Source organism: Euphorbia lathyris, chromosome 1 (genome assembly GCF_963576675.1).
Source record: "Euphorbia lathyris chromosome 1, ddEupLath1.1, whole genome shotgun sequence".
Taxonomy (NCBI): Eukaryota; Viridiplantae; Streptophyta; class Magnoliopsida; order Malpighiales; family Euphorbiaceae; genus Euphorbia; species Euphorbia lathyris.
The window spans coordinates 12,357,077-12,429,165 of NC_088910.1; the positions used below are offsets into that span (position 1 = coordinate 12,357,077).

Sequence of the window (72,089 nt, forward strand, 5' to 3'; positions counted from 1 at the left end):
TCAACTTTCGTGTGTTCTCAAACTCCTAAGATTTACTAACACCTTTAGCGTCCTAAAGATACATTCTTTCTAGCATTAAGAGCAAAACTGCATTTCTAGATGAGAAAACCCTTGACACAACCTTCTAACTTGTCAGCTTCGAAGTTGGGAGATCAATAGAGATATCGGTGAAGATGAAAGCAGTGTCCTATCATTCCTATAACACATACATATATGCCTAAGCATGAAAGTTAAACCCTCATTGACCACAACATTGGCAAAATACTAAATATTCATTAAAACATTGTAACACTTACATCACCGGGTCGGCCAGGCCGTGCCCGTTCAAAATGGACTACTCACTCATATCGAGTAGTGAGCAGACGATGGTTCTTGATACAGCTTGAGACTCCATGGGAGCTCTCTTCTTTCTTCTATTCTATTTTGCTAAAGAAAAATACTAAAAATCCGAACTCCTTAACTTTTCTCTGCTGCACCTACTTAAAGGGAAAGACAGGGGCCAAAATCGATACAACTTTCGTACCCTTTTTACAAAATAAGTCAACTACCAACTACGATTAAAATAAACTAAAATGATTAAATTTTGATTAACCCTTGAACACTCAATGGGGTGATACTTCAAGTCATCTTGCTTCTTTAGGCAATCCCATCGCCACACACTTTCACCTGCCGCTCTGCCGCTTTCTCTGCCACTGCCACCATGATCTGTCGCTGTCCATCATTGGATAATCCGGCGTTTGACCGCTGGATACAAGTAAGGCTCCACTCCTCTTGGCTTTAGCAAAATAAGCTGTTTCCAGCGAGTTTAGCATTTCTCTTTGCTTATATGCACAAGGACAGTAATCAGCCCTTATTTCTTACCAAATGACATAATAAATCACCCAAATTCCCTTATAAATACTATGTTAAACTTAGTCAATTTCATGCCTAACAAATACCCCCAAATTGAACCTTTGCTTGTCCTCAAGCAACAAATCGTAAGAAGGAATCAGAAAAAAAAATTAGGAATGAAATTAGTTTCAGGGAATGAGACAGAGGAATACAGAAACACAGAACGCTTGGCAAAAAGAGGAAATGAACAGATGCATGCTAAGGTTTCATCGAAGAGCTAAAACTCGTTTTAGAAATTGTGTCCTTTTTGCTCAAGAAATTCCTTAAATCTTAAAATTTAGACGTCCTCTTTCACCAGGAGTCACCAACTGCCAGACATGCCTCACTAAGGAATGGAACAATTCACTCACTCTCTCATGGCATCTTTTCGCCATAGGACTAAGCATGTGATTTCACTCCTCAGCTCAGACACCACACCCTTAGGGTGTGAGTTTGCCTATTGGTCCCGAATCCATGGGTCAACGATCCTCCTGACATAGTCCAAAGGACTTATATAGGTTGTAATGTTCGGTTTAGGCTCTGGTTTGACAGTGACAGTCTATTTCAGTGTATGAGTTTTGTCTTTTTGCAATTTTATTTAACACACTTAGCCTATAATGATTGCTATTTACACACTCTTTTATCTACACAACTTGTTCACTCATAACCCAGTACTCTTTTGAGTATTCATTAAGGTTCCTTCCTCCCTTAATTATATTCCCCAGTTTTTTCAATCTTTTCCTTAAGCATTGTTTGCTCAATTGCTTCTTTTCGCAAAACTTAAGCACATGATTTTTATTTTAAACAATTGGCTTTTCAAAGCATAAGACAGAACTCAGGATGTTTTTGACTTATAAGTGAAAGGAGAGGGCTATCATTCGCGGTTTTTCAGAAAGAGCAGGTCATGGCTCGACTTGGTATCCTAATCATTGGTGTGCAAAGCACAGGTGCCTTTTTTTTGTAGCGGAGGGAGTAACTAAATGCCTCTTTCCTCCTATGAAAGTCAGAACCAATCACCATTTCAACAGGGCACCAAGGCAAATTCTCCCTAAAGATAGTGAGCGCTGGCCCACTCATAAAAATTAATGCATAGCAAAGATGCATTTTAAGGCTCAATGTAGTAAGGCAATGGTTACTAATTTTGAAAGAGGAATTAAAAATTTCAAAATTCTTGGAACTTCCTGAAATTTAGGGACACGAGGTGCAAGCAAGCAAGTAACACAACCATTACACCAAAGCATGCACAGTCTGTTCTTTGATTCCTGCAGAACACCGAACAATTCCCTAGACGGGGCATACACAAGCGGAGAGAAAAATATGGAAACAAACAATAATTACCAAGGACGTGTGCAAAAATTCTCAAGGGATATTTGTTCTACATCAAATTACTAATTTAAACAAACAAATTAAAAGCATTTAACATGTTATTTCCGCAACAAATTGTGACACACACAATCCACCCCCAAAAAATAATAAAACATTGTCCTCAATGTTATGAATCGCGGCAGCAGATTGTTAATAAAACAGGCAGACCATAACATGATAGAGTGAGGGTGTTAGAGGTTACCAGATGCTAGGACATCGACTATCGGTACAGATCAGGCGTGATGGGAGAGAGAGGAGTTAACCTCTCTATCCACAGGGGCAGGAATGCCCTCCTCTTTCGAGGAGGCAGCAGCATTAGCCTTAACATTAGCACTGGCAGGTGTTTCGGGCACTTGTCTTACCGGACTTTTTACAGAGAAACCAGAAGGACTTTCCTTGGCATGCTCCTCAATGCAAAGGCTCTTGAGCATATCGATCTCGCCTTGTTGCGACGCATATTTTTGCTCCATGGCGAATATCATCTCGCGGTTTGCCAAATTCTGGGCAAACAGGGCATTGAATCGATCCATTACATCCTCGCTGGTCAGCTTTGCACACTTCTTATAAAAGTCTAAGTCCTTTGGCTTCTCGACTTGCTCGGAATCTGACGACACTGATACAGTAGGCTCGCTTTTCCTTTTTCGGCTCTCAGTCTGCCGAGATGTAACAAAGTCAGACATCCAGACCCACTTCCCGTTCACCAGTTTTCCGAATAGCATCTTTTGGAGGCTCTTGAGATCAATCGGGTCAGGGTGATTCACAATCGTGAGACGAGAGCGGTCTTCTGGTTTAAAAACCCCGATGGACTCCGCAATCCTGGTGACAATGCTTCCACAACAGATGATCGATGAGTTTTTCTTGGAAAAAGCGCTGATGTATTCTCCGAACCAGAATCCCAAATTCATTCTTGGTCCAACTGCTATACTCCATAACGCGGTGAGATCTGCATGTGGCATGGTGGCTTGGTTTTCCCGGGTGAAGATTGTACCGGAGATCAACTTGTGCAAATACCGAACAGCGTAATCATCGATATTGGATGCCTTGGACGAACTGCCGTCATAATGTTTCTGTCCTGAAAGTGATTCCCAGAAGGCCACAGGGTCGAAAACATCAGGCATTGTGGTGAATGCCTCTTTATAGCTTTCGGATTCTAGATCGTCATCGTCGGCAGCACCTAGCATCTGGTTAAATAGGTTAAGCGAAGGCCTCTGGGAGTGACCCATGAGCCTGAAGCTAAATTTTCCCTCTTCGTCAGGTTCGGTTATCTCAGCGTTGTGCTTAAAGGTGGCCAAGAATTCTAGTGTCAGTTCCCGATAGGCAGGTTCCGTCATTTCAAAGAAACATTCAAAATGCCCTGCCTTCATGAGGGTGCGCACACGATCCTCGAGCTTCAGCCTCTTTAGGGATTCCCAGCAAACTGTTCGGATGGATCCGAACTGAAATTTTGCTAACTCATCATAGTACGCCTGTATAGAGGCGTCTTTAAACTGGGAAAGTTTCTTGACCAGCTTTTCATCCGGGACAAAAGCCACAGTGCTTGGCTCAGCCATTTTTGCTTTTGCTTTTTCTTTCTTGGAAGATCCCTCTATTTTCACGTTTTTGCCTGAGCCTCGAGTTCTCATTTTGCTTTCTAGTTTAAGTAGGGTTTTCCAGTGGTACAGGGCACAGATCATGAACTGCCTTTGTGAAAAGAAATCTCAAAGAAAAGAAAGAAATATGGTGAAAGATGGACTGAAATCAGATAAATCTGCTTTAAGTAGGGGAAATGAGGCGTCTTCTCGCCAATTTGTCATTATGAGGTCGAATCAGAGTCGGCCACCTGGACAGATTGGCAGAAAGGCGCGTAGTTTCGAATTAGAATGAGGGATGATGAACGGTCAAGATTTGATTTTAGCATTTATTTCCCCCTAACCGTTCAATCTTATCGAAGAGAAAAACAGGCGGTATGATTGCCTATGGGCATAGGAGTGGACGTTCCACTTTTCCTAGCTTTTAATAAAAAAATTCTACCGCCCTAATTTCTACGATACACCCTTCCCTACAAAATAGTTACAATTATACTACCTCACTCTTGGAAGGATTTTTAGGTTTTACAATTGTGTCTGGGCAGAAGATACTCATCATTAAGCAAAACTCAACCCATTTGACATAAGAATAAAAATAAAAATAAAAATAAAAATAAATAAAATGCAAAGTTACTTGTACTACAATTGGTGTTTGTAGTGGACACCCTGTTCTCGTGCTTTTACTGACTTGGGGGATCCTGGAAATGAACAGTATCGATCTTCCTCGTGTGATCGTTCTCTAAATATGGTTTTAATCTTTGCCCGTTCACCTTAAAAGGATCACCCCCGTACTTGAAAATTTCAACAGCTCCATGTGCGAATACACGGTTCACTATGAATGGTCCTGACCATCTGGACTTCAGCTTTCCTAGAAAGAGCCTCAATCGTGAATTGTAGAGAAGGACGTTTTGTCCCTCATGAAACACCTTGTTCGGGAGCTTTTTATCATGCCACTGCTTGGTCCTGGCTTTGTAATTCACCGCATTTTCGTACGAGAACAGTCTGAATTCCTCCATTTCGCTCAGTTGTAAACTTCTCTGTTCACCAACAGCCTGTGTCTCAAAATTTAAAAATGTTAACGCCCAAAATGCACGGTGTTCCATTTCCACCGACAGGTGACAAGATTTCCCATATAACAAACGAAACGGAGACATTCCAATCGGTGTTTTATAAGCGGTATGATATGCCCATAGAGCATCATCGAGCTTGTTTGCCCAATCCCTCTGAGAGTTGCCAATAGTTTTTTCTAAAATTCTTTTTATTTCTCTATTGGAGATCTCTACCTGTCCACTGGTTTGTGGATGGTATGGTGTGGCAACCCTGTGTGAGACTCCAAGTTTTCCCATTAATTTTTTAAATTTCGCATTACAGAAATGGGTCCCTTGATCACTGATGATCGCTCGCGGGACCCCGAATCTGGCAAACAGCCTTTTCAGAAATTTTACTACCACACGGGCGTCAATGGTGGGACTAGCCATTGCTTCGACCCACTTGCTCACATAATCCATAGCCACTAAGATGTACTTATTTCCTAAGGAAGTCGGGAATGGTCCCATAAAATCTATGCCCCAAATGTCAAAAATTTCGCACACAACTATGTTGTTGAGGGGCATAGCATTTCGAGCCGAAATGTTGCCAGTTCGTTGGCACTCATTGCAAGTGCTAACGAAGGCATGAGCATCCTTGAAAAGAGTGGGCCAGAAAAAACCTGATTGGAGAACCTTGGTTGCGGTTCGGCTTGCGCTATGGTGTCCTCCGGCTTCACGGTTATGACAATGGCTTAAAACATCATGTCCTTCTTCTTGCGATATACATCTTCGAATGATTTGGTCCACGCACAACCTGAAAAGGTAAGGGTCATCCCAAAAGTAATATTTGACTTCGGAGAAAAACTTCCTTTTTTGATTTGTGGATAGGTTGTGTGGTTTGAGCGAAGTTGCAAAGTAATTAGCTATATCGGCGAACCATGGCGCAGACTGTGCCGCATATAGATGCTCGTCAGGAAACCTTTCAACGATTTCTGCTTCTTCCATGCTGCCCTTGTGATCAATCCTTGACAAATGATCTGCTGCAACATTCTCCGTTCCCTTTTTATCCTTAATTTCCAGATCAAACTCCTTGAGTAATAACAACAATCAGATCAACCTCGGCTTAGCATCTTTCTTCGCGAACAAGTATCGCAACGATGCATGGTCTGTGTGTACAATCACCCTGGATAACACCAGGTAGGGCCTGAATTTGTCGAAAGCATACACAACCGTAAGAAGTTCCTTCTCGGTAGTTGTGTAGTTCTGTTGGGCCTCGTTTAACGTCTTGCTTGCATAATAGATGGGCCGAAACTTCTTTTCAATCCTTTGTCCAAGAACAGCTCCCACACAATTATCGCTTGCGTCGCACATCATTTCAAACGGTTTCTCCCAGTCAGGTCCAGCTAGTATTGGTGAATTGATCAGTTTTCTCTTCAAGAGTTCAAATGCCTGTACACAGCTTGCGGTGAATAAAAATTCAGCTTCCTTATGAAGTAGGGCAGACAAGGGTAGTGCAATCTTTGAAAAATCTTTGATAAACCGGCGATAGAACCCTGCATGCCCCAGAAAACTTCGCACATCCTTTACATTGGTGGGCACAGCCAATTTTTCTATCACCTCTACTTTAGCTTTGTCCACTTCCATCCCTTTTTCTGAAATTTTATGCCCAAGGACAATTCCTCCTGTGACCATAAAGTGGCATTTCTCCCAATTTAAGACCAAGTTAGTTTCCTTGCATCGTATGAGCACCGCTTCAAGGTTGTTCAAACAGCTGTCAAAGCAGTTCCCATAAACCGAGAAGTCATCCATGAATATTTCTACTGTTCGCTCTACCATGTCATGAAAAATGGACATCATGCATCGCTGAAAAGTGGCAGGAGCGTTGCACAGGCCGAACGACATTCTTCTGTAAGCATAAGTCCCATATGGACACGTGAATGTTGTTTTCTCCTGGTCCTCACAATGAATTGCGATTTGGTTGTATCCTGAATATCCGTCAAGAAAACAGTAGAATGCATAGCCCGCTAAACGCTCTAGCATCTGATCAATGAAGGGCAGCGGAAAATGATCTTTCCTTGTCGCCTCATTGAGCTTCCTGTAATCAACACAAACTCTCCATCCTGTGATTGTTCTTGTGGGCACCAACTCATCTTTCTCATTGAGGACTACTGTCGTTCCTCCCTTCTTTGGCACAATATGAACAGGGCTTGTCCACACACTATCGGATATTGGGTAGATAATTCCAGCATCGAGAAGCTTGATTACTTCTTTACGTACAACCTCCTTCATGTGGGGATTTAATCTGCGTTGCGGCTGGACCGTTGGTTTATGCTCCTTCTCCATCAAGATTCTGTGAACACAGACTGCCGGGCTAATTCCTTTTATGTCATCAATTTTCCACGCGATTGCAGCCTTGTTTCTTCGCAAAACCGCCAAGAGTTGCGCCTTTTGATCGGGAGTCAACTTTGAAGATATGATAACCGGACGTCCGCTGGGTGGTTTAAGGAATGCGTACTCGAGATGATCAGGCAGTGGCTTCAATTCTGGTTTAGACACAGGCACAGTTGGTACCTCTGGTGGTTCTTGATGAGTTGGAACAGTAGGGTCGAACGGAGGTGCCGGAAGGTTGGGCTCAATGGAACAACCTGTCCCCGCGCATATGTTCACCTCTTCTCCTAATAAAGTTTCTAATGTGTCCTGTTCCTGCAAAGTAGAAAGACTTTGAAAATCATCTAAGAAACATCATGTGTCATCATTATTATTCGCACGCCTCATAGCCTCGTTCATCTTAAAGATAACTTCTTCCCCATTAATTCTTAAAAATAAGCGCCCCTCACCCACGTCTATCAATGCCTTCCCTGTTGCTAAGAATGGTCTTCCTAGGATGATAGGAATATGCAAGTCTTCATCTATGTCCATTATAATAAAATCAATGGGCAAAATGAATTTTCCTACTTTTACTAGCACGTCTTCCACAATCCCCCTAGGGTAGCATATGGAACGATCAGCTAACTGAATAGACATGCGAGTAGGTTGGGGTTCTCCTAGTCCAAGTTTTGCATACACAGAATATGGCATGAGATTTATGCTAGCCCCTAAATCACACAGTGCATTTTCAATATTCAGTTTTCCAATAGAACAAGGTATCGAAAAACTCCCTGGATCTTTTAGCTTCTTGGGCAGCTGCTGCTTGTTTTGGAGTATTGACGAACAATCTCTGTTGAGTTGTATCATGGAAATGTTCTCCAGCTTCTTCTTGTTCGATAAGATGTCCTTGAGGAATTTGGCATATCTCGGCATCTGTGCCAGTGCTTCCACGAAAGGAATGTTTATATGTAACTTCCTTAAGGTATCCAGCACCTTCGAATTCTGCTCTTCCAACTTCTTGTTGATTAGACGCGTTGGATATGGCACAGGTGGAACATACGGTGGTGGTGGTTTATACGTTCTTTCCTCCTCCTCTTGATCTGGCTCACTTGCTTGGTTAGCCTTCCTTGTTTCTTCATTTCTAGGAACAGCCTGTTCCTGTTCTCCTTTAGCTTCTTTGGGCGTTCCTGCACACTCAGCGTTCTTATCAGATTTAACCACAGGTTGAGTTTCCTTACCAGACCTTAGCGTGATTGCCATGACGTCGCCTTTAGGATTTGGCTCTGTATTACTCGGTATTATCCCCTTTCCTTTTGATGTGGACGCAGCTATTTGGTGAACTTGTGTTTCCAGACTCTTGATTGATGCATGCGTCTGTTTCATGAACTGCATCATCATTGTTTTCATATCTGGTTCGACATCTTCCTTTTATGGCACAGGTTACTTATAGTGCTGCTGAGGTTGTCTTTGGTAATGTCCTCCTTGCTGTTGTTGATACCTAGGCTGATCCTGATACTGTGGTTGTCCCAGCTGGTCCGGTTGGCCTGTCCATCCAAAATTTGGATGGTTCCTGGTTTCAGAGTTGTACGTGTTAGAATAACGGTTAGGCTGGTTCCTCTGATTGTACCCTGCATAGTCGCATTCAGCCCGTGTGCCTTTTCCTTGCTTAACTCCGGGACAGTTGATATTGAAATGAGCTCCTCCGCAAAAACCACAACTGTCATTAAATGGTGGTTCATTGAATGGCGGTTCATTGTGAATGGACGAGACATTTATCTTTCCCAGCTGTCGAGTAAGCTGTTCTACTTGGCTTGTCAATTTCGAAACGACATCCTCGTTTCCTGTCCTTTTCCCTTCACTTCTGGACGAGTGCCAGTTGTAACTCGTGCTTACCACTTTCTCTATTAGGTCATATAAAGCTTGTGGCTCTAGATCTTCTGGGTTACCATTCGCGATAGATTCAATCTGGATTTTGTAACCGTTGGTCGCGCCATTGTAAAAATTCTACATTTGCATCCACATAGGGATACCATGATTTGGCACCCTTCTGAGCAGCTCCTTGTACCTTTCCCATGCTTCAGCCAGCGACTCATCTTCGTCCTGTATGAAGCGTGACACTTCATTTCGTAGCTTGATGGCTTGTCGAGGCGAAAAATACTTCATCAGAAAAGCTATTGCCATCTCTTCCCAACTCGTGATCGTTCCCGGCTGCAAATTTTGCAGCCAGGTTTTCGCTTTATCCCTCAGGGAAAAAGGAAACAGCTTCAATCTGATCACGTCGTCAGAGACACCCCTGTTCGACCTGAATGTGTTGCATAATGTGATGAATTCCTGAAGATGCCCATTTGGATCCTCCGATTGAAACCCATTAAATTGCACTGAGGCCTGTATCATCTGTATCATGGACCCTTTTACTTCGAACATGTTGTTCCCCTCGTTGGGCAACACGATACACGATGAGTGTCCCTCGGTAGTTGGCCTGGAGTAGTCTCTGATTCTCATAACAGGAGGGTTATTGTTTTCTCCTTCTTCTTCTTGGTTCGGTGGAACTGGCTATTCTGGGCCTTCCCTTCCAGCCATTCTTCTTTCTCTTTGCCTTTCTCTCTGTCTAGCACGTCGAGCTCCCGCTCTGTTTCGTCTACACGTTCTCTCTAATTCGAGATCGATAGGAAAAACAGGAGGTGCAGCTCTACGCATAAACGGGTAATTAACTTCTTTGTTCCTGCACGCCTTAACACACAGATTAAAAATACCCTGTTTTACAGAAATTTCAGCTATAAATTTGTTGCTCTCAATCCCCGGCAACGGCGCCAAAAACTTGTTGTCCTCAGATAAGACTCTAGCAAGTGCACTAGATACAAAGTGATAAGTGAGTATCGTCTCCACAGGGATTGTGATTCAAATCAATATTAGAAATCGTTGTTAAACAGTGTGTGTCACAACAGTGTCTTCTTTTATCGTTGATTGTTTGATGTTGGTTACTTAACAATTCAGGCAGACTGATGAAACAAGAAAATGAGATAACTTTTCTAAGATTTTAGAGAATAGAACAGGCTCGACATAGCCGAACACGGTGAGCTACGTCTTACAACATTCCATGAATACAAGACAATGCCAATGAAGCCAAAGTTTCAGTTTGAAGTGAGTTTGAGTCAACTTTCGTGTGTTCTCAAACTCCTAAGATTTACTAACACCTTTAGCGTCCTAAAGATACGTTCTTTCTAGCATTAAGAGCAAAACTGCATTTCTAGATGAGAAAACCCTTGACACAACCTTCTAACTTGTCAGCTTCGAAGTTGGGAGATCAATAGAGATATCGGTGAAGATGAAAGCAATGTCCTATCATTCCTCTAACACATACATATATGCCTAAGCATGAAAGTTAAACCCTCATTGACCACAACATTGGCAAAATACTAAATATTCATTAAAACATTATAACACTTACATCACCGGGTCGGCCAGGCCGTGCCCGTTCAAAATGGACTACTCACTCATATCAAGCATTGAGCAGACGATGGTTCTTGATACAGCTTGAGACTCTATGGGAGCTCTCTTCTTTCTTCTATTCTATTTTGCTAAAGAAAAATACTAAAAATCCGAACTCCTTAACTTTTCTCTGCTTCACCTACTTAAAGGGAAAGACAGAGGCCAAAATCGGTACAACTTTCGTACCCTTTTTACAAAATAAGTCAACTACCAACTACGATTAAAATAAACTAAAATGATTAAATTTCGATTAACCCTTGAACACTCAAGGTGGTGATACTTCAAGTCATCTTGCTTCTTTAGGCAATCCCATCGCCACACACTTTCACCTGCCGCTCTGCCGCTTTCTCTGCCACTGCCACCATGATCTGTCGCTGTCCGTCATTGGATAATCCGGCGTTTGACCGCTGGATACAAGTAAGGCTCCACTCCTCTTGGCTTTAGCAAAACAAGCTGTTTCCAGCGAGTTTAGCATTTATCTTTGCTTATCTACACAAGGACAGTAATCAGCCCTTATTTCTTACCAAATGACATAATAAATCACCCAAATTCCCTTATAAATACTATGTTAAACTTAGTCAAATTCATGCCTAACATTAACTCAGCTTTGGTCAGCACGGCCGATTATAGTGTAAGACAGCTTTAGTCAGATATTGACTAGAACTATTTTACGTATGAGTTGGGAATTGACACTATTGTGGTCAGCTTCCAACTCAGCACTCTTATTTACTCAGTGTTAGTTTAAATAGTTTATATGCTGAGTAAATATGACAAGCAACACATACAGATATATATATATATATATATATATATATATATATATATATATATATATATATATATATATATATATTGTGAGAGAGTTAGAGATTACTCAGTATGACTTATCCTGGTTCGGCCTCTCCGCCTACGTCCAGTCCCCAGAATCCCTCCGGGCTTTTTAAATCCAATACTGAGCTCTTTAAAGGTAGAGCACAAACCATTTACAAGGCAGTTGAATATGCAAGAGTACCTTCCTCTATTCGTCTACTCAACTCCTACTAAGTGCTATAACCAAACACCTAGATTTCTCTACCACTAAGCACTCAACACCGAGTACTCAGCACAACACTCTCAATTTTACAATTGATACAAATTGTTCTTTTCGGATGAAGAACACTTTAGATGATTACAGAAAATCAATCTAGCTTTTACACAAGAATAGAAATTTGGTGTAAGATCTCTTTTGGCTTTTGTGTGCTTTGTATGTATGCTCTTTTTGTTCTTGTTGTAATCGGCTAATGATCCAAGAATGATCATGTCCTTTTATAGTTGAGGTCTGAAGCAGAAATGGTTTGAACTTTGGATTTGTCCGTTGATCCAAACGGCTCCTTTTTGAGACAAGTTCTGGTCAGCTTCAGTTTTGCAGGCCAATCCTGTCGTCTGAATTTCCAGTCATCAGATTTGTCTTCTTCTCACAGATTTCGTCTTCTTGTGCCAGTTTGTCTTTTAGCAAAAGAACAGTTGACCCATGCATCTCGAAATTGTCTTTTGCGTAATTTCAAGGTTTCTATTATTGGTGCAGACAGTTGTCGGAGCTTGTCTTTTAGCAAACGGATCATTCATGATGTCCTGAAGATCACTCAGCTTGTCTTTGATAGCCGTTGTTTGTGATTGTTTGCTAATGCATATACTGAGTTCTCTTTTACTCAGATTCCATGGTCAGCTTCGTTCTGCAAGACATAGTTCTTGGAAGACTTTTCTACTTTTGATATTGAGTTTTCGTTCCACTCAGCTTCTTGATCTTTAAGCTTCTGTTCTGAAGATGACTTATCTTCACTCACGTTGAGTTCCACTCTACTCAGCTTGTGCTATGATCTTATGCTGACTTCGTCCTGTCTTACTTTTTATTTCTATTTGTATTTATATTTATACTTAACATTGAACAAACATATTAGTACGATTAAATCAAAGCACTTAAATTTAATTATCCCTTAATCATGGATTAACTTAAATAATTTTGTCAAATCAAAATCATGTGGAAAGGTGTTTCAACAGGTTTTACCTAGCTTAATTCATGGTTCACAGTCTGCATTCGTCCTAGGCCGGTTTATAACTGATAATGCCATTATTGCCTTCGAAGCTTTCCACAGTATGAAAGGGAGGTTGAAAGGTAAGACTGTCAATTTTTCACTAAAACTCGATATGAGTAAGGCCTATGACAGAGTGGAATGGAGTTTTCTGAAAATTATGCTAGAGCGGATGGGTTTCCTAAGAAAATTTACTAAACTGATTATGCATTGTGTATCAACGGTATCAATGTTTGTACAAATTAATGGGCAACTCGAGGGTTTTTGGCAACCTATTAGGGGACTTAGACAAGGGGACCCAATCTCCCCGTATCTGTTCCTAATGTGCGACGGATTACCGGCGAAATCATATCGCCTCTGACATCTCGTTCTAGGCTATTCCAAAAACGAAATCGCTGTCTCTTCATTGTTCCCCACCCTCGCCCAGTCATTTGATCGTCCATGGTTGCTGAAACAGATCCCTAGTGATTTCAATGAGAAAAGGGGAAAGGAGTCGGTTGAATATCAAATGTGTTCTAATTTATTCCTATGTCATGTGTTACAAATTTTATTAGGGTTGAAAATTAGTTTTAATGATGTGTAATTTGTTAATTGGTTTTCAATTAATGGTATGATGAGTAGACTAACGGTGTTATACCAAATAAGCATACCTTTTAAATTAGGGAATTTCTGCTGTAATTTGAAAAATTTGAGGATACATTTATGTGTTTATTTGATATAGGGGAAAATGTACCAAAACGGATAAATAGAGGGGCAAATATGTGTATTAACCCTATATTTTAAGATATGTCTTTATGTTTTTATGTTTGTGTCAAATACTAAAAATCTTTATTGCTGATAATAAATGCAAGGATATTGCTGAGATAAGTAGTGTGTTGCATGGCTTATGAACAGATGAAAAAGGTTATGATGCCATTTAGGTTGAAAGATGACAGTAATAGAATTATTGTGGTCACGAGACCTTACAAGTTAAGTGTATTTGTTTAATTAATATTGTTATTTTATTATGCATGAGGATTCTCAGTTACCCGTAGAGATCGACATAGGGAGGGGATGAGACTGAAAAAATCACTGAATCATTTAATAGGATTCCCGAAACCGTCCTTACAAACATTAGGGAGGGAGTGAGAAATTCATTGTGAGTTCACATGTAGCTACTATCATCTCATTCTAGAGAACGAGAATATGTTGTTAATGGCTTTATTCAAACACCCAATATTTCTACTACTCAGTAATTAGCTAATCTTTTCACTAAATCCCTTAGTCTTGAGCTCATTGCTGTCACAATCCTATCTTTCCCTGTGTTGCTGTTAGTTAGACTATTAGTTGGCTTCTTCATTAGTTAGTTTCTAACGGGAATAATGACAGCCACTTAGTAAAGTTAGTTAAGTGTGTGCTTGGTTTTCTTTGCATGTATATTGCAATCATCTGTCAGATTCAATTCAAGTAAGAAAGAATCATACGTTTTTGTTTGACTTCTTTCTTAAAATTTCTTCCAATTTCACAAATTTCTTCTTATCAAATAATGAGGTAAAATAAAAATTTCGATTTAGAGACAAATCACATATATACCAATCGCATATTAATTCATTCACTTATAAAATTAAAAAATGAATATAAGCGAACTATATATGTCTTTGATGAACGAAATTAAATTACAACAAAGCCAAACTAAAGTCTTAGATGAGAAATTAATGTAACTTTAAAATCTAAATTCAACCTTTTGAAGCATTAACATTTTTCATGATTGAATCTAGATCTGTTTTAGTCAATTGTTTCCAAGTATGATTGGTACGACTCTATTTTGAAATCGAATCAAAAGGGATTATCTTTGGGTGATGACAATCAAGAACACCTAACTCTTTTCTAGCAAGAGAAAACTGAGTTTTTTATTGATTTCAAGCTTAAAGAAAACGATACAAGAGGCCTCTTTATATAAGAGGATAAATCCTAATAAGAGTAGGAATCCTAATAAAACTTAGAATAGGAAAATAATTAATTAGCATAATAAAGGTAAAGACTAATTGGAACCTATTAGGAGACTACCTATTTTAATCCTATTCGACATAGTCTTCTTTCTATGCGGGGACCCGTTTGACCCGAGTCGAATGTCGGACTAATTCGCCCTCCGATTCTGGCATGGCGGCTGGTTCAGTAGCTCCACCAATTCCCTCGATTTCACTCTCTAAATCGAATGGTGCATCATTTGCCTCCCCTTCGAAAAGCACCTTGTCCTTAAGGTTGAATTTAAAAGCTGGATAATTTTGCTTAAAGGTAGAGATAGGAACCCAAGTAGCATCCTCCAATGCAGATCCTACCCACTGCACTAACAATTCATTTTCTGGAACACTATTGACCATAATAGGGTGGTAAGCACAAATAGCCATAGGGATACGTTGGGTTGATTCCTGAACCTCTGATATATCGTCAACCAAGTCAGCGACATTACCATCCCCCCGAAATGGTTTGAGTCGAGAAACATGGAAAACATTATGTATCTTGGCATGCACCGGCAGCTCCAAACGGTAAGCAACAGCCCCAATGTGCTCCAAAACCTTGTAAGGCCCATAATATCGAAGGGCAATTTTGTTACTGGACCGCATGGCCAGAGATTGCTGTTTATACGGCTGCAATTTAACCAACACAATATCTCCAATCTGAAATTCAACTTCACGCCGATGTTTATCCGCTAACTATTTCATGTGATTCTGTGAAGCAAACAACGCATCCTTAAGTTCTCGCAACAACCTATCACGTTCAACTAACTCCTCATCAATAGCCTGAATGTTTGAAGTTCGAGGCAGATAACATGGAATTATGGGCGGTTCGCGTCCATACAAAGCTTGAAAATGACTCATCTTAGTACTCTAGTTATAATTGGAATTGTATGAAAATTCTGCCCAACTCAAATACGAGGCCCACGAGTGCGGTTTCTTAAAGCAAAATGCGTGCAAATACTATTCGATACCCCTATCACTTCCGTTTGGCCATCAGTCTGAGGATGGTAAACGGTACTGTATTTCAGCTTGGTACCACTCAACTCAAACAGCTTCTTCCATAATTGACTTTGAAATATAGGATCACGATCCGAGATAATGGTGGAAGGGAAACCGTGATGACGAACCACAATTTCAACAAACAAATTGGTTGCAGTAGTGGCCGTAAAATGCGTCTCTAAGGCCCCAAAATGCACGTATTTAGTTAACCGATCAACGACTACCATCAAAGCTATGTATTTTTTGGCACTTGGAAGACCAACGACGAAATCCATTGTAAAATCTTGCCACACCATTTTCAGGAATGGGAAGGGGTTGAAGCAACCAAGTCAGAGCCTGAGTAGAAAATTTTGTTTTCTGGCAAATTGCGCAATTCTCAACAAAAACTTGTACATCTTTTTTCATATTTGGCCAATAAAATAGTGAGGATAAGCGAACCAAAGTCCTTTTTTGACCAATATGACAGGCAGATTTACTGGCGTGGAATTCCTCAAGTAAAGCATCTCGTAGAGAAGAATCCGGGCTGATGTATAACCGTCCTTTGAAGCAAAGAATGCCATTGCTCACCGAAAATCCTAGAGAAAGAAGACCTGCTGAAAATTGGTATGCAATGTACGCCGCGAGAGTCGCGTTTTCACGACGAAGTGTCTTGTGTATAGCAGCAATCGGCTGTCCCATGAGGAGTAAATGCTGAGGCGAGGTAACTGAAAAATCACCCTCACCAATTCGAGAAAGGGCATCTGCTGCCAAATTTGTAACTCCCGCCTTATACTCAATACGAAAGTCATAGCCCAATAATTTTCGCACATAAAACTGCTGGTCAGGAGTTGGGATTACTTGATGAAACAACTCTTTGAGACTTCGGGGATCAATTCTAAGGATGAAGAACCTACTGATTAAATACTGACGCCACTTTTTAACCGCTTCCGTAAGAGCATATAATTCTTTGAGGTAAGCCGAACTTTCTTGCATATGTGGTCCTAATTTTTTGCTGTAATAAGCCAAAGGATGACCATTTTGAATAAGAACCGCGCCAATTCCCACATTAGAGGCATCGGTTTCAATTATGAAAATTTGTGTGAAATCTGGCTTACGAAGAACTGGTGTTGTTGTAACAGCCTCCTTTAAGGGCAATAAAAGCAGCTTCGGCATTGGAATTCCATATGAAAGCATCTTTGTGAAGCAAGTCTGTTAAAGTGGCAGCAATAGTTGCATAATGAAGGATGAAACGACGATAATAACCTGTGAGACCCAAAAATCCCTTCAATTGTCTCATGTTGGTGGGCGAGGGCTATGCTAGCATATCTTTAATCTTTGATGGTTCTACTTGAATGCCTTGTTGAGTGATTATGTGCCCCAAATATTCAATAGTTTCTTTCTCGACTAGACATTTTAACGGTTTCAGGTAAAACTCATGCGCATCCAAGCACTGGAAGACTTTTCGTAAATGCTCCACGTGATCTGCCGGTGTGCAACTATAGATTAGAATGTCGTCAAAAAATACTGCCATAAATTTTCGTAGGAACGGCGCTAGGATTGTGTTCATGGTTGCTTGGAAGGTTGGCGGCACATTAGAAAGCCCGAATAGCATAACCAAAAACTCATAATGTCCCTCATGTGTACGAAATGCAGTTTTATAAACATCCTTTTCCTTTATTCGGATTTGGAAATATCCAGCCCGGAGATCGAGTTTAGTGAAAATTGTTGCTTTTCCCAATTCATCAAAGAGCTCGTCAATAGTTGGTATTGGAAAATTATCCTTTACCGTAACCGCATTTAGAGCGCGATAATCAATACAAAAGCGATAGGTCCCATCCTTTTTCTTGACAAGCAAGACTGGTGAGGAGAAAGGGCTATGACTTATGCGAATAATGCCTTGCGAAAGCATCTCGCGTACTAATTTTTCAATTTCATTTTTTTGGAAGTGAGGGTACTGATACGGTCTGACATTCACTAGGGCAGTATTGGGAAGCAAATGGATTCGGTGGTCAAATCGTCGTTGGGGCAGTAATGTGGTGGGCAGCCGAAACAAGAACTGAAATTCCTCAACAATAGCATGAATGGCTGGGTCAACCGAAGACTCAATCTTCAATTCGGTGAGCTGGTTTGGGTCGTTTGAATCGGACACTTGATGAATTTCATATAGCCTGCCAACCTCCTGATGTTGTAAACAAGCTTGCAATTGCGAAAAAGAAACTGATTGTGGATCAATTTCAGAATCTCCCGTTTGACGTACTTCGTGTCCATTCCACATAAAATCCATGGTGAGTTTGGTATAGTCATGAGAGACTTTCCCAATAGTTGTAGCCACTGGATTCCTAAAACAATATCTGGTCCTTTAATCAGTAAAAAAAATATATCGGCAGTAAAATCGGTGCCTTGGAGATTAAATTTGACGTCGGGACATAGGGTCGAGCAAGTCATAGCATCGCCATTGCCAACGTAAACATGAAACGACGGAGCAGGTGTAGTAGACAATTTCAGGAGTTTTGCGACTGTTGGTTTTATGAAATTATGTGTGCTGCCACTGACAATAAGAACAACCACATCATGGCTTCGGCATATGCCTCAGATCTGAATTGAACGAGAATTATTATGGCCTAGCAGAGATGTCGAGCTGGAGATATCAGCAGACAAAACGACATCCTGAGAGGATTCTTCGAACTCATAAACTGGTTCAGGGGTAGGAATTTCATGCTCGTCCCCCTCTAACATCAAGAATCTGTCGTTACACTTATGATTAGATGAGTATCTTTCATCACAATTGAAGCAGAGCTCTTTTTCTCGTCGTTCACGCATCTCCATGTATGATATCCGGCGGAACGGAACTGGTTTTCCTTCAGATGGCTTTTGCGCAATCGTTCGGGTTTTAGGCACCTCGATTGCTGAAGTATTTGTAGATTGACCAATGTTTGGTGCTTTAAAAGTAGGACGGTGGGAACGATCAACACGAGTCTCGATCTCACGAGCCTTGTATTCCTTAGCAAGGTCGATAGTTTCCAATAAAGTTGTAGGCCGCACTATGCGCACCTGTCGACTCAAGTAGGGCTTTAAGCCGGAGACGAAACAGGATAACAACTGGGGTTCGCTTAGGCCATTAACTTTGTTCATCAATTTTTCAAATTCAGCAAGGTAATTGGTCAGTGATCCCGTTTGGGTCAATTTGTATAATTGACCTTGAAAGTCTTCAAAATGTGATGGTCCGAACCTCTTTTTGATTTTTTCCAAAAGATCTACCCATGTATTAAACATGTTGTTTGCACGCATCCAGCGGTACCATTCCAAAGCATCTCCTTCCAGATGGAGGGCTACGATGTGCATGCGGTTTTCAGTGGCTACATTATGAAAATCAAAATATTCTTCGATTTGAAAACACCAGCTAGTAGGATCGTTACCGGAAAAATGGGGTGGGTCTAGTTTTAACGAATGAAACAGCGGTGGGGGGTTATTGGATGTCTCGGCATGCTGGTTGGGTTTTGGTTGATGACCTTTGAGTTCATTAACGCAGGAGTTGAGGGTATGTTTGATCATCTCTTTGAGGTTTTGTTAAAGGAATTCAAACTCAGCATTTAGTTCGGCTTTGTAATCGGCGGAAATTTTGTAGGACATGATGGATGAGAGGAAAACAGGATGAAAGCACGAGTTGATACGACTCTACTTTGAAATCGAATCAAAATGGATTATCTTTGGGTGAAGACAATCAAGAACACCTAACTCTTTTCTAGCAAGAGCAAACTGAGTTGTTTATTGATTTCAAGCTTAAAGAAAACGATACAAGAGGCCTCTTTATATAAGAGGAGAAATCAATAATAAAGGTAAAGACTAATTGGAAACTAATTAGGAGACTACCTATTCTAATCCTATTCGACATAGTCTTCTTTCCATGTGGGGACCCGTTTGACCCGAGTCGAACGTCGGACTAATTCGCCCTCCGATTCTAGCTTAGCGGCTGGTTCAGTAACTCCACCAATTCCCTCGACTTCACTCTCTAAACCGAATGGTGTATCAATGATGTTCAAGAGATCCTCTCCCCACTCCTGCATTGCATAAAATCAATATTTAGGCTTGCTATTAATCACAATTTAATGTCAATCTGGTTTAGCATACAGATGACGTCTGGTGCCTATAATAACTTTTATGGAAAATATGTATCTCAACATGCCTGATTCTCATTGAATGTTCCTATTTCTTGATGTATGTGGTTGAACTCTAAATCCATAGGTGCTTCACTGGAACTGCCTTGTGGCTACAAAAAAGAAAAATGTATGATGAAAACTCTAAACACATGTTATATTGTGTGAGAATAAACACATGTTCTTGAACCAAATAGATTTTCACCAAGTAAACTTGCCTGATCAGAACTTGAGAAATACCCATTTGTAGAATTTCCATCACTGCCAAAATTGGCATTTTCTGCACCCTGGAATTGTAAAAAGATAAGAATTAATCAAGATGAATATAATTAACAATACTAATTAGAAACTGTCGTCTTGTTTAAATGTCTTAACCTGAATATGGAAAAATGCATATATATATATATACTTGTGAAAACCGAAACCCTAACCCTAGATCCACACAACTATGCTTTAGAGAGGTAAAATGGCTACTTTCATTAGCATTCTACACCAAGCTGCTGCTGCTGGATCTTTTTCTAAAGTTCAATCTTTTCTAATGAGGCCTATACATATATATCTACGAAGCACCGACTCCGGTGCTGCAAAAGGCATTTTTAAAAAATATGAGACATAGGTGCGACCGAACACGATAAATTTCTATATAATTAATTTATATATTTATATATTATATATAAAAAAAAAAAAGCATCTCTTATCCTATCTGCGGGAGTAGAATCAGTTGTTGTGCTAGAATAAGCTTTAACAGTACCATCTCTTATCCTATCTTTGGTTTTGTAACTGGTGACTGAGGAAGGTAATTTTTGTTTGGCTCCTTATTCCAGAGGGATAACCTATTGGTTTTTTTATTTTTTTTTTTAAAACTAGACACAGCATGGACACGGGGAGACAAGTTTTTTCCGGTGTTGGGAGCGAGTCCGTCGTGTCCCTTTGTCCGGAGAGTCCGACGCCGCGACTCCGACCCCAGAAGAGTCAGTGTTCATAGATATGTATGGTGTGTTTGTGAGAGACTGCCAATATGTGTGCCAATTGACAGCATTTTGGAATACTAATTTTCACTTTGAACATATTGCACTAATGCCCTTGAACATATTCTTGAATTAAATTAGGTGTTTAACCAAGATTAGGATTCCTTACATTCATTATATAGTTTAGGGGTTCCAATTTAATGTGACAATTGACTTCACAAAATAATATAAATCTGATGTATAGAGGAAAAAGAACAAAACAAAAAAAACTTACTTTTTGAGAGTGTTGGCCATTCCAAAGAGATTTGTTCGAAATAGTGCACGAGTTAGAAAAATCAACATTTAGAAATTCATTAGAATTTAATCCGGGTTGATACGTGCTCTCGATGTTCAATGCACCTTCCTGCTAGGCATATCAAAACCATCTATCAATACACAATCTAGTTATACTATACTTAACAATATGGAAAAGAGCATTTATTATAACAATAATCACTCCTTGTGTTATTGATGAAACATATCAACATATATATCCGTGTGAAAACTGAAACCTTAATCCTAGATCGACAAAACCATCTGATGAGTGCTTAAATATGGTTATTTAACCGAGCCGATTTGGGTGATTTTTTAAATTATTAGTTACCTATTACATGCCTTGGATTCATAAGTAATTGTGTTGTAACCGGGTTTTGATTACATGACCTTAATAACCATATAGTATTTGGTCATTCAACCATAGATCAAGACTTATTAAAATTCTAGGGTAGAGATTTCAAGCATTCAAAAGGCTTAGATTTAATAAGCCTAAATCTAATTTTTAGTGACCAAATTCATTTGATAATTAAAATCCATATCAACACTGCTGGTTGTAACTTCTATTTAAGACAACTGGTATTCAATATAAACTCGGTTGAAATCAAAGTCATCAGAGCTATGTTGTGATACATCAATAGCAATTAAATAGGAGAATATAAAAATTATTATTATTATCATACTATGTGAACCACAAGATAAAATACCTACTTTTGTTAGCATTCTACACCAAGCCGGAGTCATTTTTTAAAGTTCAATCCTTTTTAATGAAAATTTAGGAAGAGCCTCTGAGTCATTTTTGGAATACTAATTATCACATTGAAAATTTTGGGGTTTTCACAATGAACTGAATGCAATTAGGTATTTTGACTTACAATTTGTAAGGCTAATTAAGAATTGACTCCAATTTTTTGTTCTTAAGAATTGAAAAAAAAGGCCTGCCTGTTGAGAGCATTGGCCGTTCCAAGCAGATTTCTTGGAAATAGTGCACGAGTTAGAAAAATCAAGATTTAGGAATTCAGTAGAGTTTAGTCCGGGTTGATACGGGCTCTCCATGTTCAATGCACCTTCCTGCTAGGCATATCAAAACCATATCAATCAATACACAAATTAACAATGGATTAAAACAATCTAGTTGTACTATACTTGTGCATATAATTTCACCTGGAAAGGAGTTGTAGAGTTGGTGGAGCCAAAGACTAGAGGTTCAAGATCAGAAGTACCAAATGTGCCAGAAGACGAAGAAGATCCTCCTAGTCCGAACGAGCTACCAAATGCAGGATCGGAAGAAAAGCCTCCTTGATTAAGCACATAGTTATTAGTAAGGGCAGCATTTGCATTTTCAATTCCAGTGTTGTTAGTCCAATTCGTCGAACCATAACCAACATTAGAACCAATTCCGAGCAAGCTATTGCTATTCACCCTCATTCCAGAATAACTACTACTGGGATTGAAATTAGTCCTGGTAGTTATTCCCATAGTGTTTACACTTTCTGAATTAGCATCATTTCCAGAATGGAAATATGGAGATGGATTGCCAAAGTTTGATCCAACCTGGTCATTCTGCTGCTGATACATTGACTTTGGAGGAGCTGGGAAGCCATTCATAGCATTGTTCGGTTGCATTTTAATCCCGTATCTGTCGTAGATAATAATAAAAGTTATTGACGACAAATTTGTATTAATAAAGCATTCTTATACAGTTTATAGTGACAGATTTAATACAAGGCTGAGTTCCATTGGACTTTTTTATACTAAAGCTCTAGAATATGGTTATTAAAATCTTACGTACCATTCGATTCCATTCAGCTCTATTTCGAGCTGGATCTATAGGACGAATCTAAATTATAACCGAATCTTATAATTCATCAAAAACTTCAACAACATTACCTTCTAAATTCACTTTCCTCTAGTCAGATTGTTATTTATCAAGTTAAACTAGTTCTATTGCTTCATTATCAAGTTAACAACAAGGCCAGAAAAAACAGAGTCAGAAACTCAAATGCATCATCTATTGCAGTATTTCATTTGAAAAAAAGATGAGCTTCAAATTCAATTGCATAGTTCTTATATAAATGATCATGGCCTCCAACCTCAATAAATAAAAATAAATATAAAAATAAGGAATTCAATATATAAATTTATAAATGATTAAAGAATTCAATGTGTAGTTTCTATAAAAGTGCATAGCCTCAAGGATTCAAACATAATTATATCAATAATATATAATAGTATACAAACAGAATACGAGCTTTAAAAATATTTAAGACTCCTTGTTTTTTTAAGACCCTAAACAACAATAATTATAGTGATAAAAGTTACTATTAAGCAATGACCTTGACTGATTTGGTTGGTGAAAAAGATGTGTGTCGCCAAACATTGGTCGCTGAAAATTTGCATAACCACTTGATAAACCGGATTGTCCATGTCGGAACTGTGGTGCATAATTGCTAGCAGAAGCTTCAAGACAATGATTATTAGAGAAGCTCTTTGCAATCGTTTCTCTACGTTCTTGTTGGAATGCGCTCAATGATTTTCGAGGAAATAGGGGGTAATTTTGGTTCATTAACAAGGAATTATAGCTCGTTGCAAATGGTGACATAAATGTCTTTTCTGACACTTCATAACTCTTTGCTACCTTCTTAAGAAACTGTCTGTATTTCTGCAAAAATAATAATAATAATAATAATAATAAAATCTAATTAATTTTATTTTTTTCCTTCCTTAATTCAAGGATAATACGATATTAAGAAATTTAAATTGAGCACGTATACAAAATTTTAGAAATAACATACATTTCCTACATTTCTTTTCATAAGTTATTATATATTTTCAATAATTTATATATATGGTATATAGTACAAAAAAAAACATAAATGTAACTGATCCAGACCTGTAAGTGGCTACCAACATTTTCTATACTCAAGCCTGAAACATTCATTAACTCAACAATCTTTTTAGGAACAGCCTCTGCATGAGTGAAATAATTCAATTAATTAAAAAGAATTTGGATATACAAACAATGACGGGACAAATGCAAAGAGGAGACCAGCTAGGGGAGTTTGAGGACTCATTGATCGCCAGAAAACTCCTTAATAACAGTGTAAAAAGATTTAGTTTTTGTGTGCAAGAATACCTATAAATCACCGGAAAATACCCTAAGTAATCCAATCAATGAATTTTGAATCTGGCACTAATTTTTTTTTCCATAAAATACTTGCACTCTCTGTTATAAGAAATTCTACTATAGACTAGGACCAGCAGTGTTCGTCCATTCGGATGATGTCATATCAATCAACAGTCGGGGAATAACCTGACATCATCTAAGTGGAAGGACCATTGCTGATCCCGATCTACACTAAAACTTAAGCACCACATGGACAGATCCAAGGGGATTTTGGACATCCATTGTTGGCCAGAAAACTCCATAAAAACAATGTAAATCAATGAATTTTGATATAGAACGAAATGCTTACTTTCTAACCCGAGATAGATTACGGCTTGCAAGAAGCGAAAATGAAGTAAATCAGTCCAAGCCACCTTCTGCTTCTTGGGTACAACAACAACAGCCTCTTCTTCATCTATTACTCTTTTTCTTCCATTCTTGGGTGCAAAACCCTCTTCATTCACAGAAGATCCACAGCTCTCATCTGCAACCATGACCACTGCTTTACCTTCACAAAGGAAAAAAAAAAAAGATAATTAAGTTTCTGAATTGCTAATAAACTCAGAATCTTCGATTTATAAATTCTGAATTACATACCTTTGTTATTTGCCATAGGAATTAAGGTTTTTTTTTTAGAAAGGAGAGAGATGAGATCAGTATAAGAGCTTTTTTTGTTTGTGAATTTTGTCAAGGGGAGAGAATGGATGCTGATTTTATAAGCACAAGAGATTTGTTCAAACACCCTTAGCCTTGAGCACATGGTTCATTTGTTCTTACTGTGATTCAACTTGATGAAAACTAGTACACTGAATGTAGTGTAAGAGACATTGGTCAAAAAAGCCCCTAATACTTCAATTGTAAGTAAAAGCAGTAGGGGCATTTTTGACATTATCTCTTACTTTTGTTTTTTCCTGTTTTATATTAGTCAACTTATTAAAGAAAAAGAAAATCCGGGTTTTTAATAAAAAGTAAAAAGAAAACAAACATATTTATAAATTATTAAATTCTCAGATTTTATTTCCAGTGCATGCAGGGTAGGGAATATAATGGGAAGGTTCAAGTCTGAATGTGAACTCTGAAAAGCTGAAGATAAAAAGGTTGATATCCTCTCATAAATGCCATAACAAATTTTATGCATTTTAGGGGATAAAGCCAACAAAACCCCCAGATTCTCAATTTGACTCTGCAGAAAGCATATTTAGGCTACGGAGTTAAACCTTAAAACTAATTAAGGGTAATTGTAATTTAGTTTACATAGTGGATTTAAGGTAATATTCCGAGATTAGGTTAGTGGTTTTGTGAGGTTTTTATCTGTGGGTCTAAACAGTGGTTTTGTGGGGGATTTGAGAGTGGTTTTCTGTATTATTGATGAAATATATCAATATATTTGTGAAAACCGAACCCTAACCCAACTGTGATCAGTGCTTCTAGAGACATAAAATGGCTACTTCCATTAGCATTTACACCAACTGCTGCTGAGTCATTTTTGAAAGTTCAATCCTTTCTAATGAAGCCTAAACTCAGGTGCAGCAAACGACATTTTCAAAAAAATATGAGACATAGGTGCAGCCAAACACGTCAAATTTCTAAGTACAATCAGTTGTTGCCCTAGAATAAGCTTTAACAGTAGCATCTGTTATCCTATATGCTTTGGTTTTGTAACTGGTGGTGGAGGAAGCTAATTTCTGCTTGGCTACTTACTCGAAATGGATAAGCTATTGGTTTTTTCTTTTTTAAAACACTGGACATGACATGGACACAGCCAGACACATTTTTGCCGTGTCGGGTGCGAGTCTGGCCGTGAGTCCAACACGGCCACTCCCACCCCCAAGAAAAGTTTGCTTCATAGATATGTATGGAGTTATTACACTAATAATTCCTTGTATGAAATATATCAACATATATATACGTATTAAAACTGAAACCCTAACCCTAGATGGACATGCACAGTCCTTTCAAAATCTATAGTAGGAAAGTTAATGAAAAAACATTCTCAGAACTCTTCTTGTGAGAATAAGGGAAAGTAATTTTGTGAAAAAACAACGTCTCTTCTAACACTAGACTTCCTATCCTTCAAATTATAAATTGTATAGCCTTTAGTGTGTTATGGAAACACAAGGAAAACAAAAACATCTTCTTTACTTTCAATTTTTCTTTCCTCGGTCCTAAACTTAGACACAAAAACTACACCCAAATACCCTTATATTAGAACAATCTGGCTTCTTCTTAAAAAGGACTTGATAAGGAGCTATGTTGCATGAAAACGAAAACGAAAACTATTGGTAAGAAAATTAAAAATGGTAATGGAAACGAACACGAAATGCAAAAACGCTAGTGAATAAGAGTTTCCCTGCAATATAGTAAGGAGTTTTGTTTTGTCAAAGATTTTGTAGTCAAGCTCTTAGCCTGTTGGTTGAGAGCTTACCTATGACTGTAAGGTCATAGGTTCGAATCACACTGGAGCGTGATGGGTTAGGAGGTTTCCTTTGTTTTTAATGTAATTTTCATTTGTTTAATGTAATTGCATTGCGCCTTGACAGATAAGGAAATGCATATATTCCCCGAAAAATCATTTAACTCCATCTCCTAGAAAAATAAAAATGTAGAAAAATATATTAACAAAAATAAAATGCTTAAATATCTTAAACTAAAATACTAGATTTTACTAGTCCCGGACAACAATGTTAAAAACTTGATGTTCGGAAAACATAACATTATTTTTTGTAGAGTAAGTTTAGTCTATCGCGTCTAGCAGTACAGTTTCGAAGAACTAATTGAACCCATAGAGACTAGAATGTGAGTATACTAACTCTTAATCGGATTTCTTATTATTTAAGTAGATAATATTTGAGTTGGTAATTAGAATTGAAAACTTAAATTGTCACACCCGACCCTAGACGACCTCAATCGGCATCGGACGTGAAATAGACAGATCATAATCAATACTTCGGAGTCTCCAATTTATCCAAATATCATAATATTACAATTGATTTACCAAAGTTCTAACCATAATTCTAACAATAAGCAACCAACTTCCAAATCTCGCCTAAGCGGTCGGTAACCTTCTCTATATCCTGTACTTTCTCACCTAAAAACATGAAAACATTGAAAAACGTGAGACAAAAATCTCAGTAAGAAACTATCAGCCATAAAAACCAACTTTACGTAACATAGCTACATATATACGTTTATAAAGGGATTTAATCAAAACCTTAAAATGAATCAAAACAAATAAATGTTTTAATCAAACCAATTCATAATCAAATAAATGTTTTATCAAACCAAAACCAACTCGTATTCAATCAAACGTAATACCGTATATCAAAATCAATCATAACCGAAAACATAATCCAAACGAACTTAAAACATTGTATCCATCCTCGAGTTTCTCCCCTTAAGTATCAATCAATAACCACATATATAGTCGAGACGTCTCTTAACAATGTCTATCACATATGGTCTTACCCAACACTTCGCTGCCATACTTAGTAATTCCATCACCAATAAATCCATAATAAAACTTCAAATATCATATATTCAATTTTATATGATATGATACACTTTATATTCATATCTTCCTATCACTAAACCAAATCTCACTTTAATAGATTTAAATCACAATTGATTTCATCAATTGCATATATATCAAATATATTTCACCTATCTCCAAGTTCTATAGACTTCAAAAATAATTATGTTTGAACCACTAATATGTATGATATTATATTTTTCTTAAACTTCAAATAATTCGAATAATGATTTGCCTCATCATATAATCTTACTTCATCATAATAATAATACTTATATCTATAAATTTTCACTCCAATCATGATGAATATGAACTCCAAATCATCATCACCAATCACATATAAACCTTATATCGATAACATATTTCCTCTATGAATATCACCTTAACTTATTTATTTTCATAAAACCTCTATAATCAAATCCTTACAATAAGAAAAATCAATATAGATCATTCTTATACCCATCATCCTACATCCCATTAATAACTCCAAATAATATCTTTACACCCACGTAATACCTTATATCAAAATCAATCATAACCGAAAACATAATCCAAATGAACTTAAAACATTGTATCCATCCTCGAGTTTCTCCCTTTAAGTATCAATCAATAACCACATATATAGTCGAGACGTCTCTTAACAATGTCTATCCCATATGGTCTTACCCAACACTTCGCTGCCATACCCAATAGGTCTTCAAACTGTGTACACAGGCCATGTCCCTCACTGAACATGGTCTTCAAATATAAAACCACCGATCCGGATAACTCTCGATGGATATAAAATCATAAAATCATAACGTACTCAAATTTTCTTTCACAATCAAATTCCAAATTATTTCATAATCATAAATCATTTGGCTTCAATTAGCCCTTTTGTATCATAAAAATCCAATCATATTTGGACTTCAATCCAAAATAATAACAACAATAACCGCAACAGATTTCTCAATCCAAAAACAATTAGTAAGAAATCATCAAATTCATTTTGTTCAATATAGAAACATATATGTATATATGTAAATCAACCAAATTAAGCCTTAAATTAACATAATCAAGTAAAATCTGAAAATCACATAGAAGCATGGTAAATAGCTTCATTTGAACTATAATTTCACAATAAAATGCAAAATCGTGAAAAATCCCAATTTTACAAAATTCTTGCATAACCCTAAAATATCAATTTCTGAAAAATCTTTGATATATATTTATCTATATACATAAAACTCAAAATATAGTTGATAGTTACTTACCTTGGTCACTAATTGAACAAAATACACCCGATCGATTCGCCGCTAAATTCTGTCTAAGACATTTCCCTCCAAACACTTCCGAAACTTAAAAACTCTTCGGTTAGGACTTAGATCTATGCATAAGGATGCTATGTTTCCAATTTCGAGTGATTCAAACGGTCGAATCTCCGTAAATCAAAGAAACGGTGAAGAATCGTTTCAGAAAAAATTGATGAATTTTAAAAAGGAATAGAAAAAGAAAAAAGAAAAGATTTAGATATATCAGATGATGATCATCCAATTTCTCCCATATTTTTAGGGAGCAAAATCGCGTGGCGGATCGCTTAGCAGCTGCTGGGCATGGAAGAATGTTAGGTGTTTCTACCCTATCTGTTCCTCCTTCTTTTCTTTTGCCTTCTCTCCTAGAGGATAGGATTTGAGTCAGCCTTCCTAGACTGATCCCGGTGTAGGTTTTTTGTTGGTTTTGTTTTTTTCCTTTCCTTTCTTACCAAAAAAAAAAAGATGATGATCATCCGATATTCTCTGGAATGATTGAGAAAATTTTGGCAAATATCACATTTGATCCTCCATCTTTCTATAATTTTTTAAAAATTATCCTAAACTTTTAATTTACACCTAAACCCATCGAATTAACTCCAAACTTTTTCCATAGCACCAAATTAACTTCATACACCCAATAATTATAATATATACTAATATGAAAATATAAATTCTCGAAATTTAGACACAGACGTGACATAAATTGCTTGAAAGTATTTAAAAAGCAAGAAATAAGAGAAAGCGTTGATTGAATAAAAGAAGACTTTGATTGAAATAACTTAAAAACTATAAAGCATTTAGGTGTCATTTGGCTCGCGGAATGGAATGGAATAGAATGGTTATTCCAAAAAAAAATAGAATCGCAAAGAATAGAAATTCATTAAAAATAATTATTCTTATGTTTGGTTGCTGGAATAAGATAGAATGGAATACATAATTTTTTTATTCAAAATACAATATTACCCTCAAATGTAATTTCTTATTTCTTTTAAAATTTTAATTATTACTATAAATTATCCAAATATTTAATATATATTATTTTAAAAATATATAAAGAAAACAGATAAATGGGAAACATGAAAGACGGTAAAAAACACGAAAAATAGAAAAAAAAACATTAAAAACCATAAAACAATAGAAACATGAAAAATTGAAAAATTGTAAAAACACGAAAAAAGAGTGGTGGAAAACAGTAAAAATGCAAAATGTTAAAACGCAAAAAAAAAAAAAAAATTAAAAACGCAAAAACAAAAGAAAAAAATGAAATAAAAGTGGAAAATGGTGAAAACGCAAAAAAAAACATATAAACGAGTTAACACAAAAAAAAACACGCAAAACATGAAAAAACACAAAAAAAATGTGCGAACGGTAAAACGCAAAAAAAAAATGTAGAGACGTAGAAAGCTGTGAAAACTCAAAAATATCAAAAAAATGTAGAAAAACCTATGAAAACAAGAAAATATAAAAACACAAAAAAAACGTAAAAAATATGTGGAAAACAGAAAAACGTGAAAATTTGTTAAAAACACGAAAAATGAAAACACAAAAAATGCAACATGCAAAAATCACGAAAAGTAAAAAAAATGTTAAAAACATGAAACCATGAAAAAAGTGGAAAAACACAAAAATATGCAAAAAAAAAGCGAAAAACGTGAAAACCCCGTTAAAAGTAAAAAAAAATAGGAAAAACATTTTTAATGTAAAAGTACAAAAATGTGAAAATTGCGTTTATAACATTTATTCATTTCGTGTTTTTAACATTTTTTTACGTTTTTTCATGTTTTGCAAGTTTTCTTGTTTTTCTCGTTTGTTCATATTTTCGTATTTTTCGCGTTTTTGTGTTTTTTCGTGTGTTGTTTTTTTTCATTTTCATGTTTTTCGTGTTTGTTCGCGTTTTCATGTTTTTTGCGTTTTTTTCATATTCTTGTGTTTTGTAACGTTTTCACGTTTTTTGTGTTTCATATTTTTCGCATTTTTACATTTTTTAACGTTTTTCCCATTTTTCCATTTTTCACGTTTTTTATGATATAAATTATGTATTTGCCAAATTTATAGGGCTTGAGAAATTGGCTAGAGAGAAAATTGAGAATTTAATAGAGGATAATTTTATAAATTACAAAAATACAATATCATGAATAGTTATTCGTTGGATAAATTGAAAAATAACTATTCCATGAAAATAAGGAATAGAGATTTCATGGAATAGCTATTCCATCAAAAAAAATTGAACCAAATGTGAAAATAGCTATTCTTTAGAAGTATCTATTCTATTCCCCCTCTATTCCGCAAACCAAACAAGCCCTTAAAGTTATTTACAGAGAACAAGAGTAACTCCTATTTAGAATAAACAAAACAAGAGTAACTCCAATATGGATCTTTCTAAACATGTTCAAGAGCCCGCTGACTCGTCCAATCCGTTCAAGACCGCCATGTATAGGTTGGACTGGGACATATATATTTTATGTTTAACCCGGCCCGATCCAAATCTGTTCAAACCCGCATGGGTTGAACTTAGGATTTGCCTCAAAATCTCAAATCCGACCCAATCCAATCCGCCTTTATATTATATTATTTATTATTATTTTGTTGAAGAATTATATTAGGTTAATATTTTATATATTAAGGTTTTTTAACTCAATAAATATAGTGCCTATAATAGTAATACGCTATATGCATATACATGCATATTCTTTTAATTCACGTATTTTAGTGATAAGTTCATGAAATACCAACAAGTAATATCTTATCCATACTTAATTAACTTCTTCTTTTTTATTCATATTGGAATTAACTAATTATCTGATTGTTAAAACTAATCCTAATTTAATTTTTTAATATAAAATATATTAGCTGGGCAGATCGGATTGGACTTGGAAATTAGTTCTCTTAATTAGGCCCACCCGGCCTGAGCCCGATACAAATATAGTATGGCTGGGCTGATTTTGGCAAACTAATTACATGCCAAACCCGGTTGGACCCGATCCCAATCCAGTCCGATCCAACTCATGAAAATGTTTAGATCTGTCTTCCAAACTTTGTTGACTTTTATCTTCAAGGTGCAGCTCGCCGAGCAATGCAAGTAGCTCACCAAGCTAATTTCTTCAATTGGCTTGATTTGCCTAAAAAAAACCTGAAATTACTTAAAACTTCTACTAATAGGAGATTGGAGTAAATTTTAATTAAATTTAGGATAAAAAAAACTCAAATACTAATAAAATATCACAAAATAAATACTAAAAACACTATATAAAATATGGTGTCTTCTATGCTTACTTTGTTTTTAACAAAGTAAGCCTTACTTTGTTTTTTCTACCATTGGATGAGCTTACTTTGTCAAAGTTCATCACCATCCAATAGTGGAAAAAACAAATGATGCGAGTAAAAAGAGCAAATTTATGAAGACGGTCATTCATGGAAAAGAGCTTCAAAGTCCTAGTTTTCAACTAGAAATGGAAGAAACGGCCAGAAATTACAGTTCAAGCAGGAATCTTCACGAACAGCCTCTCAATAGAACAGAACAACTTAAACAACAGCATTAACGGGTCATTTGGAAGGAAATCGGATAAATGCGCGGGTCGAGCAAGTTACAGGAGAGAGAAAGACACTACAAAAAATAGACCTTTAGCGACGCAATTTTTCACTGTAGCGACGGTTTTAACCATCTCTATAATTATTAGCGGCGGTTTTTCAAACCGTCGCAAAACTGCCTGCAATACAGGCGTTGCAAATGTTGCAGCGGTTTTGTATGAGCGTCGGGGTAAGGTTTTTGTAGCAACGGTGACATGTACCAACGGAATTTTCCGTCGCTAAATGTAGAAAAGGAATCACAAATATGAGCACCTTTAGCAACGTTTTTTCTACTGTAGAGGCGGTTAAAACCGCCTCTAGTGTTTGTTTTTTTCCAGATTTTGTTTATAATATTTGAAACTAATAATAAATACAATTGCTTAATATTATAAACATTATTTACAATTAGAAGTTAATCAATAGAAGTTAATCAAAGAATAACTAATAAAAATACAATTACTTAATATTATAAACAAATAATTGAAAATTTCAAATATTTCTTCATAAAATAAGTTGATTTTCTTACAAACATGTCCAAAACAAAAGATACAATATTAACATTAACATAATCCAATAATCCAAGGAACTCTAAAAAGTTAAAATCTTGTCCTAAATTTAAAAGTTCAATCTTGCCCTAAACTTGCCAACACCGTCCAGATGCTTATTCTCCAAGCAGTTGACATGAGCTTTTCCATGAATATAGATCAAAACTGCAAACGGTGAAGCATCAACTTTAACTAATGCACCTGCAAACATCATTTACTTTATTCTCAGTAAACAGTGAATGAATCCAGAAAAAGTTGAACACAAATTATAACAGAACAAAATTATAGCAAAACTGCAATCACACAACAAAATTCATAAACAGACTGTGCTTGAGAATTAATTCTCTTATCTTGGCTCAATCAGGTTCAAGTCTAATGTCAATATCGTGCAGGCTGAAGTGGGATTAGGCAAATATATGATACCATATTAAATTTGGATCTAAAACCACTTTTAAGAAAAGAATTCCACACTTATAACACATTGTAGATGTTAGGATAATTACCTTAAAGTAGGAGTGGAATCAATCATGTACTTTCCCTTAACAGCATATTCCAAATCTAATTCATAAATTTGTTTAGGATCAATAGGAACTTCGAGCCTCCACTTTCTGAAAGCAGCCACAATTCCTTAACACTGTTAGTCAAAAGGGATTGATGAGAAAGTACAATTTTAGGAGTTCTTCTAGCCTTTGACGTGTTCATCTTCTTATGTTTACTTGGGTCCTGATATAACAGACAAGGAAATCCATAACATGGAGCTGTTAAAATGAAAGGCTTTGGATACTAGAAATCAGCCCATTTCCATCAGGCTAATTCTGTATGCAGGGTAAGGATCCTAGAATCCATACCTCAAACATGATTCTTGTCTTTCTTCGTTTTGTGATTGTCCTTCCGTCATTAGTTTCAACTTCATATTCACGGTGAGTTACCTGGCATAGGGAGTTCAGAGTAAGATATGACTAGAAATAGCAAATAGTTTGCATTAAATATGAAGAAAATGTAATTAGACAATGTAATTACCTTCTTGTGATGCTTAGAAATACTCATCACACTTCCTGTGTTAGCAGTGTCTACTCGCTTCAGTATTTTTGACACTGGTGTTTGTGTTTGCCTTGGGAAAGGTAAATCCTATAAAAAGAAACAAAACGGTACAATTGGTAAACTGTGCAAGGGTTCCAATTATTACGGATTGAGGCAAAATTGACTTATTTATTATGCAACCTTTTCTCTGCTCTCCATTCTTACAATAAGATTGAGAGAGGATCTTGCACAAAAACTAACCCAACTATTTTTCTGGTCAATAAACAGAGGCATATGTTATTAAGCAAAAAATTTGAAAAGCAATAAAATCCTTACCCTGAACATAAATTCTAGTCAGTTCCATGTTGTGCTGAGGGAAGTCGTATCAACAACATTTTCAAACATTGCTGTGTAGAGAAATTGATGTCTTTTGACCACCAAATACTTCTCCACCAAAAACGTAAATAATTGTATCACATGAGTATCCATATACCAACCTGCAAAATATCACATGAAGTATCAAATCTCAGTTTATTATTTTTTTAAAGGTATCACTAGTTTGAAATTTCTAAAGCTAAACTAGTTCCCTAAAGTTTTTGAAGAACAACAGGGAGAGCATTCAATCTTATGATATTTGCCTTGTTTAAAGGAAAAGTAAAGCTAAATAACTAATTTTGGGCCATTGTAAGAGAGCAAGTTGGTAACTAAAACCTCCCCCCCTTCAACCTCAAGTAAATCAACACCATTAACCTAATAACCATAAAGAAACTCATTCTAAAGTATTATAGACAAATATCCTACAATTTACAAGAATAAGAGTAGCTCACATACAAAAGAAAATGCAAATGTGAATATATAGATAATGAACAGAAGCAGACATTACAAAATCAATTGAGATATTTGCTTACTTCAATTAAGTGTGTGAAACCTGAATCTTAATTGGTGTTCTGGTCTTCCTTTCCTTAGACAGGTCATCACACTGCATATCAAGAAAATTACTCCATGTAAGAATGCTATCAAAAATTTCAAAGCATGCCTTTTCATATAATGCTTACAACAGATAAGTAAACAACATAAGATATCATAGTTGTAGTGCTCAAAATGATCATTAACTAAACAATATACTCAAATTTGAAACCCAAAAAATAATTAAAAAATCGCAACTTGTATCGGCGAGATGATACTGAATAATAAAAGAGAAAATTATCCAGCAAGGACGAACCTGAAGCTTGGTGATTCTCTTAGATTTGTGAGGAAAGTGAGGAGGCAGAGGATTCCATTGCCTACGAAGGGAGGGAGAAGACCTGCCGTCTGGAAGAGGCGTGAACAACATCAAATCTAGGGTTAAGAAGAACCCTGTTTGCTTGAGAAAAGGGAAAGACGGGGATGAAGAGAGACTGAAGGCGGCAGCGGTCTGCATCTTCAAAATCCAAACACAGATATTACTTTGCTGTTTGAGAGAGAGAGAGATTGGAGTTGAAGGTAGCAGCGGTCTGCATCTTCAAGATCCAAACACAAATTGAAGTTCTAAAGCCTACATGAAGATAATTCAAAGACCATATCGCATCAACATCGCGGCCATTTTCACATTTTTTCTTCACTCTCCATGAACGGCAAGGCAGAGAGCGGCCAAAGTTGAGAGAACGGTAAGATAGAGAGACGTCTGAGTTGAAAAATGAGAAGGACGAAGGAGAGTTGAGAGAAGAGGGTCGAATTGAATCCGGGAGAACAATCTGGTACGGGTTAGGGTTAGGTTAGGGTTAGGCTTGGTGGATGGACTTTAAGTGGGCTAGTTTGGCAGCCCAACTTGAAAATAATATTGATAAAAAAGTCCAATAGCTATTTGTAGGTGCATTTAAATAAAGTGTCTCTAAAATAGTGTTGGTAAACACCTCTTTTTTTTTTTGTAGTGAGAGATGAAAAAACGTGGAAAGCAAGACAGCTTCCCATCTTGTGCCAAGTGTAGGAAGATTGTTTACTTATCCGTACTTTTATCTTTTTGTGACTTTTTGCCCTTGTAATTAGGGTTGATGTAAGGGGAGTATAAATAGGAGGAATGTTTTTATGATAGGTACCTCGGTATTGCCGCCACCATTAACTTAGATATTTTCTGTTTTTATTTTCCATTTGAAGAATGTTTTTGGGAAGAACAAGTTGTTCACTCATGACAATGAGTGAGTAGTTCTTCTGCAGGCCTAGCCATCCATTTAGACGGCGACTGTAGTATCTCTTATCAATGAATGAAGTATTTTTATCCATGATTGAGTGTTATTAGTCTGCCGAGGATTGAGTGTTATTCGTTAGGCGTATGGCTAGATCTGTGCTTGTTTATCTTGAATTCATTCGTCTTACTTTTATCTTACTTTACGTTTAAGTCTTTTATGTTAATATTTTACACACCAACCAACCAATTTAAGGATCTAACACTTAAGGTAACCTATTCTTCTCACTAGAGAACAATCCCTGTGGAATACGACACTTGGTCTTACCAAATACCACATTCGACCTAGTACACTTGCTAGCGACCGTATTTAACACATCAAGTTTTTGGCGCCGTTGCCGGGGATTGTTTAAACTTAAGTTTTGAAGAATACGTATGCTTATTTCGTTACCTATTAACCATCTGTTTGTCTAGTCTTTGGTTTTTCGGTTTCTAGTTTTGTATGCGAAGAGCAGTTGTTCCTATTCTTCCGATAGACGTGGAAATAGAAAGAATGTACAGAAGAAGGAGAAGAATACTCAGGCAAGCTAGACGCATTAGAATGGATCGCGAGGTCGAAATGCCAAACAACGAAAGACAGAATGAGAACCATGAGGAGGGTCATGGTGAAAATGAAAACAATAATAATGATAACCAGAGACTGCTGATGAAGGATTACTCCAGGCCATCTACGAAAGGTCATTCGTCGTGCATCGTCTTACCAGAGGAAGGCAATCGAATGTTCGAAGTGAAGGCATCAATGGTTCAAATGCTACAAACAGTTGTGCAGTTCGGAGGGTATCCAAATAAAGATCCAAATGCGCACATCCAAGACTTTGTATGTGCAACACATTCTGTACCCACAGAAATGATAGTGATGAGGTTATCCGACTCAAACTGTTTCCCTTTTCCTTGAAGGATAAGGCGAGGAATTGGTTGAAGAATTTACAACCCGGATCTATCACGAACTGGGAGGAGATGGCTACCATGTTTTTAATGAAATATTTTCCGCCCAAACAAGCAATCAAGTTGAGGAATGAAGTTTCTCATTTTTTTCAAGAGGAGGATGAGTCCCTATCTGAAGTATGGGAAAGATACAAAGAACTGTTGAGAAGAGTACCAAATCATTGGATACCTATGTGGATGCAAGTGCAAAACTTCTATAATGGAGTAACCAACGCATACAAAATACAAATTGAATCAGTGGCCAATGGGAACCCCGAGGAACTGGAACCTCAAGCATTGTATGAGTTAATAGAGAGAGTGGTCAATACCAGTTACAACTGGCACTCAGTGAGAGATGATGGAAAGAGAGTCACGAACACCGCAAACAGTGAGGCAATTAGCAAATTATCTTCGCAGATGGAACAACTGGTCAAAACAATGGGGAAGATGAACGTCTCAGCAGTCAATACGCAACCCTCTGCTCCGATGGAGATACTATCACCTGATGGTTGTGATTTCTACAGTGGACCTCATCGACCAATAGATTGTCCAGGAACCAAACCAGGAGCATCAATGCAGGAACAGTGTGATTTTATTGCCCGCCAACCACCGAATCCTTATTCAAACACCTATAACCCAGGGTGGAGAAGCCATCCTAACTTCTCTTGGCAGGATAATCAGAGACAACCAGCTATGCAGCAACCCTACAGACAAAAGCACCCACGACCAGCATACCAAACACAACAAGGCAGCTCATCTAACTAACAGTATCAGCGCCAATCAAATGTTCAACAAGAAGGAAAACCTGATCAAGAGGCTATGATGATGCAGTTTATAAAACAGACACAGTCATCCATAAAGAATCTCGAGACTCAAATCCAGCAATTTGCCACAGCTATTTCCTCAAAAGAAAAAGGCGCTCTTCCAAGTAACACCGTAACCAATCCAAAAGAAGAAGTTGTTGAAACACCTTTCCACAAGATTTTGATTTGACAAAATTAATTAAGTGAAATTAAATATTCTATAACACATTAAGTTTAAATGCTTTGATTTATTGTTACTAATGTGTTTGTTCAATGTTGAGTTCATAATTGTTATAAGACATAAAGATCATAAGGCCCAAGCCCTATATGGAAGTCAAGGCCCAAGTCAAACAAGCCCAAGATTGCTCAGCCCGCGTATCTCCAAAACGCTGCCGTTGAAGTAATGAAACGCATGCTGAGCAAAGAATGATCGAGAAGATCCACGTAGACAACTTCGGTATGAAGCTGCTGAGCTGTCTCGACAAAACGTACAAGACAGCCGCTGACCACAAGACAGCTTCCAGATAAAGTATTTCCTCTTCGAGTAAAGATCAGAAGACACAGCAAGCTGTCTGGTTAACGTTACCCAAAATGGAGGAACATACTGTCACACTGACCGAAGAACAGAAGATGCTGGAATCTGATTGGCTAAGAGAACTGCTGACAGACTGAGTGAAAACGACCTGTAGCCGTTTCCCTCCAACGGTTATTTCGAAATTCGAAATAACCAGAAGCTCCCACAGCTCTCTATAAATAGAGCATTCAGAATCCACATTCAATAGAGAACTTTGAGCAAAAGTCGTTACGCTGATCAAACGTGTACAAAAGTTCTCCATCAAAAGCAAAGCAAATTCTTACACTACAAGCTTATTCATTTGTGTAAAAGTCTAGAGTGATTGATTCTCAATCATCTAAGGTGTTCTAGCAATTGTTGTTTAGGACAAATCTTAATCATTTCTAGGAATAGAAAGGAGAGGCTGAGTACTCGGTTTTAAGTACTCAGCGGAGAGATTAGGATTGAGTAGAAGTATAGAGGAAGGTACTCTTGTCATACTCAATTGCTGATATTGTAAAAGGTTTGAGGCTCTACCTTTAAAGAGCTCAGTAGAGGATTTGAAATCTCGAAAGTGTTCCGGGGACAGGACGTAGGCTTAGAAGAAGCCGAACCTGGATAAATCTGCTGAGTGAAGTATTTCTAAACCTTAACTCCTTATTTATATTGCTTGCTTAAAACAAACTAAAACTGACCAAGTAAAAGAGGTCAAGCTGAGTTGTGCGCTGCCAACGAATTAAGTCAGGAATAGACTCTAAGTGCTATTTCCTGATCTAAGCAACGAAACTGACCTAGTCACTAGTTGACTAAGCCAGTGTCTTGTCGATTGATCAGCGCCGCTGTCATATAATCTTTTCTAAAAGAAAAGAAATCTGCCCTAATCGTTTTAAAAGGTAAAATAGTTCCTAACCCCCCCCCCCCCCTTGGAACTATACTTGCAACCTTACAAGGGACCAACAGAAGTCAACGCCATCATATTAATAGGAGGTAAAGAATTGAGGAATAGTGGTGAGAAACCTCTTGCAGATAAAGAAGATGAAGCAGAATCCAATGATCAACCACATGTGCCTCAAAGCAAGAAAGATAAACAAGTGGTTGAAGACAAACCAGGCACATCTTGTTATCAACCAAGGGTTCCATACCCAGAACGACTGAAGCAACAGAATTGTGAGAAAAGACATAAGAGCTTTCTAGAACAAATGACAAAGCTGCACATCAACATTCCATTCATCGAAGCTTTGTCTAAAATGCCCATGTATGTCAAATTCTTGAAGGATCTGCTGACCAACAAGAAGAAACTGGAAAGTGTAGCCATGGTGCAACTGAATAGGGACAGCTCATCAATCTTACAAGCTAAACAGCAAATTCCCAAAAAGCTCAAAGATCCAGGGAGTTTTTATATACCTTGTTCAATAGGAACACTCACTATTCAGAATGCTTTATGTGATCTAGGAGCCAGCATTAATCTTATGCCATACTCAATCTATATGCAATTAGGATTAGGAGAACCAAGACCAACAAAGGTCACGGTCCAATTAGCGGACCGATCAATTCGATACCCTAAGGGTATCATTGAAGATGTTTTGGTTAAAGTCGGAAATTTCATATTGCCTGTCGACTTTGTTATAATGGACATTGCAGAAGATTTGGAAGTTTCCCATAATCTTGGGACGACCTTTCCTAGCCACAGGCAGTGCTGTCATTGATGTGCACAAATGGCAGCTTGTCCTTAAAATCAATAATGAAGAAGTAGTATTTAAGATGCATGAAGCAGTTCGTTACGCTTCAATTTCCGATGATTCATGTTACTTTCTAGATACACAAGATAATGATTTGTTCTTGCAGGAGCAAGTTGATAAGGAAGAACATCAAAAGGAGGAACAACTGTTTGATCTAGACCAAGACGGGAGTAATAGTGAAGGCCCTGACAATGAAGAACAGGATAATCTTTCTGACATAGATCCCGAAAAGGAGAGTGAGTAGAGATGTCCCGAACTAAAACAGTTGCCTGACCACCTGGAATACGCATTTCTAGATCCACCAAACAGTAGACCAATAATCATTTCGGCAACATTGACAAAAGACCAGAAGGAACAGTTACTCACCATCTTGAGGAGGCACAAGACTGCTCTAGCATGGAAACCCGAAGATATAAAAGGAATCAGTCCGACCATCTGCATGCACAAAATTTTAATGGAAGAGGATCACCGACCAACTGTGCAACCGCAAAGATGACTAAATCCACACATGAAGGACGTTGTGAAAGCATAAGTGATCAAACTCATCGAGGCAGGAATCATTTACTCTATTTCCGATAGTATGTGGACCAGTCCTGTTCAAGTTGTTCCTAAGAAGGGAGGAACCACTGTGGTTAAAAATGACAAAGATGAGCTCATCCCCACCAGAACAATCACAGGGTGGCGAATGTGCATTGACTACAGGAAGCTCAACGAAGCAACCAGAAAGGATCACTCCCTCTACCCTTTATTGATCAGATGTTGGAGAGACTAGCTGGTTATCAATTCTATTGTTTCCTCGACGGATACTTCGGGTATAATCAGATCCACATCTGCACCAAAGATCAAGAAAAGACAACATTTACCTGTCCATATGGGACCTTCACGTACAAACGAATGCCATTCGGGCTGTGCAATGCCCCAGCGACATTTCAGAGGTGCATGATGGCCATATTTCATGACATGATCGAGAAAACAATAGAAATATTTATGGATGATTTTTCGGTTTATGGAACATCCTTCGAAGCTTGTTTGGAGAACTTGGAAGCTGTTTTGGAACGCTGCACGGAAACACAGTTTGTCCTAAATTGGGAAAAGTGCCACTTTATGGTAACATGGGGTATTGTACTTGGTCACAAAATATCGAGCAAAAGGTTGGAAGTTGACAAAGCCAAAGTAGAGGTAATCGAGAAACTACCTGCGCCCAAAACAACCAAAGACATTCGAAGTTTTTTGGGACACGCTGGATTCTACAGGTGATTCATCAAAGATTTCTCAAAGATCGCACAACCACTCTCTGCACTACTACACAAGGAAGCTGACTTCATATTCACAGATGAGTGCAACCAAGCATTCGAACAGATCAAGAAGCTTCTGACACACGCACGTATACTCACCGCATAAAATTGGGACACACCATTCGAGCTCATGTGCGATGCCAGTGATCTCAGTGTAGGGGCCGTTCTTGGACAACGAATCAACAAGCAGTTTAAGCCCATACACTATGCTAGCAAAACTCTGAATGACGCTCAACAAAATTACACAACCACAGAAAAAGAGTTGCTTGCAGTGGTCTATGCATTTGACAAATTTCGTCCCTATCTCGTGCTCTCCAGAGTAACTGTTTACACTGACCATTCTGCCTTGAAATACATGTTCGCCAAGAAGGACGCTAAACCATGACTAATACGATGGTTGCTACTCTTACAAGAGTTTGATTTGGAGATCAAGGATAAAAAGGGATCAGAAAATCTAGCAGCTGATCACTTATCCAGAATACAAGCAAGCACGGAAATTGAACAACTCGAGATCCTCGACCATTTTCCTGATGAACAACTGTTTGCCATTTCCACGCTCCCTTGGTTTGCTGACATCGCAAATTTCTTAGCGTGCAAAATAAAACCTTTTCGATATTCTACTAATAGAAAATGAAAGTTTTATTCTGATCTTAAATATTACATTTGGGAGGAACCTTATCTATTTAAATTATGTGCAGACCAGCTCCTACGAAGATGTGTGAGCAAGGAACAAGGTATGGAGATCTTGCAAAAATGCCACGCTGCGGAATCAGGCGGTCACTTTGGGGCCAATCGAACAGCTGCAAAGGTTTTTCAAGCAGGTTTCTTCTGGCCCACCATATACAAAGATGCGCAACAGTTCGTTCAGCGATGTGATGACTGCCAACGAATAGGCAATATCTCTGCCCGAAACGCCATGCCTTTAAACAAAATCGTTGTTTGTAAGATTTTTGATGTATGGGGTATCGACTTCATGGGACCATTTTCCATCTCTTTTGGAAATCAGTATATCTTAGTCGCTGTAGACTATGTGAGTAAATGGGTAGAAGCATGGGTGTGTCCCTCGAATGATGCCAAGGTAGTGATAAAAATTTTGAAACAATTGTTTACCCGATTTGGAGTTCCAAGGGCAGTCATAAGCGATCAACGTACTCATTTTTGTAACCAATTATTTGAGAAACTACTTGAAAAATACGGTGTCACGCATCGTATTGCCACACCATACCACCCTTAAACGAGTGGACAGGTGGAATTATCAAACAGGGAGCTGAAGTGAATCTTAGAGAAAACAGTCAATTCTTCACGCAATGATTGGTCTCTAAAACTCGATAATGCATTATGGGCTTACCGAACAGCCTATAAAACACCCATAGGGATGTCTCCTTTCTGGCTCCTATTCGAAAAGGCGTGCCACCTCCCTGTTGAATTGGAACATAAAGCATACTGGGCACTAACATTTCTAAATTTTGATGATCAGGATGTTAAGCTAAACAGGTGTGCTCAGTTGAATGAAATGGATGAATTCCGCTTATTCGCTTATGAAAATGTGATCAAGTACAAGGAAAGGACCAAACAGTGGCATGATCAGCGTATTCATACCAATCACTTTAAGGAAGGTGATCATGTGCTACTATATAACTCACGCCTGCGCCTGTTTCCTGGTAAACTTCGTTCGTGGTGGTCTAGCCTATTCACCATTCACCGCATATTTCCTCATGGGGCGATAGAAATTCAGAACACCAAGGGCGGCACATTTAAAGTTAATGGACAACGCCTCAAGCCTTATTTGGCCCATGAACCCCCCCCCCCCCCCCCGAAACTGTGGGCATCACCCAGCGCCTAACCAACCCTTGACAAATCCCAAGTTGGGGGTAGATAAATTTTAAGTTTCCGTTTTATTTTATTTAATTTTTCGCAATTTAGTTTAGTTTAAATTTCCCTTTCTCATATCCCCTATTTTAGTCCCCTTTTTGAATAAATTTGTGTCTAAGTACATAGGGAAGTACGAACAATCATTCCTCTCACCTACTCGCATCACTCACGAGACACTCACCGCCTCAGCCGTCTTGTCCTTTAATGCCACATTGTCAGACGGTAGACTTTCAACCACAACGGTCACAAGAATTGATGTGGCTACCCCTCTTTCCAAACAGGGCAATTTCATCCCCTAATCTTACGGTGGAATAAGGAAAATGATTGGTTCAAACGGTTGCAACCATCCTTGACGGTTCGCCTTTCTGCACCACTTTGTATAAATGGTGGCCACTTTACTAAACACACACCTTTCTGCATCCCCCAACCCTACTAACCACTTTTGACATTCCACCATGGCACGAAAGAATACAAGGTCGGCTACCGCCACCAAGGGCAAAGAAAAGAAACCCGATTTGAGTTCTAGCACTCAAACCTCTCTTGTCCTCTCCAAGCAACTTCTTACTTTCTCCGATCAAACCGAGCAAACCAATTACGAAACCTTCCAAAACACAGAGCTGTGCGCCACCAGACAAATCTGCTGGGAAAGTTTGCGAGAGGTTGGTCTTGATGCGGAGGTTAAGCAAATGATTGAAGGTGTCAATCTGGCTAAATTTCTAGCCATTGACGAGTTCACATACCACGACTTAGGGGCAAGTGTACCCCGTCGTATCAAGTAATAATCCGGTTAAGAACGGGTATCGAATCCACGGGATTTATAACTACAAGTATTAGACGACTCGATTTTATACGTTATCTAAGCGGTGAATACTTTGAGTTGATTCAGGGAACAACTACAAACTACTCCTAACTACGGGTGAGACAAGTTTATACAACAAAGCTCTACGAAATGATATGGATGGCGATGAGTTATAAATATGACAAATAACGACTCTCAATATATAAACGGTTAACGTTTTACTCTTGCAAAGACGACTATGTGTAGTGTGATCGATCCATGAAGTACTTAGACTACGTGATTCCTAGTCAAGGCGTGTCTAATGCTTGGGACCAGAAATTAGGGCCCGTAAGTTCCGTGGTTTGTTAATTCCTACGGTTTCCGGAGCGTCACTTCCGGTAAGGCAACACCTATATGAATCCCTAAAGATAACCCGAATGGCGTCGAAATCGCGTTCTCCTACACAATAATCAATTATGAGTATCAAAACAAGTAGCAAACATCAACACAAACATAGAGAAAGAGATTATGAATCATAAATTATAAATATGGAGAATGTAAATGTGAATTACAACCAAGCCTAGTACATAGGAAGAGTGCAAGCTAGTTAGCAAGTAAAAAGGGAAGAATCCACCCTCGGAACTAGATAACCGGACTCAAGGTCGTCTCTTAGGACTTGGAGGTGGAGCTTTCGAGCTTGGTGAACGGAGATGGAACGGAACTTTGATGGAATGCGGGATCAACGAACAAGCTCTCAAGGTGGAAGAGAATTGTTATGTAAACTACAATCTCACACAAAAATAACAAGAGTTTAAACTATTTTAACAATGGTATCTCAAAGGTTTCTAAGGATGCCTCAAACTTAAGGTTCAGCCCCTATTTATACACATCAAGCTAGGGCAAAGTTGTAATTTCATAAGATACAAGCATGGAGGAACATGATTTTCTGCAGATTTCCCATGATATGCCTCGCGTATGGTGGAATACGCCCCGCGTAATTGCCCATTCCGTCAGAAATCTCCTGCATGTGGACCAAATCCAGATCTTGTTGTCTCAATCACGCCTCGCGTGGACTGAGATGCGCCTCGCGTGTTTGAGTTTCTGAGATTTTTGCATTGAAGAACTTCCTTACACGCCTCGCGTGTAAGGTGGTACGTCACGCGTAGGGTAGTTGACTCAGGGAGACTATGCAGTCTGACTTTCAGGATTAGGCTTATCATTTCTGACACATGTTTCCACGCCTCGCGTGGTGGTTGATACGCCCCGCGTATTAGTGACTAGATCCCACGTGGTGCCTGTGGATTGAACAATTATTTCTGACCAAATGTTCCATGCCCCGCGTAAAGGGAGGTACGCCCCACGTATGTTGGTGGAATTTCACTCCTTGCTCGTTCCTGAAACACAATCTTCGAGAGCCGAGTTAGCTTGACGTTTTTATTTCTAATTAACTCAAAAATAGGGAAAATTAACCGTAAGTACGGAATTTATTTTTATTTCGTTATTTTATTTAAAACACTCTATTTTTGCAATTAAACTTATTTATTTCATCTAAAACTAAACCGTAAATCACGCTAAAAGATAGGGACGAAATGCCCCTATCAGTCACGCCGAATATAACCCTAGTTCCTCTAAGGCCTCAGGTATCGAGAACTATTCGCTGAAATATTTACACCGTGTTCTTGCTGGTTCACTTTTTGGCAGGGTCCATCAAGCCACAGTCCCATCCGCTGACCTGTTCGCACTAGCATGTTTGCGTGACCGGAAGCCGCTCAATGTTGGGTACTATTTTGTTGAGTACATTGCCTCCTTACAATAAAAGAAGAATGTCGCTGGCCTATTCTATGGACCATTCATCACCACCATTGCTCAGAATTTGGGATTTTTCGATCCCAAATTCACTACACTAACCCTTGGTCCAGTTATGGATCCCTTGAACTTGTAGGTGATGAAGCGGATTGAAATCTATTGCGATATCAAAGGAGTTTGGTATCTATGGCGAGAGGCGGAACAACTCAAGAAAAAGGACAAAGACCCAGATGGTCCGTCCAAGAGACGCAGATCCGAAGATTCCATGCCAGAACCTGCTCATGTCACACACATACACTCCATTCCAGAACAACCACCAACCGGTGATGATGATAAAATCTACCGCATCGCCGCTAGATTGAGCATGGAGACTGTCCTTATCAACATGTGCGTAATGGAGCAGCGAATCAATGCCTACGAGCAAAAAGTGGAGAGAGAGACCCAACTCATGAATATAAATTGATATCAGTCAGCGGTAAAAGTTAGGCACAGTTGTTCGTTAGGCGTATAGCTAGATCTGTGCTTGTTTATCTTGAATTCATTCTTCTTACTTTTATCTTACTTTCCGTTTAAGTCTTTTATGTTAATATTTTACACACCAACCAACCAATTTAAGGATCTAACACTTAAGGTAACCTATTCTTCTCACTAGAGAACAATCCTTATGGCATACGACACTTGGTCTTACCAAATACCACATTCGACCTAGTACACTTGCTAGAGACCGTATTTAACACATCAACAAAGTAAGACTTACTTTGTTAAAAACAAAGTAAGCATAGCCTAACCCATAAAATATTGATAACACTTGGGGAAATGTGTCACACCCGACCCAAATACGACCCCAATCGGCATCGGGTGCGAAAGAGAAATACCACTATCAACACTTAATAGTCTCCAAATTATCCAAATATCATAAATATCACTTTTATAGGCATTCCTCTTAAATGTATATTCTAAATAAATAATATTCCTACTACATTATTTATTCAAGAACCTCAACATATTCACCAACTCTCCATCATATTAAATTGAAATACTAAGGTTCTAATAATAATTCTAACAATAGACAATAACTTCCAATCCTCGCCTAATCAGTCGGTAATCTTCTCTATATCATGTACTTTCACCTAAAAACATTAAAACATTTAAAACGGTGAGACAAAAATCTCAGTAAGTAATTATCAACTACATAAATTAATTATACTCAAAATAGCTATATTTATAGTTTAATTTTCAAAATGCATCATATAAAATTTATATTCTTAAAAAATGAACTTTTATGGATTAAACCATAATAAAATACTCAAAACAGTACCTTTAACCAAATATGCAATTTAAAATATCAAGTTGCTATCATTTTTCAAAATACTATTTACTCAAATCAACCTTAAATCAAGAAAGACTTCATAAATTGTATTTCGATGAATACTTCATAAACCGTATTTCGATAAATACCTCATAAACCGTATTTCGATAAATTCATCACAAATCGTATATCGATAAATACTTTATAAATCATATCTCGATAAATACTTCATAAATCGTATATCAATAAATACTTTATAAATCATATCTCGATAAATACTTCATAGATCGTATCCCAATAAATATTTCACAAACCGTATATCAATAAATACTTCGCAAATCGTATATCAATAAATCCTTCACAATTCGTATCCATCAGAGAGATAATCCCCGTATGTATCAATCCTCACAATATAATAGAATCGAGATATCTCATAATTTGTCTAGCCCGCATGGTCTTACTCAACACTTCTTTGTCATACCCGATAGGTCTTTCAACTGTGTACACAGGCCGTATTTCTCACTAAATACGGACTTTAATAAAAACCACCTACCCGGATTACTCTTGATGGATACTAAAAATATTATATCATTAAATTATAACATGCTCAAATCTCTTTTCACAATCAAATTTCATAATTATTTCAAAACCATAAACCATAAACCATTTGGCTTCCGCAAAAGAGGCACAATTATTCAAATATTCTCTAAAAATTGTTCAAAATACAAAATCATCTAAAATCAAATACTCCTTTAATATAATTAAAATCAGAAATATATATATATATGTAAAAATATATATATAACTCATAAATCAACATCATAAAATTTTCAAGCACTTTCCTTCTATTTCATTCTTCAAAATATTAAATCATAAATCATTATTAACTAAAATCACCAATAAATAATTTAAAATATACTTATCAACACTAACTTCAATTTCTTATAATAAGCACATAAATCATCATATAAAAATACTTTATTTCAATAATTCATAAATTCATCAAAATTTCTATTTTAATAATCTTTAATTAAAACTAAAATTTACTTTGAGAAATAAATCTATAGAAAATCACTTAATATATATGTACACATTTCTTCATAAATCAACTTTAATAAAGTTTCTCAATACATTTTTCTTTAATTCTACTCCTCAAAATACCAAATCTTACACAACTATTAATCAAATATACTAAGTTTATCAAAACAAAATCCAAATCATGTATATATAATTATATATTACGGGTTAAAATTAACATGCAAATACATATATAATTATTTGAACTTAACTTTAAGCTCATGTTAAAAACTAATTCATAAAAACTCCAATTAATCAAATGCATGTCAAAAATCACCACAAAAATTCAATTTTCTGGGAAATATAGACTTGTATATACATATATATATATAAAAACTCAAAAGGGTAGTTGATAATTACTTACTTTAGCACTAATTGCGAAAATTAGCACATTAAACCTCAAATTCTTCCCCTCTAATCTGCTTAGGACGAACCCCATTTAGACATCTCCAAATCCAAATCACACCGACAACAATGTGTATTAGGATATCTGGAACCTACTGTAAAAAAATCAGCTCGATCCGACGGTTCAATCTCCAGATATCAAAGTATGATCAAAGCTAGGTAAAAATGGGGGTGAATGAAGATGAAGATGTAGAAAATGATCTTCAATTTGTTTGGGATCTTACCATACAACATATGCACGAATTCAATATCTTGAATTGTGCAATTTATGTTTTCAATAAGGTAAAATATCCCTTTTGGTCCCTCTAAACTTTAGCCTCTTTTAAAACTTACCCTAAACTTTTAATTTTACACTAAAATCATGAAATTAACCTCCAAAATATATCCATAATCCTCAATTAACTCTCCAATCAATAAATAAATATAATGTAACATAATATTATGGTATAATAACTAAAATTAGGGACACGGACGTGACAAAAGGGGTATCGGAAAGTTATTTTTGAGCTTCACTCTCAGGTTGTTATGCGTTTGTTGAATTAAATATTTTAAGTCGTGTTTTACCAATTAATTAGTTAGTAAATTTAGTGTAAGAAAAGAATTAATTACCTAAGAAATGGTATTTTAATTGGTTTTCTGAATTTTAAAGTGTTTTGATAGTCGACAACTTGTATAAAATGTTCAAATAGTCTTTATCAACTTGCGTAAAATGTAATCAATGTGTGTTAGACGCGTCTTGGAAAAGTAAAACAATCAGAGTCGATGTATGAGATTCTAATATTAGAAAAGATAAGTTTTACAGCTGAGCAAGTAAGAACTTTCTTGTTAATATGTTTTAATTTATTCTGTGAATTATGTCATAACGTTTTAAGTCGTGTGCAAACACACGTTTTGCATGTAACTAACTTTTTTGCAACTGAGTGATTAATTGATTACATTTTATACACATTGAGAGGCTATCTAGATGTTTTATACAAGTTGAATGAGCCATCGGAATACTTGAAATGTTCAAAGGCTCGTTCAAATTTTTTAGATAAGTTCAGGAAGCAAATGATGTATTACTGTAAAATAAAAGAGCGTGTGAAATGGCTTTGGGGTGATTTATTGCCTCGTGTACGGGAACCTATGGGCATTTGGGAAACTCTAAGTTTGCTCAATAGAAAGGGTATGGATGGATGTCTTGTTGTAACCAATGCAGAGGTGGTGGTTTTAGATCTTAATCAACCTGCATTCAGGTCTTATTGTTCTTGATGACTGTAATAGGTTGATTCATTCATTTAATGATGTTAGTATCATTGTTGCTAGTCATTCTGCGAATAATGTTATCCATAAACTTGCAAGGGTATTCTATTCCATATCAGGACTGATGGAGTGACATACTTGTTGGTCCCTTGTGATTAGTTCCAAAGGGGGGGTTAGGAACTAATGTAACTTTTTCACTTTAATTGCACTGACTTAATTTAATGCTTTGAGTTTCGTAACTCAGCTTTGGTCAGCGTGGCCGAGTGAGGCATAAGATAGCCGTAGTCAAATACTGACTAGAACTGTTTTACTTGTGAGTTGGGAAATGACACTTTTGTAGTCAGCTTCCAACTCAGCTTCGGAGCAGCTTTCAGAACCTGGCCCAAGCTGAGTGGAGGGCCTCGTATCTAAGTTGCCGAAAGGAAGTGATATCTTTTCTCAATTTAACCGTTTTAGAGGGCGGGAAGTAGTAAGATAGGAATTCCTTCTCGAGTTCCTTCCATGATGTGATCGATCCCGCCTCTAACGAGTGCAACCATTCCAACGTCTGTCCTGTCAAAGAAAAAGGAAATAGTTTTAGTTGGACGGCCTCAACTGGGACATTATTTTGCCGTGAAGTTTCGGCACACATAAGAAATTTATCAAGGTGTTCGTTAGGGTTTTCATGGGGTTCCCCTCCGAATTGACCGAATTGTTGGATTAATTGGATCATGCTAGTCTTTATTTCAAATGTGTCGGCCGGAATGGTGGGGGCAATGATTCCGTGGTGTACTTGAGGACGATGTGGAGCAAGAATCTCCAACATCGAACGCGTGTCGTTGCCTTCACCATTACGGTCGTCATTCACGGGTTGTTCCGGCACCCTTTGGTTGAGCTCGGGCTGGTTAGCTTCATCGTTGAGATTTGCCATTCTCTCTTTTCGAATCCTACAAAGAGTACGTTCAATTTCGAGATCAATAGGAATAAGAGAATCACTTTTTGATCGGGTGTGCATAAAGTAAAACAAGTATAAAAGAATTATCCACAAGAAAAAAATAATGTTAGTCAAAATATATATAAACAATTTATACAAAAAGAATGCTTAAACTAACAATGAAACGTTTTTGTCTAATATTGTAGGAAATTATAAATCCCCGGCAACGGCGCCAAAAACTTGATGGTTGCGTAGGATCTAGGTGTGTAGAGCTTTTCTAATGACGACTTAAATGTGTATTACGATGAATGTGCTACTAGTATGGATGTGATCTTTCTAATGCTCTAACTCTACTAGACACAACGACTACTTAGGGGCAAGTGTACCCCATCATATCAAGTAATAATCCGGTTAAGACCGGGTATCGAATCCACGGGATTTATAATTACAAGTATTAGACGACTCGGTTTCGTATGTTATTTAAGCGGTAATTACTTTGGGGTTAAGTAAGACACAACTACACACTATTCCTCACTATTGGCGACACAAATTTATGTAGCTAAAACTCTATGAAGTGGGATGAATATGATAAGTTATAACCATGATAAATAATGACTCTAAATGTATACGGATAATAGTTTACTCTTGCAAAGACGACCAAGTGTAGTAGAACCGACCCGTGAAGTACTTAGACTACGTGATTCCTAGTCAAGGCGTGTCTAATGCGGGGGAATTAGAAACTAGGGCCTGTAAGTTCCGTGGCTTGTCAATTCCTACGGTTTCCGGTTTGTCACTTCCGGTAAGGCAACACCTATATAACTCCCTAAAGATAGCCCGAATGGCGGCGGTAATCGCGTTCTCCTACACAATAATCAATTATCAATATCAAAACAAGCAATAAACATTAACACATAAAGGGAAATAGAGATTATAAATCATAAATTATAAATATGGAAAGTGATTAGATGAAATACAACCAAGCCTAGTACATAGGAAGAGTACAAGCTAATTAGCAAGTAAAAAGGGAGAATCCGCCCTTGGAACTAGCTAACCGGACTCAAAGCCGTCTCCTAGGTCGTGGAGGTGAAACTCTCGAGCTTGGTGACGAATGGTGGAACGGAACGTCAATGGAACACCGGAACAACGAACAAGCTCTCGAGGGGGAGAGTTTAACTTACAAAATCTGAATCTAAATTACAAGGAAAGAAAAGAGTATAGTGTAGCTCTCTAGTATGTAAATTGGTGTCAAATAAAGTTCAAGAGCTTCTTATTTATAGACATCAAGCAAGGGCAAGTTTGTAATTTCACAAAGCACAAGTATGGAGCAACATTATTTGGTGCAGAAATCCCATGATACGCCCTGCGTAAATTGGTCTACGCCCCGCGTAAATGCCCATTCCGTCAGAAATCTCCTGCATGTGGACCAATTCGTTGTCTTGGTGTCTCAAGCACGCCTTGCGTAAAGGATTGTACGCCCCGCGTGTTTGAGTCTCTGGAGTTTTATTCCTTGAAATGGTGCTTTTACACCGTGCGTAGCTGAAGTACGCCCCGCGTAAAAGAGTCTCTGATCTTTTTACATTGAAGAATTGCCTTTTACGCCCCGCGTATATGGTGGTACGCCCCACGTAAGGAGAGTTGACTCTGGGAGACAATGCAGTCTGACTTTCAGGATTAGGCCAATTATTGCCGACATGTGTCATACGCCCCGCGTAGAGTGGCATACGCCCCGCGTATGCTGAGTCAGTTCCATATGGCTTCTGCGGATAAGGCAATCATTACCGACACCATGTTTCACGCCCCGCGTAGGGGATTATACGCCCCGCGTATGGAGTGGATTTTTGCTCCTTTCTCGTACCTAAAATACAAATCTTGAGAGCCGAGTTAGCTTGACGTTTTTATTTCCTAAACTAATCAAAAACGAGGAAAATAAACTGAAAGTACGAGATTTATTTTTATTTCTTTATTTTATCAAAAACACTTTATTTTTGTAATTAAACTTATTTATTTTATCCAAAATCAACCCGTAAATCACGCTAAAAGTTAGGGGTGAAATACCCCTATCAAAAGCCTAAGAATTAGAGGTTCCGTCATTTATTTCATCTTTATAATTCATACAAAGTTTAAAGTTGTTTTTTTTGCTTAATGCAAACAAATACATTTGTTTACTTTTCTAAAAAGTACTAAGCGTTCCTGTCTTGCAAATTCATTCTTAAATCAGAATATTTTCTAACATTTTCATTCTCTAATCTAATTCTTATTCTAACAGATACAAAACCAAAACCGATTTAACAATTTTCCTTACTATAAATCTTATAAGTAAATTTAACCGATTCAAAATAAGTTTTTGTTAAAAAACGTTCCCTGTGGGATCGATATCTTTTATTACTACAAGCGTATACCGTGCACTTGCGGAAATCGCTCAACATGCATACACCAAAGACAATCCATAGTCAAGTCTTAAGGCTACATATCTCCAACGAGTATATAGTCCCAAGCTTGAAATATGCACATCTAGTAGTTGTATATCTCCAACGAGTATATAGCAATTGAGCTCTCGATAGTATGCCGGTCGCACAAGTTATTAGCAAAAAGGTAAGATTCGATTCTTGGAGACGAGTTCTTATTGGAATTGGTTTCATTGCGTACGAGTGAGAGATGTTAGGATTAATTAGTTATATAGATCAAATTAATCCGACACGCCTGAAATAGAACGGGCCAGGCCCATATTATAAGATGGAAGAGAATTAGGGTTTGTGCTCACTATGAATAGGAGCATCACCAAACCCTAATAACTAACCTAATCAACACAACCCTAGACAATCACAAGAAGATTGTGTGCCTCATCCTCCATTCTCTACGCCACCCCTCTCTCTCCACAAGGGTGGCCGCTCCTAAGACTCGAACCCGTGACCTTTTGGTCACACGATAACAACGTTTACCGTTGTGCCAAGGCTCGCCCTCTTGTATATTTATATATAATATAAAATAGTAACGATGAAGCTGATATGTCATTTCCTCCTTTTTTTACTAATAAAAAAGTTAATATAATATATAAAAATTTAATTTTAATTATATTATTGTATTGATGTATAAAAAGATTATTTTATTCCTATTATATCTAAGAGTTACAGAGTTTAGATCAATACTCAAATTCTTTACTAAAATCTCTCTAATTCTTTGCACATCTATGCATAATATAAAATAGTAACGATTGAGCTGATGTATTTTTTTCTCCTTTTTTATTGACAAAAAATATAATATAATATATTAATTTTAATTATATTATTATATTTATCTTTTATTTAAAGTAAATGTAAAGTAAAATAATAAAATTTAATTTAGATAACACTTTTACGTCATTAATTTTAATTATTAAATTACAAATTTTTTAATATTTATATACAAAAATGAATCCGTGCATCGCACAGACCAAAAACTGTTATCAATATATAATAGTATAAAAACTTAATACGAGCTTTAAAAATATCTAAGACTCGTTATTTTTTCGGACCCTAAACGCATGCCTTGTATCAAAGATAATAATAATTTTAATAATAAAAGCTAGTATATGATTAGGCAATGACCTTTATTTTGTTGATGAAAAAGGTTTGTGTCGCCAAACACTCATTACTGAAAATTGGTATAACCACTTGATAACCGAATTGTTCATATCGAAATTGTGGTGTATAATTGCTAGTAGAAGCTTCAAGACAAGGATGATTAGAGAAGCTTTTCGCAATCGAGAAATTTTTGTACGTTCTTGTTGGAATGTGCTCAATGGTTTTTGAGGGAATAAGGGGTTATTTTGGTTCATTAACGAGCAATTATAGCCTGTTGCAATTACTGATCTAAATGTCATTTCCGACGCTTCATGTGATAACTATAAACCGTTTGTTACCTTCTTAAGAAAATTTCTATATTTCTGCAATAATAGTAATAAATAATAATAATAATAATAATCAAATTAATTTTTTTCTTTCTTAATTCAAGGACAATACAATGTTAAGAAAGATAAATTGAGTACCCTATCAAAATTTTAGACATACATTTCCTACATTACTTTTTAATAAATTATTATATATTTTTAGTAATTTATATATGAAGTACAAAAAAAAACCATAAATGTACTTGATTTATACTTGTAACTGGCTAGCAACATTTTCTTTAGTTGAACGCTCTTTTTAGGAACAGCCTCTGCATGAATGAAATAATTCAACTAATTAAAAAAGTAATAAAAAGAATTTGGATATAAAAACAGTGACAGGACAGATCCAAGAGAAATGGGCTAGGGGGGTTTCAGCACAATTAATAGACGGAGAACTCTATAAAAAGATTTAACTTTTGTGTCTAAGAACACCCATAAATAACGAAGAAAACACCCTACCTAGTCCAATCAATCAAAAGTTGATGATTTTGAGAGTCTGATAATGACTTTCAGAAGATCGTCGATGTTCTTTTGCCTTGAGTTAAGTTCGGAACAACTATAATACAACGAGGGAAGAAGAACACACTTCCCTTGCAGTAACAACTACTTTTAACCTAACTCAACGCAAAAGAACATCTCAAGGACAATAATCACCGGATTAGACCTTCAACCTTAAATCACCAGGCTCTCAACAATTGATTTCTACCGATGATTTTAGATTACAACATTTCTTAATTACTAAGAGGAGTCAATTCTTTTAACAGCGAGATAGACATGATGAACTATTGAGATAAATAATGCTTCACACATGTTTGTCATGCAACAGTAGATCTTATATTAATCTCTGACAATGCTTACTATAATTTCAAGGTTCGATAAAAAAAATGTATTATTATTATCTTTGACATAAGGCACGTGTTTAGGGTCTTAAAAAAATAACGTCTTAAATATTTTTAAAGCTCGTATTAAGTTTGTATACTATTATATATTATTGATATTATTATTTTAAATTTTTAAAAAAATAATGGAGATTTCATTTAAATATTAGTGAAATTAAATATTAGAAATTTAATTATTGGTGGAATGCTATTGCACAATTAAGGTGTCTAAATTTTTTTTTGTATATTAATTTTTTTATCATTTATTAATCCTTGATTATTTATAAACTTATACATTGAATTTCTGGTTTTTATTTTATTTCTTATATGCATCGAGGCTATGCTCATTTATAAAAACTACACATTGAGGGTTCTTTACATGAAATTCACAAATATAATAATATTTATTGTTTAACCAATATTGATAATTTAATTAGTAATATATCAAAAATATGAATATTTATCTTAGAAATGTCAAATTCTTTAACTGATTTAGTGGATGAAATGGCAGTGAATATCGTTAACTGCCAAGTAATATTAGGTTTGACATAATTAATAATTGTTTCTGACAAACTTGTAAATAATTTTTAAATTTTGAATTCCCATGTAAATTCCCCTTGAATTCTTTGATCATTTATAAATTTATATATTACATTCCTTATTTTTATATTTATTTTATTTATTGAGGTTGGAGGCTATAATCATTTATAAGAACTATGCATTTCAATTTGAAGATCATCCTTTTTTTCTTTCTTAAAATCTTGTTGTAGATTTAACTTTTTAAATCTTATATAATTTAAATCATGCTTTTGTTGACTGCAACATAAATTTTATTTCTAAGCATAGTTGTCAAGTCGAAATTCTCTCGAATCGAATTGTAAAATTAGGTTAAAATTCATAATATCATAAAAAATAAAATATTTACTATATTGAACCCAAAATATTATCAAATATTAGTCTAGAAATACAATTTTAATGTCAAAAAAGAAATCTAATGCATACAATTCTAATAAAACTAATTCACAAATTGAATTATGTTTAATAAGTAGAAATGGAGAGTTTGAGTTTCTAACTCTGTTTTTTAGCCTAATTGTTAATTTGATAATGATGCAATAAAACTGGTTTGAGTTGATAGGGTGATAATCGGATTAGAGGACAGTGTGTTTAGTAGTTAGTCTTGTTGAAATTTTTGATGAATTGTGATGAAGATCCAGCTCAAAATAGAGCTGAATCAAATCATATCATACAATGCGAGAATAGTGCTAGATCAAATCAAATCACCTTAGAGATCTGGCTCGAAATAGAGCTAGATCGAATCAAATGGTACAATTCGAGACTCGTAAGATTGTAATAACAGTGTTCTAGAGCTTTAGTATAAGAAAGTCCAGTGGATCTCAGCCTTATATCAACTCTGCCACTGTAAATTTGTTCATCAATAACTTTTATTATTATCTATGACAGATACGGGATTAAAATGCAACCGAACAATGCTATGAGTGGCTTGCAGCTCCTCCAAAGTCAATGTATCAGCAGCAGAATGAGCATATTGGATCAAACTTTGGTAATCCATCTGGAAATTATGCTAATTCGGCAAATGCAAACAATATGGGAATAACTACCAGGACTACTATGCCATTTTCCCTTTCACATGACACAAGATACATGACAGACATTTGTTTTCGTGTCGTCTGAATATTTTTCGTGACAGTATTTTAACTGTATGTCATCTGAAGGCGAAATAAAAAATGCGCTCGATTCTCAGATGACATTACGATTACAGAATCCTGTCATCCAAAGAAAACGCGTGTTTTCGTTAAATTTGATGCGCTCAACAGATGACACCTCTAAGAAATGAATGTCATTGTATGCCGAAAACAAAAAAAAAAAGCAAATGAAATTTCACTTACGCCGCCATACCAAATTTTGCCCGTTCTATCGTTTGACTAAAATTTCAGCTGATATATAAACCATCTCTCTAATCCCAAACCCCAGTTTAGGTTACGCAAGCTTCATCCCTATCATCCCTCTCATCCCTCTCTATCTCCATGGTTGATTTGAACATGCAATCACTGGGTGAGCTTGAAACACGGTACTGGTAAGCCATATTTTCTCCGTTCCTATATGTATTAGAGTATCATTGTTCCTTACTCTATATTTTCCTCATCCGATTTACTTTTGTGTATGTCGATTTCAGCAGCTGGAATAAGGATCTTGTGATTTTCAGACCTATCGTTGAAAGGTTTAGATCTCACGCTTAGCTACACTGATTTTATTGTATTCAGATTCACTGCTGAAAAGCTTGGGTCTTTATCTTTTTTAACCTAAGGCAATACAGTGCTTGATGTTGAAGATGGTATGAACTCATCTGATTCCTTTTTATTTGAACATAATATTTGTAGGGATAGTAAGAATGCTTCAGTACATGGGAAAGCTGACTGAAGAGATTGTCAATCGGTTCATGCCTTTAGCATATGGGAAGATTTCTTTAACTTAATGAATATATTGATGTTATGTTGGTTTGAACTGATTGGTCATGCCTTTAGAAGTAATTGAGTATGTTTGATGTACTGTTTAGGAACCTAGAACTCATTGATTTAGGAAACTAGCATGATTTAGTATATATATTGTTATATGAGTTTGAACTGAATGATTACATATATGTATGATGTTGTGGGTGATGATGAAATGATTGGTATGAACTGATTGGTTAGATATAACTGTTTAGGAAGCTAGGACTCATAGAGTTTATGTATGAATGATCATTAAGCATGTGGCTGATTAGGCATACTCTAAAGCTTTGAATGTTCATTGTGATTGGCAATACTCTTACACCTATGAGTTATACTGTTAGAAGTGATTGAGTATGTGTATGTGTGTGAAACATGTTTATGTTTGATGTTCTATTTATGAAGCTAGGACTCATAGGGTTTATGTATGAATGATCATTAAGCATGTGGCTGATTAGGCATACTCTAAAGCTTTGAATGTTCATTGTGATTGGAAATACTCTTACACCTATGAGTTATACTGCTAGAAGCGATTGAGTATGTGTATGTGTATGAAACATGTTTATGTTTGATGTTCTGTTTATGAAGCTAGGACTCATAGAGTTTATATATGAATGATCATTAAGCATGTGGCTGATTAGACATGCTCTAAAGGTTTGAATGTTCATTGTGATTGGCAATACTCTTACACCTATGAGTTATACTGCTAGAAGTGATTGAGTATGTGTATGTGTGTGTATGAAACATGTTTATATTTGATGTTCTGTTTAGGAACTAGACTGATTGAGTATGTGTATGATTGTTCATTTGGGCATGTAGCTTATTAGTTACATGTATGATGTTGTTGTGATTGGATTCTGAATGCAATTCATTTACAATATACCTTAATCATGCATCAAGTATTAAAGGAACATTGTAAAAGGGTCATTGGGCATGTATGAAGCATGTATTAAATGGTAAATTTAGGCTAATTGCATGTACTGATATGGCTTGCAAATGATAAGATATATTTTGATTAGATAGAATATACATATACATACGAACTGAATAACAAGCTCTACGTAAAGGGTTATGAATGTGCATTGTCCATACTCTTACTATGTTCCTTTCCACTCGGTTTGATATCGTAACAACAACATTAAACATGGTGATAGGTTTATGATGCATTCATCACAAACAGAGTCCCTTGTGGTGTCAGCATCATAAGCCTCATTACCAAGTTCAGAGTACAACGAGTACAACACAAGTGGAAGGAGCATTATAAAGGGGTCAGTTTAGTCTACTTGCACATACATATGAACTGAATAGCAAAGCTCTATGTTATATTACAAAAGGTGGGGATGAGTGTTGCCTTTCGGTTGTAATTGATAGTCCAGAGCTCCTTAGCTGTTTTGACTAGTGAAAGGAAATTTGGAATTGGAATGAGAACCATATTTGGAGCTCATATTGCCTTTCGATTCTCCTTTCACTTAGTCAAGACAGCTTAGGAGATTAGAACACCCTCATATTCAGCACAAACAGAGTCCCTTGTGGTGACAGCATCATAACCCTTATTACCAAGTTCAGAGTACAACGAGTACAACCCAAGTGGGAGGAGCATTATAAAAGGGTCTGTTAGTCTACTTGCACAGACATACGAACTGAATAGCAAAGCTCTACGTTATATTACAAAAGGGGGGGATGAGTGTTGCCTTTCCGTTAGAATTAAAGGTCCAAATCTCCTTAATTATTTTGAGTAGAGAAAGGAAATTTGGAATTGGAATGAGAACCACATTTGGAGCTCATATTGCCTTTCGATTCTCCTTTCTCTCCCTCAAGATAGTTTAGGAGATTTGGACACCCACATATCCACTTTGCAAACTCCTCAGTCCATATACGGGCGAGCCCCTCATACTCTTTCCTGTTGCTGCGGTATTGCTCAGTAACTGCTTCTTTCCCAGGATATGGCTCCTCGCTGTGGGGCTGTAGAAGTAGATCATATAGGTGCCACAGACACTACAAAATGCATAGAATAATTAGATCAAAAATATGATGTTGTATGTTTATTAAATGAAATAGATAGATGGTTGTATTATACCGTGGCAGTGAATAAGTGATGGGTATTAAGGATACGGGGAAGACGAATCAACCCCTGAGGTGCCACGTTAGGATGATATATCCTATTCCAGAAGCGAAACTGAGAATAAGAGGAGAGATTTATTAGTGTATGTTTCATGTAGGTGATTATATCTCACTGATCTGACTTAATATTTACTCTTGCAGAACTGTTTGGGAAATCCGGAGGGTAGCTGATTCTGATTTCAAATACACCCCTTTCATATGGGGTGTATTGGGGGCCTTTCATTCTGATCGACCATTTGAAGAAGTTACCATTGAGAGGACTTGTATGTTATCATCCAAGAAGAATCATTAGAAATACACAGAAGAAACCAGGAAGAGTTACAGAACAACTATGGATTGACATTATGTACCATTGATGGCTAGAAGCCACTCTGGGTTCTCCATGTACAATTTCTCCAAGTCAGCAATTATGTCTTGTGGAGTTCAACAAGGGGATCCATTGTTACAGCGTAAATTTTCTGGTTGTTGAAGGTATGGATTCTGAACGCGTATGATGCATATATTTATAGTGATATGATTATTGTAAGTGAAAGGCCGTGAAAGGAGAAGGGTCTGTAATTACTGAGTTTAGGGTTGTGTGTAATATTAGTGACTTGCTTGGCTTTTGCAGATACCAAGACCTTTGGGATTATAGGCCTAATTATTACTCCAAGATATGGATTGACATTATGGAAGATTATTGGTTTTTTTTTTGTGTTTTAATTCAGAAATGTATTGGTTATTCAAGATATGGATTGACGTTATCGGCACAAATGTAAACATATTATGAGTATTGGTCTCCAATAAAATTAAAACCATTGATATACAGAATTTTGTCTTCATATTTTAGTATGTTTCAGTATTCAGGTAAAAACCAAAAATTCAATCGAAGAAGAAGGCAAAAAGTGACATTCTAATTTTTAAAAACGTCATCTAAACATCAATAAAAAGACATTAAAATAAACGTATTTGTCATCTGAAAAAAAATCTTTTGACATTATTGATTAAGACCTATGCCATCTAAACAGGCTATAACGACAGAAATTATTATACGAATTGTCATCTCAAATTCAATATGCCAATTTCCCACATGCTAACTTGACGGTTTTAATTATTAGAATGTCATGTGATGACATTAAAGGTGACGGCAGTAATAAATAAGCTGCATCGTAACAAGGGTAAGTTGACGTTAAGCAAATAGGCTAATGTCATATGTGATGACGAAACATGATAGAACCTGACTGTCGTCTGAAGGTGCAATAGACAGCAGCGAGCCCCGTGATAGATTTATATCTCGCGGAACGACGATTTTTAACTGTCGTCTGAATAGGGTTTTGGCGTAGTGGCTAATTTCTATCCCAATAGTACTTATTCTGGAATGAGGGTGAATAGCAACAGCTTGCTCGGAACTAGTTATAATGTTGGTTATGGTTCGATGAATTGGACTAACAACATTGGAATTGAAATGCAAATGCGGCCCTTACTAGTAACTATGTGCCTAATCAATGAGACTTTTCTTCCAATCCTGCATTTAGCTCCTTCGGACTAGGAGGATCTTCTTCCTCTTCTAGTATATTTGGTACTAGTAACCAACTTCTGGTGTTGCTATTCACATTTGGGAATCAAGAAAGTCTTCAAAATGATTTTGGTTTTAACCTTATAAATGACGTTGCTAGTACTTCTGATCGAAATATAACTCTACAACTCCTTTCCATGTGAAATTATGTGTCAACTAGATTGTTTTAATCCATTGTTAATTTGTGTATTGATTGGTGGTTTTGATATGTGTAGCAGGAAGGTGCACTGAACATAGAGAGCCCATATCAACCCAAACTAAACTCTACCGAATTTCTAAATGTTGATTTTTCTAACTCGTGCACTATTTCGAACAAATCTCCTTGAAATGGCCAGTGCTCTCAACAGGCAAGTCTTTTTTTTCATCCATACATAAACATTATATTATTTTGCGAACTCAATTGTCACATTAAATTGGAACCCTAAACTATATAATGAATGTGAGTCAATTCTTAAAGAACAAAAAATTGGAGTCAATTCTTAATTAGCCTTACAAATTGAAAGTCAAAAGACCTAATTTAATTCAATATTATGTTGAAGGACAATCAGTTCATTGTTAAAACCCCTAAAACCTCTGAACTTTCAAAAATGACTCAGCAGCAGCTTAGTGTAGAATGCTAATCAAAATTGCCATTTTATCACAACATAGCTCTGATACCATGAAAATTTTTGATTTCAACCGAGTTTGTATTGAATACGAGTTATCTTAAATAGAAGTTACAGAGGAGAGGTTACACCCAGTGATGTTCACATGGACTTTAATGACCAAATGAATTTGGTCACTAACAATTAGATCTAGGCTTATAAAATCCAAACTTTAGGATGCTTGAAATCTCTACCAGTGAATTCTAATAAGCATTGATCTAAAATACTACATGATCATTAAGGTCAATATGATCAAAACCAGGTTACAACACAATTACTTTTGAATCCAAGGCAGGATAATAGGTAACTAATGACTTACAAAATCACCCAAATAGGCTCGGTTAATAACCATATTTTAAGCACTCATCACATGGTTTTGTCGATCTAGGGTTAGGGTTTCAGTTTTCACACGGATATATATGTTGATATGTTTCATCGATAATACAAGAAGTGATTATTGTTATAATACATGCTCGTTTCCATATTGTTAACTATAACTAGATGATAGTCTCTAATTAGTATTGTTAAGTATAGTAACTAGATTGTGTATTGATTGATGGTTTTGATGTGTGGCAGGAAGGTGCATTGAACATTGAGAGCCCATATCGGCCCGAATTAAACTCTAATAAATTTCTAAATGTTGATTTTTCTAACTTGTGCACTATTTCGAACAAATCTCCTTGGAATGGCCAACGCTCTCAAATGGCATGTTTTTTTTTGTTTTGTTTTTTTTTCCTCTATACATCAAATTTATATTATTTTGTGAACTCAATTGTCACATTAAATTGGAACCCCAAACTATATAATAAATGTAAGGAACCCTAGTCTTGGTTAAACTAGGGTTAGGGTTTATTCCAGTCAATTCTTAATTAGCATTACAATTACAAAGTTAAAATACCTAATCTAATTCAAGATTATGTTCAAGGCCATTCAGTTCATTATATTCAAAGCGAAAATTATTATTCGAAAATGCTATCTATGTTTTAAATCAGACACACATATTGGCAGTCTCTCACAAACACACCATACATATCTATGAAGTGCTGTCTCTTCTGGGGTCGAAGTCGCAGCGTCGGACACGCCGGACATAGGGACATGCAGGAGTGGGGAGAGGATCTCTTGAACATCAAACAATTTTTATGCTTGAAAAGGTTGAATTTAGATTTTAAAGTGACATTAATATCTGATCTAAGACTTTAGTTTGGCTTTGTTGTAATTTCATTTCCTTCATCAAAGACATATATAGTTTGCTTATATTTCTTTTAGGGTAATTAATTTATTAGTCCCTATATTTTGACAAAACACACTGTTTAGTCCATGTATTTTCAAAAACATATGGTAAGGTCTCTAACCTTTTCTCATTGAACTTTTTAGTCCTTCTGACTAACAGAAGAAGAATATCAAGAAGAACAACACTCAAAGTTGATTTCAAACGCAGTAGAGTTTAAAGGAAATGAAAATAAAGGAAAAGAAGAACGGAAATCCAAATTGACTAACAGAATCTTCATGAGAGTCTAATAGCACGAACTAAACAGTTCGCCAAGAAAAACGTTAGGAACTAAACAATTTATCTAGAAAAATGTTAGGGACTTTACCATGTGTTTTTGAAAATACAGAAACGAAACAGTGTGTTTTGTTAAAATATAGGGACTAATAAATTAATTACCCTTTCTTTTTTAATTTTATAAGTGAATGATTTGTCTCTAAATCAACATTTTTATTTTACCTCATCATATGATAAGAACAAATTTGTGAAATTGGAATAAATTTTAAGAAAGAAGTCAAACGAAAATGTATACATATACTTGAATTGAATTGAATCTGTTACAGATGATTACATATACTTTTATAAATTCAAGCAAATATAAGTAGGAGTCAACAGAACATTTGAAGAATTCATGCAATCAATCTGAGACAAGTGTAAAAACATCAGAACCTCAAACAGAAAACCACTCTCAAATCCCCCAATCCTACTAACCGCTTTTGACATTCCACCATGGCACGAAAGAATACAAGGTCGGCTACCGCCACCAAGGGCAAAGAAAAGAAACCCGATTTGAGTTCTAGCACTCAAACCTCTCTTGTCCTCTCCAAGCAACTTCTTACTTTCTCCGATGAAACCGAGCAAACCAATTACGAAACCTTCCAAAACACAGAGCTGTGCGCCACCAGACAAATCTACTGGGAAAGTTTGCGAGAGGTTGGTCTTGATGCGGAGGTTAAGCAAATGATTGAAGGTGTCAATCTGGCTAAATTTCTAGCCATTGACGAGTTCACATACCACGAACTCACAATGGAGTTTATTTCCACATTTCAACGGGATGCCAAGTACACTGACCCCAATCATCACAAACGCTACCAATTTCGACTCATGTGAAACCACATGAACTGCTCCATCAACAAAATGAACATTTTTCTTGGCCTGGTCGACCAAACCAAACTCGAAGAAGAACCCTACCTATCGGCTTACCGCGAGATTCCAGAGGAATTCGATGCTAGTGCCTTCTGGCATTCAATCACTGGTCACTGATGCGTATAACGTACGGTAGAGTTTCTATGACGAAATGTTTGTATTATGATAAGTGAGTTATGACTATGGATGTAATCTTTCCAAATGCTCTAGCTCTACTAAACGCCACAACTTAGGGGCAAGTGTACCCCGTCGTATCAAGTAATAATCCGGTTAAGACTGGGTATCGAATCCACGGGATTTATAACTACAAGTATTAGACGACTCGGTTTTATACGTTATCTAAGCGGTGAATACTTTGAGTTGATTCGGGGAACAACTACAAACTACTCCTAACTACGGGTGAGACAAGTTTATACAACAAAGCTCTACGAAATGATATGGATGGCGATGAGTTATAAATATGACAAATAACGACTCTCAATATATAAACGGTTAACGTTTTACTCTTGCAAAGACGACTACGTGTAGTGTGATCGATCCATGAAGTACTTAGACTACGTGATTCCTAGTCAAGGCGTGTCTAATGCTTGGGACCAGAAATTAGGGCCCGTAAGTTCCGTGGTTTGTTAATTCCTACGGTTTCCGGAGCGTCACTTCCGGTAAGGCAACACCTATATGAATCCCTAAAGATAACCCGAATGGCGTTGAAATCGCGTTCTCCTACACAATAATCAATTATGAGTATCAAAACAAGTAGCAAACATCAACACAAACATAGAGAAAGAGATTATGAATCATAAATTATAAATATGGAGAATGTAAATGTGAATTACAACCAAGCCTAGTACATAGGAAGAGTGCAAGCTAGTTACCAAGTAAAAAGGGAAGAATCCACCCTCGGAACTAGATAACCGGACTCAAGGTCGTCTCTTAGGACTTGGAGGTGGAGCTTTCGAGCTTGGTGAATGGAGATGGAACGGAACTTTGATGGAATGCCGGGATCAACGAAAAAGCTCTCAAGGTGGAAGAGAATTGTTATGTAAACTACAATCTCACACAAAAATAACAAGAGTTTAAACTATTTTAACAATGGTATCTCAAAGGTTTCTAAGGATGCCTCAAACTTAAGGTTCAGCCCCTATTTATACACATCAAGCTAGGGCAAAGTTGTAATTTCATAAGATACAAGCATGGAGGAACATGATTTTCTGCAGATTTCCCATAATATGCCTCGCGTATGGTGGAATACGCCCCGCGTAATTGCCCATTCCGTCAGAAATCTCCTGCATGTGGACCAAATCCAGATCTTGTTGTCTCAATCACGCCTCGTGTGGATTGGGATGCGCCTCGCGTGTTTGAGTTTCTGAGATTTTTGCATTGAAGAACTTCCTTACACGCCTCGCGTGTAAGATGGTACGTCCCGCGTAGGGTAGTTGACTCAGGGAGACCATGCAGTCTGACTTTCAGGATTAGGCTTATCATTTCTGACACATGTTTCCACGCCTCGCGTGGTGGTTGATACGCCCCGCGTATTAGTGACTAGATCCCACGTGGTGCCTGTGGATTGAACAATTATTTCTGACCAAATGTTCCATGCCCCGCGTAAAGGGAGGTACGCCCCGCGTATGTTGGTGTAATTTCACTCCTTGCTCGTTCCTGAAACACAATCTTCGAGAGTCGAGTTAGCTTGACGTTTTTATTTCTAATTAACTCAAAAATAGGGAAAATTAACCGTAAGTACGAAATTTATTTTTATTTCGTTATTTTATTTAAAACACTCTAGTTTTGCAATTAAACTTATTTATTTCATCTAAAACTAAACCGTAAATCACGCTAAAAGATAGGGACGAAATGCCCCTATTAGTCACGTCGAATATAACCCTAGTTCCTCTAAGGCCTCAGGTATCGAGAACTATTCGCTGAAATATTTACACCATGTTCTTGCTGGTTCACTTTTTGGCAGGGTCCATCAAGCCACAGTCCCATCCGCTGACCTGTTCGCACTAGCATGTTTGCGTGACCGGAAGCCGCTCAATGTTGGGTACTATTTTGCTGAGTACATTGCCTCCTTACAATAAAAGAAGAATGTCGCTGGCCTGTTCTGTGGACCATTCATCACCACCATTGCTCAGAATTTGGGATTTTTCGATCCCAAATTCACTACACTAACCCTTGGTCCAGTTATGGATCCCTTGAACTTACAGGTGATGAAGCGGATTGAAATCTGTTGCGATATCAAAGGAGTTTGGTATCTATGGCGAGAGGCGGAACAACTCAAGAAAAAGGACAAAGACCCAGATGGTCCGTCCAAGAGACGCAGATCCGAAGATTCCATGCCAGAACCTGCTCATGTCACACCCATACACTCTATTCCAGAACAACCACCAACCGGTGATGATGATAAAATCTACCGCATCGCCGCTAGATTGAGCATGGAGACTGTCCTTATCAACATGCGCGTAATGGAGCAGCGAATCAATTCCTACGAGCAAAAAGTGGAGATTTTACGAGCCAGAATAGCCATTCTAGAAGGGAACAACCAGACCGCACCAAAGCCCCATGTTTTTGATGAATCACAGAAGAGCCCCATCAAGAATGAACCAGTTGACGCAGGTACCACACCCTCTGTTCTAAAGCCACAGGCAGATGAGGAGGCGGAGTCCTCCCAGTCCCCCACAGTGTAAATGTATCACTCTCTTTCTCTCTATCCTTTGTTCGACTTGCTGCTGCTGTTGTTTTCGCGCGACGCTGTTGAGACCGGTCTCCTGCCCAATTGTTTTCCATTGAGGACAATGTGTTTGTTAAGTTGGGGGTAGGAGACTTGCGTCTTCACAATTGTTTGGCTGTTTAAAAAATTTCCTATAATGTTTGCCATGCTCAAATCATTTTATTCCCACTTCTGATTTTTTGCTTAGTCCTCGCTTCATGTCAGCACCACCCCACAAAAAGAAAAACAAAGCACAATCACCATATCACCCTGTGCGCTTCACCCGCAACTCAACCATCCATAATCACTTTGGGATGATTCTACCAAACTTAGCATAGTTAAGTCACCATGCAATTGTTGTTTTCTTTGTGATGATTTGATGATTTGTTGATGAATAGTTTAGGCTGAGTAATTAATTTGTGAAGTCCCTGACCAGATCAAATATTGACTAAGTACAAACAACCAGTGAGGCTTGTGCCTAAATTATGCATGTTGTATGCAAACTATTTCATTGTTGAGTGGGCTTTGTGTATATTAGTTAAGTTAGATTTTGCCTTGTTTTCCCTTCAGTAGAAAGAAATGAATCTTGGCACATGAGGATGAACATCCAATCATTCAATCATTCACCAATCAAACAACCATAGCTGAGGGCTAGTAACAAAAGGAAAAGGCCATGTTTCCCTAAAAATATCAGAGGGGACGTTGTGAAATAAACAGAAGAGAACCTGTCCCCTCAAAGCATTCAAAAAGAAAAAATATGAAACAGGAAAGCCCACAAACAGAAAATGATCAGCTCCTTAAAGCTAAACCTATCCGCCAAACACAAAACAACCACTCCAACCATACATTCCAACCAATTCAGCATTCAAACCACCCCCACCCTTGTAAGGATTCCGAAGTGCCAAGAGTTGTTTCAAGTATCTGTTGGACAGAAAGGCAGGTCAAAACTTATTCTTTTTATGCATAGCTGTCGAGTGACTTAAACACCCTGCAATCAGAGAGCAAACACTGTGAGAGAGGAGCGAATTCCCAGAAGTACTAGGAAAATGATTGATCGTTGATTAGGGGATTCATTAACTAGTTATGTCAGCTAAATCTCTCATCATTTGAATTTCAATCATCACAAGAAACGTTAAATGCATTGTCTTAACTGTTCTTTCGTTTATGTAATTTCATCTTGTTCCTCCATTTATTTTGATGTGTTGCTTGAGGACAAGCAAAAGCTTAAGTTGGGGGTATTTTGATGCGAGTAAAAAGAACAAATTTATGAAGACGATCATTCATGGAAAAGAGCTTCAAAGACCTAGTTTTCAACTAGAAATGGAAGAAATAGCCAGAAATTACAGTTCAAGCAGGAATCTTCACGAACAGCCTCTCAATAGAACAGAGCAGCTTAAACAACAGCATTAACGGGTCATTTGGAAGGAAACCGGATAAATGTGCGGGTCGAGCAAGTTACAAGAGAGAGAAAGAGAAGAAAAAACATGGAAAGCAAGACAGCTTCCCATCTTGTGCCAAGTGTAGGAAGATTGTTTACTTATCCGTACTTTTACCTTTTTGTGACTTTTTGCCCTTGTAATTAGGGTTGATGTAAGGGGAGTATAAATAGAAGGAATGTTTTTATGATAGGTACCTCGGCATTGCCGCCACCATTAACTTAGATATTTTTTGTTTTTATTTTCCATTTGAAGAATGGTTTTGGGAAGAACAAGATGTTCACTCATGACAATGAGTGAGTAGTTCTTCTGCAGGCCTAGCCAGCCATTTAGACGGCGACTGTAAGTATCTCTTATCAATGAATGAAGTATTTTTATCCATGATTGAGTGTCATTAGTTTTCTTGAAAGAATAGATTACGATCGAATCTATTTGATAGTTACCGAGGATGACACGAGAGTGCTCCGACGTAATGGACACAGCTAATCAGCATATGTTGTAGTGGACGGATACGAAAACTGCCACATATTGGGGTTTCTTATTGAATGCTCTTTGTTGCTTAATGCTTGTTTGTATGTTTGCGCAAGGAGACTTGGTTAATATTACTTACTTAGTACCTTTGGAAATGGGACACCAGACCTTAGTGACCTTAGAGAGAGAGACCCAACTCATGAATATAAATTGATATCAGTCAGCGGTAAAAGTTAGGCACAGTTGTTCGTTAGGCGTATAGCTAGATCTGTGCTTGTTTATCTTGAATTCATTCTTTTTACTTTTATCTTACTTTCCGTTTAAGTCTTTTATGTTAATATTTTACACACCAACCAAACAATTTAAGGATCTAACACTTAAGGTAACCTATTCTTCTCACTAGAGAACAATCCCTATGGAATACGACACTTGGTCTTACCAAATACCACATTCGACCTAGTACACTTGCTAGAGACCGTATTTAACACATCAACAAAGTAAGACTTACTTTGTTAAAAACAAAGTAAGCATAGCCTAACCCATAAAATATTGATAACACTTGGGGAAAGGGGTATCGGAAAGTTATTTTTGAGCTTCACTCTCAGGTTGTTATGCGTTTGTTGAATTAAATATTTTAAGTCGTGTTTTACCAATTAATTAGTTAGTAAATTTAGTGTAAGAAAAGAATTAATTACCTAAGAAATGGTATTTTAATTGGTTTTCTGAATTTTAAAGTGTTTTGATAGTCGACAACTTGTATAAAATGTTCAAATAGTCTTTATCAACTTGCATAAAATGTAATCAATGTGTGTTAGACGCGTCTTGGAAAAGTAAAACAATCAGAGTCGATGTATGAGATTCTAATATTAGAAAAGATAGGTTTTACAGCTGAGCATGTAAGAACTTTCTTGTTAATATGTTTTAATTTATTCTGTGAATTATGTCATAACGTTTTAAGTCGTGTGCAAACACACGTTTTGCATGTAACTAACTTTTTTGCAACTGAGTGATTAATTGATTACATTTTATACACATTGAGAGGCTATCTAGATATTTTATACAAGTTGAATGAGCCATCGGAATACTTGAAATGTTCAAAGGCTCGTTCAAATTTTTTAGATAAGTTCAGGAAGCAAATGATGTATTACTGTAAAATAAAAGAGCGTGTGAAATGGCTTTGGGGTGATTTATTGCCTCGTGTAGGGGAACCTATGGGCATTCGGGAAACTCTAAGTTGGCTCAATAGAAAGGGTATGGATGGATGTCTTGTTGTAACCAATGCAGAGGTGGTGGTTTTAGATCTTAATCAACCTGCATTCAGGTCTTATTGTTCTTGATGACTGTAATAGGTTGATTCATTCGTTTAATGATGTTAGTATCATTTTTGCTAGTCATTCTGCGAATAATGTTATCCATAAACTTGCAAGGGTATTCTATTCCATGTCAGGACTGATGGAGTGACATACTTGTTGGTCCCTTGTGATTAGTTCCAAAGGGGGGGTTAGGAACTAATGTAACTTTTTCACTTTAATTGCACTGACTTAATTTAATGCTTTGAGTTTCGTAACTCAGCTTTGGTCAGCGTGGCCGAGTGAGGCGTAAGACAGCCGTAGTCAAATACTGACTAGAACTGTTTTACTTGTGAGTTGGGAAATGACACTTTTGTAGTCAGCTTCCAACTCAGCACTCTGATTTACTCAGTGTCAGCTTAAGCAATTTATATACTGAGTAAATATGGCAAGCAACACATACAGATATATGATAGGGGTATTTTACCCCTATCTTTTAGCGTGATTTACGGGTTAATTCTAGAAGAAATAAGTTTAATTACAAAAATAGAGTGTTTTAAATAAAATAATGAAATAAAAATAAATTCCGAACATTCGGTTAATTTTCCTTATTTTTGCTTAATTTAGAAAATAAAACGTCAAGCTAACTCGGCTCTCAAGAATTGTATTTCAGGTACGAGCAAGGAGTAAAAATATACCAAGATACGCGGGGCGTGTCATTACTCACGCGGGGCGTGAAACATCAGGTCAGAAATAATTGACTTATCCGCAGCCACCACGTGGGATCTAGTCATCAACACGCGAGGCGTGTACCACCATACGCGGGGCGTGGAACATATGTCAGAAATGATTGGCCTAATCCTGAAAGTCAGACTACACGGTCTCACCGAGTCAACTATCCGTACACGGGATGTACCACCTTACA

The 72,089-nt window shown here is 37.0% G+C and overlaps 2 protein-coding genes and 1 non-coding gene across 5 annotated transcripts; all 3 read right to left on the reverse strand.

Annotated features, from left to right (window-relative positions):
* Positions 1-19,479: 19,479 nt before the first annotated feature.
* Positions 19,480-25,010, reverse strand: LOC136216258 (putative two-component response regulator ARR21). Of its 3 annotated transcripts, none has more exons than XM_066002985.1 (10): positions 24,926-25,010; positions 24,639-24,836; positions 24,056-24,132; positions 23,499-23,824; positions 22,327-22,801; positions 22,105-22,233; positions 21,125-21,253; positions 20,101-20,169; positions 19,912-19,995; positions 19,480-19,786 (listed from the first exon to the last, which is right to left on the reverse strand). In XM_066002985.1, the coding sequence occupies exons 1-10, from the start codon at positions 24,939-24,941 to the stop codon at positions 19,610-19,612; spliced, it is 1,680 nt and encodes a 559-aa protein (XP_065859057.1). In that variant the 5' UTR covers positions 24,942-25,010; the 3' UTR covers positions 19,480-19,609. The 3 variants fall into 3 exon arrangements, with proteins under 3 accessions (XP_065859057.1, XP_065859051.1, XP_065859093.1); XM_066002979.1 differs by having other exon boundaries at positions 22,105-22,236; XM_066003021.1 differs by lacking the exon at positions 24,926-25,010 and having other exon boundaries at positions 22,105-22,236; positions 23,499-23,816; positions 24,639-24,764.
* Positions 25,011-33,165: 8,155 nt separating this feature from the next.
* On the reverse strand, positions 33,166-36,009 carry LOC136221973 (synaptonemal complex protein 1-like). Its single transcript, XM_066009451.1, has 7 exons — positions 35,504-36,009; positions 35,190-35,260; positions 34,618-34,778; positions 34,282-34,389; positions 34,110-34,190; positions 33,765-33,984; positions 33,166-33,462 (listed from the first exon to the last, which is right to left on the reverse strand). The coding sequence occupies exons 3-6, from the start codon at positions 34,624-34,626 to the stop codon at positions 33,820-33,822; spliced, it is 363 nt and encodes a 120-aa protein (XP_065865523.1). The 5' UTR covers positions 34,627-34,778; positions 35,190-35,260; positions 35,504-36,009; the 3' UTR covers positions 33,166-33,462; positions 33,765-33,819.
* Positions 36,010-37,507: 1,498 nt separating this feature from the next.
* On the reverse strand, positions 37,508-37,614 carry LOC136216243 (small nucleolar RNA R71). Its single transcript, XR_010683238.1, has one exon. It is a non-coding gene; the product is annotated as a small nucleolar RNA R71 (small nucleolar RNA).
* Between the last annotated feature and the right edge of the window lie 34,475 nt (positions 37,615-72,089).

Bases quoted from the DNA above. Each gene is read 5' to 3' on its own strand.
- LOC136216258 (XM_066002979.1), bottom strand. The intron at 24,133-24,638 runs GTAAGCATTTCG...TCACTCATGCAG, and splicing joins AATCTATCTCGGGTTAGAAA to AGGCTGTTCCTAAAAAGATT. The intron at 20,170-21,124 runs GTAAGTTTTTTT...TTACAATTCCAG, and splicing joins ATGGCCAACACTCTCAAAAA to GGTGCAGAAAATGCCAATTT.
- LOC136221973 (XM_066009451.1), bottom strand. The intron at 34,191-34,281 runs GTAATTACATTG...TCCCTATGCCAG, and splicing joins TTTCTAAGCATCACAAGAAG to GTAACTCACCGTGAATATGA. The intron at 33,985-34,109 runs GTATGGATTCTA...CTGTTATATCAG, and splicing joins AGACAAGAATCATGTTTGAG to GACCCAAGTAAACATAAGAA.